Below are 69215 nucleotides of genomic sequence, written 5' to 3' on the forward strand. Positions count from 1 at the left end.
AAAATTAACTTTTTTACTTCTTTTGCATGTTGAGAAGTAAGAGGGGAAAATTATCATGGTTAAACTTTTTTTTTTATGCGTGCTCTAGGATTTAAATCTCATGTCCACAGATAGCTCAGGAGAAGTCAGCAAATAAAAGTGAGTTTATAGACTATAAAGCCATTTTGTAATCCTCTTTCTGAATATAAACTGAAATGTTTAATTAATTCCACATACAGCCTGCATCACATGGCCTTCATTCTGCACAAGAACAAATACATGAATGAATAAATCCAACAGGCCTTGACATATGCCAGGCCCCACTCTAACGCCCCACAGGCGTTACCATAATTACTCGTCTCCACAGCCTTCCAGACACACAGTCATGCTCCCTTTTACAGAGGGAGAGAGATTTGCCCGATTGCACACCTACTGGCTGATACAGGTCTGTGTGTGATACTCTTCTGCAAGCTCACAGATATGCTTGCAAACTTCCTGGCACCCTGAAAAAGTGGTTTGGTTTTGCATGAATTTTTGAAAAGTAGATCATTATCCTGGTTCTCAGAAAAAGACCCCTAATGATTTTTTTTTTTAAATAATATAGGTAGCAACCCACTCCAGCATTCTTGCCTAGAATCCCACGAACCCAGGAGTCTGACAGGCTACCGTCCATGGGGTCACAAAGAGTTGGACACGACTGAGCAGCTAAGTACAGGCAGCTTTAAGGACGTTCCCTATGCTCTAAGGACGTCATAGGTTCTGTTTCCCAGTCTCACGGATATTGGGTTAAGCCACCGACTGATTTGGAATAGTCAGAAAAAGAAGAAAGCCCTCCTTGAAGGCTGCAAGTCCTCCACTAAGCTCTCACCGCTGTGAAGGCAGAATGGTCATCGGTCCGGTTCGGTGACGTTCCTGAGATGGACAGTCATCCTCCTGACATACCAGTGGGGCCTACCAATGGATGTGTCTCAACTTCAGCTGTACGCTCCTTGTTACGTAAAAAGGAGCAACCTCTGGCTATTCACCCGGACAGAGTGGGCAGGTCGGGATTCACCCTGGGAGGTCCGCAGGCGCGCCCAAGCTGATGCGTGCGCCTCTCTTCGGAACCTTACGGTAAGCACGGCGCGCGCCGCGACCACGTGGCGGCGGAGCAGAGGCCGGGCGGGAATGTGCGGAATGCCCGGCGCGGCCCTGGAGCCCCGGGTTCCCGCGGCGCGCGCTCTTCCCTCCTCTCTGTGTCTCCCCGCCAGGGCCGCACCCCGGTCCCCAACTTCGTTTTCCTGGACTCCCAGGGCAGGCGATTCTAGCGCAAGCAGGCGGGCGGGGCGGGGCCTTTCGAGCCCCTAGAACCCCGAACCCCAGAATTCCCCAAAGCCGTGTCCCGTCACTAGCCCCGACGGCGCGAGGCCAAGGGACCCTAGCGCGCTAAGTACGCAAGCCCTCTCTCCGCACTTGGAACTCTGCCCCCGCCCCCACCCCCGAAGCATGTGTTGGGAGCCCTCGAATATCTAGATGGCCCTTAACTAAGAGCCCCCCGGCCCTTCCCCAGGGCCAATTCAAAGGATGGGAACGTTTTCAAGGCATTTCCACGGCACAAAGAAGCGGGCTGGAAGGCTCGAGTACAGAGTGTCCTCCCCGCGGACACTCTCCGGGAAAAGGCGAGGACGGGGGCGCTAGTGACAAGTCCTGAAGGAGGCGGAAGGGGTGTCGCGGGAGCCCACGGAAGTCTTAAAGAGGCTCCTTCCAGCGGAAGTTTTCCGACGCCTCGCGGATCTCTGCAGTGGCGCCCTGCTCTCTGGGCGGAGATTGGGCGTCGGGGACGCGAGGCGGAGGAGGGGGCGTGGAGTGGTGTCCTGTTCAGCCGCGGGTAGGCTTGTTCGAGGGAGACGCGGGAGGGGTATGGCCTCCTAGGTTGTTATCCCCACCCGCCGCCCAATTCCTTCGCCTCGGCGGGAGGTGGTTATCAATCTATATCAGCCGGGGCACCCGCTCCGCGGCCATTGGTTAGAGACCGGCCAGGAGGCCTGAGCCAAGAGGCCAGACAATTCCTGGTGAACTTTGGGGGTTCGTATTACTCAGAGCAGTAGGCGATGCGTTTTGAGGGGCAGAGGTCAAGGAGTTCGAATCTCCTTTCATCTCCGAGCGTGCACCTTCTCCCTTGGGATCCCAGAGGCTTTGAGGGAACCGGGCCCCGCCCCCCAGCCTGTTGGGGTTTGCTTTTAGCTTCCGCGCGCACCTCGCCCACGGCCTTAAGGGCTGAGGGACGGTGGTCCCGTCCCCCGCTACCTGCCCGATAGCTTGGGGCGGTGGGAGGCGAGGCTGCCCCAGTTCCCAGCCTGTGAGTGTCCGGGTGGGACTTGGGGCCAGAGTTGGCTCCGGCTTGTTCGGCAGCTTTGGGGCGCAGGTGATCCGCATCGCGTATCCCGGCGGAGCTATCTGAGCACGTGGACCGCCGTACGCGCCCCCCCCCCAAAAGCGAGCACTTTGTGGGGGAAGTGAAGCCCCCGGAACCCCGCGGCCCGCACTCGGAAGCGTTTTCCAGAACGACTTAAGGGCTTAACAATGGAAAACTCGCAGAGCTGGAGCCAAGTCCTTTCAAGTCGCCGCCAGGTATGCGGCTGCAGGTGACCCCACCTGCACGCGCCCAACCGCCGCCCAATCCTCTCCGGGGAGGGCGGGGGCCGGAGTTCTACGGCAGGGGGAAGGTCTCCGCTGCGCCCTGCACCCCCTCCCCAGATCCCCCCGGCCCGGCGGCGCGCAGCCGCGGTGCGTCCGGGAGTCGGCGCCGCGGCGCGCTGGCTCCTGAATGAACGCGCTCCCTTCCCCCGCCGTGAATGAAGGTTCCCACAGCCAGGGACGGTGGCAAAGGCGCCCGCCGCGGAATTGGCCCTCTCGGGGCCGGCGTCCCTCTCGGCGAGGGAACAGGGGGCGAGGAAAGCGAAAGGTGATCTAAGTGACTTTTGCATTTTCTTCCCAGCCAACTTGAGCCACTGGCCCTTTGTTTCAAAGGGTCACCAAGAAATAGCACAGAGCACTGTAAATGAGCCCAGAACTTGTAGTTCCTGCCTCGTGGTAGGTTTTATCAAGGCCGTGCAAAATTAAACCGTAAGCAGCGAAGTTTTTAAAAGTTGCTTTTCTCTCTCAAAAAAATAAAATAAAACGCGCCCCCTGCTCTCCTATAAGCAGCCTTTATTAAAGGCCCGAAGCTGTTGCCGCCACCCCCACCCCCACCCCCACCCCGGTTCTCCAGGGAACGCGGATCTGGGCTCCCTGGGGTGGGGGCTGGGCGGCGGGCTCTCCCCACCGGGGGCCAAATTCCAGCGCCTCCCCCCTGCGGGTTCCTGGACGGCTCTTCACGCTCGGCAGCCGGGCTTGCACTTTTGCGCCCGTCCCTGAGCGGGGAAATCAACGAAGTTCCTAGTCTAGATCTGCCCGGCCCGCCTAGTAACAGCGCCGCGCCCCCATTGGCTCATGCTAATTCCAGTTTCCTCCGTCTTTCTCCGGGGTTAGGGGGAAGCTCCCTCCTGGACCTGGAGTCCGTCCCGCCGGAGTGGGCGATCCTCGTTACGACCAGCTGCCCCTCCCCGTGGCCACTCTGCCTCGGGCCCGGGTCCGGGCACACGCGGGGCTCGGGCCCCTTCGCCTCCCGCCCTCCGGGACAGAAGCAACCCGGTGGTAGCGCGCAACCCCATAAATCATCCCGGCGGCCGCCGGGTCGGGATTTTATGAATGAAAAGCAACCCAGCCGCCCTCGTGCACGGGCTGATGCTCCGAGGCTCCCGCGTGCCGGGGGCCAACGCGAGCCTGGGTGCCTAGGGAGGGGGACACGGCGGTGGGCGCTCCCTTGTCGGGCCATCCGCTCCTCCCGAGGCGTGAGCCCAGAGTAATTACCCTCCTGGACCCGGAATATTAGTAACCCTGATTCTCGGCGGGGGAGGGGCGCGGGAAGAATCAGCTCTGAAAAGTGAGGGGGTCTTGTCCTGTTGTGTGCGCCCTTGCGAAGGGGAGGGGGGCTTTTTAATCCGTTTTCTTTGAGCCTTTAACGTTAGGGTATCAGATGGTTTGATGACACTAGACTATATTCAGAGGGAAGTTAATGAACAGTGTTCTTAATTTGGGGCAGGTAGAGTAAAAGCTTTAAAAAAATGTTAAGACTGGGTAAGATGTCCTTTTATTTTAAAAATAAGCACCAAAGAGACTGAATCTTTTCAGTCTCTGAAACTATATTCTTTTATATTCTTACAAGTTTGCGATTAATATTGGGGACTCGCGTATAGCCACGAATATATATATATAGGTTTTGTTAAAATCATCAGATCAATACACCTATTTCTTTAACTTGTAATTGTTCTGATTGTTGCCAGACCCCCGCCAACCGCCTCAGGCTCTCGAATGCAGCCCCCGGGCAAATTCTAAAGGTGAAGAGAGGTCCACACCCCCAACAAAGCCAATTAGGAAGTTTCCGGTGGTCTTCTCCCAGGCGGGGAGGCGACCAATATTTCCAGCGATTTAGCTTAATTTTTAATTAAAAAAACGAGACAGGACAGAGACCACTGTTTTGCAGCCTTCCTTTCAAAGTGTTTTTCTAGCTGTTAAATTGCCGGCACAGGGCGGGGGCGGGGGGGAAGTGTTGGGGGCCCTCCGCAATAATGGACTAGCTAAGGTAGGAAGACAGCGCGCAGATCCCCCAGGCGAAGAGGACAGGGCGAAGGAAATGCTGGCCACCATCTTGGGCTGCTGCTGGAATTTTCGGGCATTTATTTTATTTTATTTTTTGAGCGAGCGCGTGTTAGGCTGAAAGCCCTTTAACTTTGGGGGTTACCCCTCCGGCATTTGCACAGACCCCCCTCGGTGCGGGAATGAAACCTCCACCGGGGTTGTCGGCTCTGCCCTGAGTCCCTGAATGATAAATGGTTCCTGAAATTTACACGTGTTAATGAAAATGAAAGAAGACGTAGACGCTAAGATCCCTTGGCTGCCTCCGCCCGTGGGTGCCCTCGTGGCGTTCTCGGAAATGCGCCCATTCTCCCGGCTCAGAGTGTCACCGAACCCCAGCGTCCCCCTCCACACGGTCTCCCCCAGCTGCGTGTGGCCTGCCCGCCCTCCTAGTTGTCCCCCTCTGCAGAGCCACCTTCACCCAACCCCCCAAATCCTGCGGGACCCGCTCGGGGAGGACAGACCCCCCCAACCCCCGCTCCTGCACCCCTCTTCCTCGGCGGGGAGAAAGGCAGCCTTAGGACGGTTTGCATTTCTATGAAAACCCGGCTTCGGGGGCAACACCGCGCGGTGCAGGCGCGGCGCCTCCGGGATGGCTTTTGGGCTCTGCCCCTCGCCGCTCCGCGACGCTCGGCGCCCGCGCCCCCTCCCCCTGCGCCCGGCCCCCCTCCTTCCCGCTCCCATTCTCTGCCCGGCTTTGATCTCTGCTTAACAACAGTAACGTCACACGGACTACAGGGGAGTTTTGTTGGAAGTTGCAAAGTCCTAGAGCCTCCAGAGGGCTGTCGGCGCAGTAGCAGCGAGCAGCAGCGTCCGCGCGCTCCGGCGAGGGGCAGACGAGCTCGAGGGAGCGCGGGGCAGCAGGAGCCCGAGCCGAGAGCCGACCCAGCCCCGGACCCACCGCCGCCCCCCCGGCCACCTAGCCGAGCCCCCAACCATGGCACACCAGCTCCTGTGCTGCGAGATGGAAACCATCCGCCGGGCGTACCCCGATGCCAACCTCCTCAACGACCGAGTGCTGCGGGCTATGCTCAAGGCGGAGGAGACCTGCGCGCCCTCGGTGTCCTACTTCAAGTGTGTGCAGAAGGAGATCCTGCCGTCCATGCGGAAGATCGTGGCCACCTGGATGCTGGAGGTGCGGGGCTCCGGGCGGCTCTCTTAGCACTTTCCTGCGACTTGTTGCGCAAACCCACTTTTCTTTGCCACTCATCACCCTCCCTTCTCTCCCACCCAAACTTTGAAGTTTGCCAGAGTGTTGCTAGGAATCGTAGTTCCAAAATATATAGATATTCAGGGTATTTTTTTGAACAAGGAGGGAGTGGGGGTGGGGTCATTAGATAATTCCTTTCGTGGGGGGGGGGGCGGCGGCGGCGGTCGAGGAGGGGTACCCTGGGGGAAAGCCACTGCCCGGGCACCCCAGTTGGCTTCAAGGTGAGGGCCCGCAGGCTGGGCGTCCTTTGTGGCCCCCGCCGGGACCTCCACCGCGCAGCCCCGCTGCGCCTCCTCTTGCGGCCGCGCGGCTGCTGAGCCGCCAGCTCCAGGGGGAGGGGGCATAGATTTGATTTTTAAATTAATATCCATGGACACGTATGCAAGGGCCGCTCGTGCCAGTATTATGCGCCATCTTTGTTCTTTTATTGCAAAGCAAAAGTGTTTATTAATAATTGGGGGCAGGGTGGGGGCGGGGAGCGGCCGGCCAGGCGCTTGGGGCCGCCGCGAGGGGCCGCGCCGCCACCGGGAACCAGCGGGAGGGGCGCGGGGACAGAGCTCGGGTAGTTGTGGGGGGACCCCTCTCGGGAAAGGGGGCCCCTTTGTTCAAGCAGTGGGTCCCGGGGCGTCCCGCAAGGCCAGCTTGGGCCAGAGAGCACGCCGGGCTGCAAGGTCGCGTGGCCCCCAAGACGCTAGGAATGGACCCTCATCTGCCGGGATCTCATCTTGGGGGACCTGTCTGGAGCGAGCTGGGGGCCAGGGGCACGTTTTCAGGCCTTCAGAGGGCTCCCCGGGGCACCGCAAGTATTTTAAAATAATTTTTGAAAGTGCGGCGTGGTGCCCTTGCGAGAAGGAAACGGCGCCCGCGCCCAGGGAGAAGGGGGGCCCCCGAGTTTGAATTCCTGGGGCTCTCCCCTGAGCCCGCAACGAGCTCCCGACTCCCGGCCTGGGTAAAGGACAGTCTGAGGGTCATTTTCAGGGCGTTTTTATGTACCCACTTAATTTTTTTATATTTTTAAATATTTTTTGAAAAGATGACGTCTGGGGAAATGCGGCGCGGCGGCCTGGGACGCCACCTTTGTGTCTCGCAGGCGCTGCGAGCGCGGCGCCCAGCCCCGCGGCCCTCCCCGCGGCCCTGCGCCCCATTTTTTGCCGACCCCAGGTCTGGCGGCTCCCGAAGCACCCACGCGGGCCGGGGTCCCCGGGACCCACAGCCCGCGCGCGACACACGCCGCCCAGCTGTGCCCGCTCCCGCCCCCACTGTGCCAGCCTAGCTGGGACTTTCCCTTTCAGTTTCGGGGTGGGTGAGTATTGGGGACTCCCGGGGAAGAGGGCCGCGGCGGCGGCGGCTTCTGCTGCCCCTTGCCCCGACCCTCCGAGCGCTCAGAGACCTCGCAGTCCAGCCGCCCTGGCGCGAGCCGGGTCGGGGGGCGCGAGGTCTCCGCAGAGGGGGCCGGGCGCTACCAGCGGCGGCGGCGGCGGCGGTCACGGCCCCCGGTGCCCCCCGGCAGGTCTGCGAGGAGCAGAAGTGCGAGGAGGAGGTCTTCCCGCTGGCCATGAACTACCTGGACCGCTTCCTGTCGCTGGAGCCCGTGAAAAAGAGCCGCCTGCAGCTGCTGGGGGCCACCTGTATGTTCGTGGCCTCGAAGATGAAGGAGACCATCCCCCTGACGGCCGAGAAGCTGTGCGTCTACACTGACAACTCCATCCGGCCCGACGAGCTGCTGGTAACCCTGGGACCCCCGTCACGGCCCCTGAACGCCCCAATAGCCGCGGGACCCCGGGGTGGGGGAGGCGCGGGGGTCCCCGGCGGGCCGCCGAGAGACCCTCGGCCCCCAAGGAAGGCGGCCGCACGGGCGGGGCCCCGAGCCGCCCCGCAGCCGCGCCGCCGCCCCCCTCGCTTTCTCTCTGACTCCCACCACCTCTGCGCCCCCAGCGTTGCGAAAAGTGGGGGGCGCGCGCCCTCCAGCGGCGGCGGCGGGGCGGCGCCCGCGCGGTTGACCCGGCTCCGCGTTCCAGGTGTGGGCGGGCCCCTGGTCTCCGCCGGCCCAGGGTGGGCTGAGTTTAGGGCAGGACCCTTGGCGAGCAGCACCGTCCCTGCACGGAATGTGGGGTCGCGCGCTCTCCCCCTCACTTCCCGGACCCTCCAGCGACCCCCATCCCCTCTCTCCGACCCCTGCTCCACTGGGGTCCGCGCTTGCGCCTCTCGACACGCGTTTCCCCCGGGTCCGCAGCACATGGAGCTGGTCCTGGTGAACAAACTCAAGTGGAACCTGGCGGCCATGACCCCGCACGACTTCATCGAGCACTTCCTCTCCAAAATGCCGGTGGCCGAGGAGAACAAGCAGATCATCCGCAAACACGCGCAGACCTTCGTTGCCCTCTGTGCCACAGGTAGGGTGCTGGCCCCCGCCGCTGGTGCCCGGGAGGAGCTGCTTGGCCCGTGCCTCGGTTTCCGCGTCGGGGGAGATGCGGGAACATCTCCCCCGGGCCCCTCCCGTTCTTGGAAGCGCTCCTCTGTCCCCTGTTCTGGGGAGCAGAGAGGGCTGGGCTGCTTTTAAGGGCTCCAGGGAGGGGGGCGTTGCCTCCTGGGCGGGGGCAGCAGAGGCTGGTCTGTTACCACCCAGTGCCTGGGGGCCGCGGGGGCGGGTGGCCAGCCTGCCTGTGTCCAGCTGCTGTAGCTCCTGCTCCCCACTGCAGGCAGGGGTCACTCTGTGCTGAAAGGGGTCTACCTTGGCCGTCCAGCCCCCACCGTCCTCCTCCCCACCCGTTCCTCCCATGTCCTCAAGGAGCCTGAGCTGCCGGGGCCCCCTCCTGGCCTCTCCCCGGCTGGGCCACCTGCCAGGGGGGCCTCCAGGGGTGGGGAGCGCCGGCCGACAGCGCCTGGACCACGTGCTCTGGGCCGCAGGCTGCGGCCCTCACGCGGGGGCGGCCAGCAGAGGCCCTTGGCTGCCTGAGGCCCCGCCAGGGAGAGCAGGGAGCGGTTTCAGAGCGCCTGGGCTCAGGCCGCTGCGGTTGGCAGCAGGAACACCCCCCCACAACTCCCCTGGCACCGCTCTGGACCATCCCTGGGGGACCCTCCCTGGCAGGGCCCTCTCCCCAGTCCCCAGGCGGCCAGTCAGTCAGAACCCAGGGAGACACAGGTGCCGCCTCCTGCTTCTCCCAGCCCTGCCTCCTGAGCCCTGTGACCCCTTCCTCCCACTGATCCCATGCTCTGGGCCCAGGATCCCTGGGGACCCTGACCGGGGACCCATGCCCCATCCTGCCCAGCTCTTCTGCGGGCTGTCTTTCCCCCTCACCAGGCCTCAGCAGTCAGACCTGTTGGGGGCTCCCTCTGGGCGACCTGAGGACCACACTACACCAAAGAGGAGTTGACATCTTTCACCTCTTCCCCAGAAGGGGTGGGGTCACCCACCCACCATCTGATGTCACCCTCCCCATGTCCAGGGGCTCTAGTGGCTGAGGTTTCCAGGTTAGGGGAGGTGGAGAGATTGTGCCGCCCCGTTTTTCTGCCTGCTCAAGGCATGAACCCCTCTAAGAAGGACCCCTCAGAAGTCGTCCTGCCAAGCGAGCCATGGGGTGGGGGCAGACGAGAGGCCAAGAGCATCTCAGTTTGGATGGATCTGAGGGGTGAGGGTGCCCCCTCCCCTGGCTCTCCTGCCCCGCAGCACCCGCCCTTGGGCAGGGATGGTGTGGGGGGGGGGCTCTCACACGTGTCTCCCCGGCCTCCAGGGGCCAGCCCGGCAAGTGGGTAGGGAGGCATTCTCTGGCTGGGATGCCTCCGAGAAGAGAAGCCTCCAGAGATTTGCAGGCAGCCTTTTATGGAGCTGAAAGTGGTTCAGAGAAACGACCAAGTTTCCCGCAGATAATGCAAGGAACGGTTCCTGCACGCACTCCCCCGAGGATGGCTGGGACAGCCCGGAACACCCCCGCCCCTACTCCAGGGACCCCTGGGAAGTGGGGTGTGTGGCCTGGGAGGGGGTGCAGACAGCGCAGAACCCGGGCACAGAGGCCGTGCCCGCGCTCTGGCGGTTGTCTGAGAACCGGCCCAGCCAGCGCCCCTGGCCTGGAGTTACAGATACCTGCACACACATGGGGTGAAAGGCGGGGGATGGCCTGGGGTGACTCAGCATTTCATCTGCAGCAGCACTGGGGGGGCCGGGGAGCAGCACCCCCGAAAGCGGGTCCTGAGCTGTTGAACTTGAGTGGCACAGCTGTGTGCTTGAGTCACAAGCCGAGGTGGGGGTGTTTTCTTAAGGTGAGAAGGGCATGTTACAGCCTCAAACAGGTTTTGTGAAGTGGAGGCATGAGTACGTGCCCCAGCCCTCCACATGGCAGGGGTCCCTTTGAAAGGTGCTAGGGAGGGGGGCGGGTGTCTGCTCTTCCTGGTCCATGCCTGGCACACCTAGGTTCCTGACTAGGTGCCCAGGGGTGGTGGGGCACGTCACCCGCACACCGGGTAGGGTTTTGCTCTGCTTCTAACGTGTGTGTCCATGTGTGCACACTACGTGCTCAAGTTGCTCAGCTGTGTCCGACTCTTCGCGACCCCATGGCCCATACCCCACCGGGCTCCTCTGTCCGTGGGCTTCTCCAGGCAAGAATACTGGAGTGGGTGGCCGTTTCCTTCTCCGGGGGAATCTTCCCAGCCCAGGGATCGAGCCTGGGTCTCTTGTATCACCTGTTCTGGCAGGCAGATTCTTTACCAGGAGTGCCGCCTGGCCCATGGGTGTACGCAATAGCGCGTTTCTTGTGAGGAGCGCCTCTTTGAGACTGGCACAGTACCAGGCTGAGAGCACAGGACCTAGGGGGTCAGCTCCAACGCCCACGCTAGCTGTGGCCCACTGGACTCTTGGCCGCTTGGTCGTGTCTGACTTCCGGCGACCCCATGGACTGGGCAGCAAATAGGAACAGCTGTTGGAGCTTCCAAGTTGAAATCTGTGCACCCCTCATCTAAGCAGATAAGGCCCCCAAAGCACCTGCACAGTATGCACGCTTACGCTTGTGCACACCGTCCACGCGTGTCATCCCTTCCCTGCTGGACGGGGCTCTCAAGGTGTGGCTAGTCAGAAGCCGTGCTCTGGCCACAGCGATGTCTGAGATCCTGATGGGCCCTGATGAAACGCCCCCAGGCTGGGTGGACCTGCTCCCGTTTAGAGGGAAGGGGGGAGACACCTCGCGGGGGTGTTTCTTTTTTAAGTGGTTAGAGTGCGCAGCCCCAACTTTGTCTCCCCTTCAGGGCTGGCTGTCTTCCTCCCCTCCCAGCCCTTCTGCGGGCTCCCGCTCCCTGGAAGGAGGCCCTGGCTGTTCGCTCTTACAATGATGTCTCAAGCCAGACTGTGGGGCGGGGGCGGGGGCGTGCTCCCCAGCCCCGCGGCGGTCCCACTGCCTTTGTGCACTGTCCCCTCCCACTCAGCTCAGTGGTGCAGGGTGAGGCAGTGGGGACTGACCTCCTATGGCCTGACTCCAGGCTGAGAGGCCACCCTTGCCCCCGTTCAGATGCTGAAATCAGCGGCCTCCCGCCAATCATTCCTTGAAAACGACAGAGGTAGCCTGCAGGCCCTGGGTCATTGCAGTGTCCCTCGTGGCTTTTCCACCTTCCATGACACTGTTCCCCCGAAGGGAAGCCAGGTGTCCGCACAGCAGGGAGTGGCTGACAGGTGACCTTGTCTGGGCACCACCCAGGGAGCTACCTCCCCCCCCCCACCCCACTGCCTGGGGTGGACACTTGCCCAGCAGCGTGGGGAGAGCTGCTGAGGACTGGCGGATGCAGTAATGAAGTCACGCTGCACCCCTCCCAAGTCCCTGGGGGGGGTAAGTGGAGTGAACATCTGGGCATGTCTTCCCACGTGGAGGATGGCCGCCCGGGTGCTTGGGGTTAGCGTTGTAGAGGGACACCACCTTCCTCGTGGGTGTTCCCCGCCTTCTTACGACTCTTCTGTGTGCTTGTGTGAATAAGCAATCCATTCATAGGCTTCCATGCCAAGAGGCCTCTGCCAGCGGTTTTCCTGGTCTCCTCCCCTGGTGTCTGTAAATGAGCGTCGCAGGCCGTGTTCGGGGAGCCTGAGCTGACTTGCTCTCTCTACCGCCCAGGATGATGACCAAGGCTGGGGCGTGGGGAGCCTCGCCTACTTCCTGACCATCCCTTTGAAATCTGCAGGACAGGCTCGGGGTGGAGGCCCGTGAGCACAGGGTCCCAGGGCGTCCTCACTCAACCCCCTTGCCTCTCTGTCTCCCCCTGCCACAGACGTGAAGTTCATTTCCAACCCACCCTCCATGGTGGCTGCCGGGAGCGTGGTGGCCGCGGCGCAAGGCCTGCACCTGGGAAGCGCCAACGGCTTCCTCTCCTATCACCGCCTGACACGGTTCCTCTCCAAGGTGATCAGATGTGACCCGGTGAGTGTCCCGCTCCCGCGTGGGAAGGGGGCCTGCCTGGCTCTGGGTACTAGAAATCATCAAGGGCCTGGGAAGCAGGGGCCACGTGGAGGATGGATAGACCAGCGGCTGTCTGCGTCTGGAGGCTCGGGGCCAGGCTGCAGCCCTGGCAGAGTGCCTGGGGGCACTCCACGCCCTTTCCCAGGGGGCGGGGCTCCTTTGGGGAGAAAAGACTCCGGGAACTTATCAGTAGGTAGGAGGGTGGTCCCCGAGGGCCCCTGGAGCCTAAACCCCTCCCAGGGTGGGGGAGCCATCCAGGAAGAGGGGCCACAAGGCAGGCAGGGTCAACGGTCCGTGCCCTAATGCAGTGTGGGGTGGGGACCGGTCGAGCTTTGTCCGGGCGACAATGTGGATGCCCGATAAAAGGAAGCTTCACAAGGGCCCCTGTGAGGTCTCACTCCACAGCGAGCCCGCTCCAGACAACTTGTTTTTATGGCCTCTTTTGAGAGGCTGCTTCTGTGAAAGCCAGAGTCCATTGTCTCTTTCTCCTTAAAGATGCCATTGTCTTATCCCCCATTCTTATCCTAAACAATTAAAGTGACAATTACAAGGGTCGGGGGCATTTACCAAATTAGACCAGCAAGGTTTGGTGGTGGGGGAGTCACACTGTCCCTGCCAGGGTCCCATGGGGGAGACAGTGACCGCCTTGACCCTGGTCCAGGTCTGGCTCGGGGTGTGGGGTGGATGCCCGCCTGTCCTCTGCCAGCGGCGCTTGGCCGCAGCCTGCGTGGCCCCCAGAGGAGGAGGCTTTCCTGTCTGGAGGCGTGGGCATCTTGGAGAGGGAGTCCCGGGATGGAGCGGGCATCTCAGCCTCACTGCCGGGGTGAGCCTCAGCTAAAAATGCCACTGATGGTGCTGTCCCCAGACAGTTATAGGAAATGGCTGCGTGACCCCTCATTTGAATAGAGATTGTTTTAATTAGACCTGAGACAGAAGCTTCCCGGCTGAAGGATGGGGCTGTGGGGGAATCGTTAGTCTGGTGACCAGGTGACAAACAGCACTGAGTTCAGACCAAGTTCTTGGTGGTGGAGGCGTGGCCCCTTCTGCCTTCCACGGGATGCGGCTGTGAGGCTGAGGGGGCTGTGGGGTTTGGGGCAGAGAGGGGGGCCCTTCCTGTACCCCTTTTCTCTAGCTCCACCGCACAGCCCCCCGAGTTACAGTGGCAAGTGAGCTTTCCCCGGGAGGGGAGAGGGGGGCCTTCCTGCTATGGTGGGGTGGGGGGGACTTTCCGGAGGCAGTACTAGGTGTTTGAATCGGAGCCTGAGGGGGGTGTTGGCAGTCCTGGGTCTCCCGCCACACCTTCTGGGCCTCAGTTTCCGCCTCTCTAAAGTGGGGCCATGTGCACATACCTGCCTTCTTCCTTTGCCGTGATGAATACTGAAAAGGTGTCTGGGAAAGCCTCCCCAGCCTGTCATCCCTGTACCGTGGGAGATCCCCTTACCTGTGGGAGATCCCCAGGGGTTCACTCAAGCCCTCCTGGTCCAGCTTCACTTCTCTGGGGTGACGTTCACCGTTTCCAGCCCCATCTAGGTGGACGCTGGGGGTGCCTTCCCATGCCAAGCCTTGCTCCTACTGTGGGAAAGGCATGGGTCTGGGTTCCAGGCTGCCCTGAAGCCTTTTCCTGGTTCTAGAAGAGAAGCCCTGTGTGGCCTCTCTAGCCCTGGAGCCTGGCCACCCGACTGCCAGCGGCGCCTTTGAGCTGCTGGGAGATTTGCCCCCGGGTGGGGCCAGCAGAGGCCCACGGCCTTCATGGTTCCTCCTCCCCCTTGAACGCGTCGGGTGGTCGCTGTGGGAGGAGGTCTGTGGCGGGAGCCATGCCCGCCAGAGCGTCTCCCGGGATGCAGGCTCGAGCAGGAGAGGACGGTGGTAAAGGACCCAGGTCCCCCAGGGCTGCCCGGCGTTCATCCTCGGTCAGGCACGGCCTAACGCTTTTGACAGCTGTTCATCACGGGAGGCTGGGTTCACCACAGGGCTGACACGACAGAGATTAAGTCCAAGAAGCGGGGGCTCAGAGGGCCTCCAGTCCGGGCTCAGATGCTGCTGCTGAATGTGCTGAGGGGGCCTCAGTGGGGCCAGTGGGAACCTGGGGGCTGGGCTCTGCTGGGGGCTCCGGGCAGGTAGGCAGGGTCAGCTGTGTCCACTGGAGCCCCTGGGTCCTGAGCGGACTTGCCACCGCCTGGGTGATCTGTGGGCTCCTCGGGCCAGGGCAGGGGAACAGCTGGTGGCCAGACAGGGTTGGCACTGTGGATCCTGGGGTCCGGGCAGCGGCCTAGAGTCTGAGGGAAGCAGCATTTGAGCTTAGTGGAGCCCCTTCTGAGAGCCCCGTGCCCACCCCCCTTGCCCAGGACTGCCTCCGCGCCTGCCAGGAGCAGATTGAAGCCCTCCTGGAGTCCAGCCTTCGCCAGGCCCAGCAGCAGAACTTGGACCCCAAAGCCGCGGAGGAGGAGGAGGAAGAGGAGGAGGTGGACCTGGCCTGCACGCCCACCGACGTGCGCGACGTGAACATTTGAGGGCGCCGCGGCGAGGGAGGGGCCGCCCCGGGGCTCCGGCCTGGCCCCCTCGGGGGGAGAGCGGCCCCCTCCTCACTGTCCTGGTGTTTTCCTTTGCTCTTTCTCCCTTCCGTCTCTGACTTAAGCAAAAGAAAAAAGTACCCGAAAAGCTGTCTTAAAAAAAAAAAAAAGGAGAGGAAAAAAAAATAGTATTTACATAACCCTGAGCTGAAGAGAGGCAAGAGGGTTGTGCTACAAAAATAGAGGATTTTAAGCCCCGTAATCAACTAGTTTTGATATTCATGTGTTTGTGTCTCTATGTTGTAAGAATAGACATTAACACAAGGAGCGAGTCTGTGGGAGAGGATTAGATTTGATTCTTTATGTGTTTAAAACAAACAAACAAAAAAAGCATAAAAATATTTCTTAAAAAAAATAATAGAAAAAAGTCCACATCCCATTCTTAAAGTAGAAGAGGATTTTAGATAGGGGAGCATACTCGTGTGCGTGTCTTAAGGACACGGCTTTAAAGCAGTCTTAGGCATCCTGTATCTTGCTTATGCAGGTAGTCACTTTCTAAGCCATTTGTCTATTTTATTTTGTAGGTAGGCGTGTAACCTTCACCTTGTCAGTGGCTGATGTAATGTAACCTCTCGGCTAGGGTAGCATTAGAGTTTGGCATCTTGGAAAGGCTAATCCTCTTTCTCCCTGTGGACTGACCACCAGGGGGGTTTGTCAGGCGCCGGCCTGCATCACGGTGACGGAAGGCCACCGCCAACTCCTAGCGTCCACTACCAGAAAGAGAAACCGCAATAGCGACCTAATATATTCTATTTTTATAATCTTCATATTTTTGTAGTTAACCTGTTTATGAGATGCTGGTTTTTTGTTTCTTTTTTTTTTTTTCTCACTCAACAGACCTGCAGCCTGCTTATATCCAGGTGAAATCTACAGCTGTTGTTTTGTTTTGTTGTTTTTTTTTTTTTTTCCTTCTCGATATTCTAAAACCATTCCATTTCAAAGCACTTTCAGTCTCTAGGTGACATCTCTGCTTCTGTGGTGTGTGGAGGGCGGGGAACAGTTTCCTAATGGAATGGTTTGGGGATATTCCAGTACTAGGGTGCAGACAGGACGCAAGGCAGGTGTTTGTCACTATGGTGTTAGCGGAAGTGGGCGGTGATACTTTGGAGGACTAGGTTCTGGTCGAGGAGAAGAAAGTGTGCATCCATTCTTCACGTTGCCAGGATGGTGTGTTCCTTTCCTTTTCTGTAGAGAAGCTGAAGTTTAGGAATCCTTCAGTGCCAACTGGTGTCTGAAAGTAGAGGCCTTAAAGGTTTACCTAGAGAACCAGCAGTTTCAGAGTTAACTTTAGATGTTTTGCAACGGAAGGTTTTTAAACACTAAAATATATAATTTATAGTTAAGGCTAAAAAAGAATATTTATTGCAGAGGGTGTTCGTAAGGCCAGTATGATTTATAAAGTAATGCAATCTCCCCTTGATTTACACACACACACACACACACACACACACACACTTTTCTGCCTTAGATGTTGCGAGTGTAGGACAGTTTATTAAAGTTAGATCCTTTTATAGGAGAGGGGGAAAAAAATCCCGAGAGAAAAACACAAAGACGTGAATTCAGCTGATCTGGCCTGTTTGGTGTTTCCCAGAGTGATCCAATTGGAGAGGCATCAGTTGTAGGATGCTTGGAAACAAGTTCAGTTCTAATACGATCTCCGACCCCTCCTTTCATAAAAGAAACTTAGCAACCGATAGGTAATTTGCACATCTTGGCTATGTACCTTTTTGTAATTATTCTGTAGGGAGTGTTTGGAGGGAGCGAGGAGGTGAGGGTGGAAGTGTGCAGAGGGGAGGCGGGTGGGGACCACGCGAGGGACAGGCTGCGGCTCCGTTTTCTTTATTCGCTGCTACCGATGACTTCCCAGAGCAGTTTGGAAACATTCACGTTGCTTCTCTTTATCTTTCACATTGTTTTGCTGCTATTGGAGGATCAGATTTTTTTGTTTGTTTTACAGTGACATATACTAGCCATGTTCTAGTTTGAATTTTCTCATAGAAAAAAAAAATGTATTACGGATGCCTTTTTTTTGTAGGTTTTTTTTTTTTAATGTGATCAACTTTGACTTAATGTGATTACTGCTCTATTCCAAAAAGGTTCCTGTTTCACAATACCTCAAGCTTCACTTAGCCATTTGCAGACCAGGCGGTCAGGCTCTGTCTGACCCACGGCCTCCTGCTTTGGCAGACAGACACGTGGACGAGAACCCAAAAAAAGGGGCCCGGTGGGGATCCCCGACCCCCGGCCACATTCACGAGGACCCCTGGGCGTGTCTCCTCTGCCCTGCGCCTGTTATGCTGGACTCTCCACCTGACCTGAGACTGACCATCCAGTAGGTTTTTTACAGCTGTATCGTTCTCTTCGTATAGCTATGAAAACTGAATTGTTGTTGTTGCTGTTGGTGTAACAAGTGTGTCTTCATGTGCCACCGTGGTGCTGTGCTGTAGGACTTGGTCATTTGGCATGATTGCAATTGCTCCCAGACCGTGTCTCGGTTTGGGGTGCGTTATATGTGTTATATTAGTGTTCTGTTTGTGGTTCTGGTCATTATAGCAAAAAAAAAAAAATGCTCATTTAAAGAGACTTCAGATCTCAACGATAAGCCAGCTAACGGGGCTGTATGCCCAAGAGCCGCCAAGCACGCTGCCGAACCAAAAGGACTTGCACCGTCCACCACAGCCCCAGACGGGGCAGCCGCGACCCCCAGGCCCCTGGCAGGTGCAGCCCCGCCTCGCCCGCCCTGCAGCCAGACCCTCGCTTGTGCTTACCTCAACCCTCCTGGCTGTGGCGCCTCTGTCTGAACCAAACGGGGTCCGAGCGGGACGGTCTGTCTGTGGCCGGCGGTGGGGGAACGTGTGTGCGCTGAGGCCAAAGGCAGGGGCGGGTCTGGGGACACAGGCAGTCTGTCCCAGGGCCGGTGAGCGGGCGGGCGCTTGGGGGGGTCTGTGTGTGTTTATGGTCGCACGCCGCGGTGTTTCCCAGCACAGACATGTAACCGGCACGTTTCCAGCAGGAAACAAGACAAACGTGAAAAGTCTAGAAATAAAATTGGTAAAACCCCAGCACGGCGCCTGCTTATCTGTCTCCTGGGGCGGGCTGACAGGTGGGCCGCTGCGGACACCGGGGCCGGGTCAGGCCGGACATCCAGCCCGGAGGTCTGCTGTGGGGTGGGCCAGGTGGTGCCCCCGGAGATGGGGGACGTGCTTCAGGCGGCCCTAGCCACTTCAGACAGCAGCTCGGGGCCCAGTCATGCAACCGTACTGTCTGCCCATGGACCAGCCCACGTCTGACCAGTTCGCCCTCCCCAGTTATTTGCAGATAGTCAAGTAAAGTTGGCATTCCTTAACTCCTCTGGCGCAAAATGCTGCTTGCTCTCGGTGAATCGTGGCCCCAAGGGGCCCTGAGCCCGGGGGAGTGACGTGAGTGTCCAGTCTGCAGTCCAGTGGCCTCCACCCAGACCTGGTGGCCTGGGAGACCTGCTGGACACCTGCAAGGCCTCCTCTGGGCTTCAGAGGCCTGTGAACGGCCCACATTCCCAACGCCAGGAGGAAGTAGTATATGAACCTTGGTCCCACCCCTGCGGGTCCTCTTAAAGCCTGGGGGTCCCCGAGGTGCCCTCTCCCAGCCCCCCACAAGCATTCACTGAGCTAGGAGCTCGGGAGCCAGGAGCAGGCCTGGGTCACGTGGCCAGTCCACCACTACGCACCAGATCAGCTCACTGCAGCCCTTATGAAGCGCCTGCTGTGTGCCAGGCTGCAGGGAGAGGGGTGGGGGGACCGAGTCCGTGGAACCTGTAGCTTCTGGGAGAGGGTGAGGTGGAGGGGCTTGAATTGCTGCCTCCTCACACAAGCACTGCAGCTGGATATGGGCAGGAAAGCAAGGTCCCTGCGCTCTGAAAGGGGGTCGTGCCCTATGTTTGTCAGCACTGGGGCCCAGAGATGACGGTCTGTCCCCACGGGCTGCAGGCCTAGAGGGGCCCAAGTGAGGCTCTGATGCCACCAGGGCCTCAGGGTATCTTGAGGGGCAGTTTCAGGGGGGAGCGGGGGCTTTCCTGTTGGCTCTGTGGGTAAAGAACCCGCCTGCAGTGCAGGAGACACAGGAGCCGCAGGTTCAGTCCCTGGGTCGGGAAGATCCCCTGAAGGAAATGGCGAACCACTCCAGTCTTGGAGAACCCCATGGACAGAGGAGCCTGGCGGGCTGCAGTCCATGGGGTCACAGAGAGTTGGACATGACTGAACACACCTTCCTAGAGGCAAAAGTGATTGCAGTAAGTTCCAGTGAGAATTGACAGAGGAAGCTGTGGGGACGGGGTGTGGGGGGAGGTGGACGCTGGGGCGGCCGGGGCTGCAGACTGTTTTATGGAGTCTAGGGTTTCAGGTGGAAGATCTGTTCGTGTGTTGACGGGTCAGACAGTGGAAGGAAGCGGGCGTGACGGGGAGGCGGCCCTTGTGTGCGGAGCAAGGGGGGTGGGGAGCCAAAGCGGGGGACCCGGTGTGGGCGAGATGCATGGCCCCCAGTGCACAGAGGGTCCGGGCTGGGGGTCCTCCGGGGCCTGTCTTCCCAGCGGCGAAGCCACCAGGAGGAGGGGGCTGGGCTCCCCTCAGTTGTGCTGCAGGCCCAGAGCTCTCCAACCACCACCGTGCCCTTGGGGTCCCCTTCTGGGATGGCAGTGAAGGCCCTGCCCCGTGCCTGTCATGAAAACAAACCCAGGCTTGTGAGGGGCTTCTGAGACAAAGCTGTCCAGTGTCAGTCCACCGCCCCCTTCTGGAACCCTGGTCTCAGTTGGGCCCATGGCCACTCACCTGGGGCCTCCCTGCCTCCCAGCTGGTCTCCCTGCCTCCGGCAGCCCCTCCACCCTCTGGCAGACCTCCCTGGGGCTTCTAGCTCCTTCCGGTTCCGTCTGAGGTCCCGGGGCCTGGGCCCATCTCCAGGGCCTCGCCCCCATCTCCCCCAGTGTCACCCCCTCTATCCCCAAAGTTCCCGCCTTCAGGACTGCAGGACACACCGGAGGACTAGACCACCTCCAGTTTTGTGCCTGGAGTCCCCTCCCCCCGTCCTCTGCCAGGCTGACATAAGACCCTCTTCGCGCATTCCCCACCCCACCTAGACGGGCGGCTCTGGGCAGTCCAGGAACCATCACACGTGGTGCTTTCCCGCTCCAGACTGTGAGCCCTGGAGGACAGCCGTCTGGCTGATGGGGTGCGCCCCTGGCCTGCACACAGTGGGGCTGCGTGGAGCTGCAGAGGCCCTTTGGGACCCGGGTGTGGTGGGCAGGCCCCCTGTGTTGCGAGGAATCCAGGGCTGGGGGCTCCCCTAGGGCTGGCCAGCTCCTGATCCTGCCAGAGGTCCAATAAACCCCAGGACACGGCCTGTGTGCTAAGGCCAGGGCGGGGGGTGGTCCCTGGGCAGGCATGTTTGCAGAGGTCACAGTCGGGGCCCTGGGTGACCATAGCCTTGGGCCAGGCTCCCACCTCCCCCCAACCCCGAGCCTGTCCCCCTGGAAGCCAGGCAGCGGTATCTCTGGGCCCTGCAGGTGGCAGGGGTTGGCTGTCCTGCCGTGAATCCAGCCCCAGCTCCCGGGGGGGTGAGGAAGGGGGCGCCTGTGTGGGGCGTGTGTCCCGCACGCTGGGCCGCCTCTGAGCGCACAGGGCTCTGTCATCCCAGGAATGCCTTTGATCAGGAGTTGGTGCAGGGGGGACGCAAGCCGGCCCCTGGCCTCTAATCCGTTCCCACAGCCCCCCTGCCCGCCGGCCCCTGCCCTGAGCCACACCGGGGCCCAGGAGACAATAGCCGCGGCCGGTGGGCGGGCAGCTCAGCGACGGGGCTGGAGGCCCACATCCGGGGGCATTGTCACTGCCGGCCCAGGGTGCACAGGGGGACGCGGGAGCCCTCACAGAAGGGCTGCCACCGGCTGGGGCAGCTCAGCTCATCCTTACGAGCTGCAGCTAACAGCAGCCAAGATGGCCTCCCCAGGGCGGTCCTCCAGAGCAAGACCCGTCTAGCTGGAAGGTCAGCCCACAGCCTGGAGCTCGCCAGGCAGTGGTCCTCCCAGGCCCATCGTGGGAGGTCAGTAGCTCAAGTTCACCAGTCACGCCCTGGGGACAAGATATTGTGCTATGGGCCAAACACATCACTTCTCCCTAAGTCTTGAATCAGCCCCCAGGGGTTGCTGACAGGCAGGGGGCATGCCGGGGATGGGCCCCGCAGAGCCCACGTTCACTCTGGGAGGGACAGTTACCCCATCTTCCAGGTCAAGAGTTGGCAGGCTTTCCACAAAGGGCCAGGCCAGGCAGTGGGTGCTCGGGGCTTCACAGGCTCTGTTCTCCATGCAGCTCCTCAAACCTGCTGCATGGAGTCCCGGGCACAGCCAGCCTCGGTCTGGATGAGGGCGGGACTGAGCCGACCTCTGCTGCAGGTGTGGAAACAGGCCCAGAGAGGTGAAGTCACTGAGCCAGGACCACACGGCGGGGAAGTAACGGAGCCAGGCCAGTGGCTTGTGTCTCTGGGGCCTGCACTGCACCACCCCCCATCAGTCAGCCTGGCTGCCCCGCTAAGAAGGGCACAAGGACTTCAGAAATGCACTTGAAAGAAAATGCACGCAGCCTTCATTTGAGTGTTTTCACCCTATGCTAGTCCTAAAGGAAATCAACCCTGAATATTCATGGGAAGGACTGATGCTGAGGATGAAGCTCCAATACTTTGGCCACCTGATGAGAAGAGCCGACTCACTGGGAAAGACCCTGATGCTGGGGAAGACTGAAGGCAGGAGAAGGGGACGACAGAGGATGAGATGGTTGGATGGCGTCACTGATTCAATGGATAGGAGTTTGGGCAAACTCCAGGTGGTGGTGAAGAATAGGGAAGCCTGGCGTGCTGCAGTCCATGGGGTCACAAAGAGTCGGACGTGACTGAGTGACTGAACAAGCACCCTATGCTTAGTGCGTCCACTCGGGGCCCTGATGTGCCTGGAGGCCCAGGGGTTGGGGTCAGGTCCACCCACACCCAAGGCGTCTAGTCAGCGGTCCCTGTGGTCGGCGCAGCATCCTGGTCAGCAGGCCAGGAGGATGGAGGCCAGGCGTGCTAGCGCGGCATTTGATGTGGTTGGTGGTTGTTTGAAAGACACACCCTCTCCCCCATGAGCATTCAGAGGAAAAGATCCAGGAGGTGGATCTCAGCTCTGTAACTTTCAGGCTGTGCAGCTTCTCCTCCTGGGCCTGGACTTTCTTACCAGAACATGGGGATTGTCGTGGGACTGCCCTGGGGGTCCAGTGGTTAAGAATCTTCCTTCCAATGCAGGACATACGGGTTCGATCCCTGATTGGGGAACTAAGATCCCGTACGCCTTGGAGCAACTAAACCCGCGTGCTGCAACTGCTGAGCCCTCGACACACAGCTATTAATAGAGGCCCATACAAGGAAATGAAGATCCAGCTAAGCCAAAATTTAAAAAAAAGAAAACTGGCAACAACCCTGTCTATGAGAAAGGAGGCTCCAGGAACGCATGCTAACGTCTGTGACGCCCAGCAGGGAAGCGAGAGGGGCTCTGTTCAGTGCCCGCCTCCAGGGGTGATGGGAGGACCGATGACTCGAGGTCCACGCGTCCCTGAGCACGCGCCAGCTGCACGGGCATCACTCAGTAAGTGCCCCCGTCCCGCCAGGGCCATCGTCGTCACCCCTCCCAGCTGAGCAAGGAGGCCCCAAGGGTGGTTCCCTCCCCTGGCAGTTCCTGGTCTTCCTGCCTCTCTCCTGGTGTTGCCAGCCCCCAGATTTCGCTCAGTGGGAAGCACCATTCTCAGCTCCGTGGCTTTGGGGGGACTGACCCTCTCCCTGGCTCTAGGACAGGTGCTGAGGGGCTCAGAGCCAGCAGCACATCTGCCCCCTGGGAAGAGTGGAGGTTCAAGGGTAGATGTGAAATTTGACAGCCAGAAAGACTCGGGAGAGATTTTTCTGGAGCTTCTGGCAAAGAGAGCCTTCCACCCTGATCCTTAGGACGTCGGGGGTTGGTATGGCCCTTCTGCTGCCTCGAGAGGGGCACCTGGGGAGCTTCGGCCACGGAGTGGAGCCTGAGCGCAAGCTTGGTTGGGCGGGAGAGCAGGAGGGGGACCAGGCCTCTAGGAAAGCTACTGGATCGAGCCAGCCCCCTTGTTCCAGGAGTCCAGGACTGTTCCTTACTGTTGGCGTTCATCTGATGTGGCCTTCCCAGCATTTTCAGACCTTAACTGCTCCACGGTCTGCATGGTTTCGAACTATTTCCAAAGAAGGTCGCATTCCCAGGTGCCAGAGGCTGGAATGTTCTCGTGTCTTTTAGGGGAAACAGCTCAATCCAACAGGTGTGTTTGAGCTCTCAGAGCTAGGGAGCACATTCGTGGAGCACCCCGTGATCTCAGGGGTGCATGTCCACTGAGAAAAATGGAAGTTCAGTAAATCCTGGCTGAAAGGGTGGAGACACCCGCCACACAGTCTTCAGTTTCATGGCTGTTTACCGGGGCAAGGGGTTCCCTGCTCCGTCCCACTCGTTAGTCGGCAGAGACAGGATCACATTCAGGTTTCACTACGACCCCAGTGACCCACAGCGCAGCCGATGTGATCACGAGGCACCCAGGAGCTGGGGCTGAAGTGCTGGCTCCACGGGTCCCCCCAGGGGCAGACCAGCCAGGGCCTGGACGTCAGGCGAGGAGTGTAGTCACCATCAGGGCTGCGGACAAGAAGCGACTGTCCTTCTTGGAACCGTGAAGTCCCCACTGAACCCCTTAGTCCTGGTGGCGCAGACAGGACCCTGTCGCCCCCGGGTCCTGGCCCGCCATCTGCACGACGCTCACGTCCTAGGGGAACTGAACACAGCGCTCGCTTTTCTCTGCTTGATCAGACTCACTTGGGGACTCGTTTCCTGGGCTGCAGACTGGTTCCTCACTTCACTCACTAAGGACTGGAATAACTGTGGAGTTGGGACCACCTTGTCTGTTAACTTGAAGGTTTTGATCTCTCCAGACTACATGGTGTTCTCAGGCAGGGTGGAAGAGACATTCTCCGGGGTGCTGAACACAAATGAAAGCACCCAGTGAGTCGTGCCAAGGTCACCTCCTCCAGGAAGCCTTCCTGCCCTCCTTCCCACTCCCTTATTCCCCAGGCAGAGCTGAACACACCCACTACGCACATTTCCAGGCTCCCCACCCATACTTCAGTGAGCCCTGCTCACAGGGTTGGCGGCAGGTGCTGGTCCGTTCTGCTCCCGCCTCTACTACCACAGCCAGCATGGGTCCCGACCCATAAATCCGTCCGCCTCCACTCCAATCAGCTAGATGCAAGACTGGTCACACAGACAGGCTGTGAGTTATCAGAAAAATGAGGCTCTGTCTTGGCTAAGAATAATTCATGCAAACCGCTCAACCCCCGCTGTGCTTAGTGAGGCCTGAGGTCAGCCACTTACTGCAGCCGGGGGTTCATCACTCAGCTCCACTGGGTGCCCCATGCCTCCATCTGCAGCAGGGGTGGGGGGTCGGGTGGGGGGAACGATGGCCCCACCTCACAGGCTTTGTGGATGCTTCAGGGACCTGAGGAAGGTCAAGGAGGCCCCGGACAGCCACTAGGCAAGTTAAGACTTCTTATCTGTCCCCCAGATCACTCCATTCTCTCCTCACCACTGGGTGCAGAAATACAACAGGCTGAATGAAGGTGAAATAACTCAGTGTGGCGGGCTGCGGTCCGGCCTTGGCTGGGTGTAAAACCCTTCAGCAGTCACAGTGCCTGAGAGCGTAACCCGAAGGGTTAGTTTAGCTGGAAGGTGGATTAGTCCGCTTATTCCCAATTTTAATGTTCAAGAAAAGCAAGATGGAGTTACTTCAACTTTTAAGTGGAATGGCGTTCTTCTCTCCCAAGTTAAGTCTGTCCAGGCAGCCAGACAGGGTGGCTCTTATGGGCTGAATGATGCCCCTACCAAAATTCATAGTGGAGAATGGATCCCCAGGACCTCAGAATGTGACTGTATCTGGACATGGGAACTTTAAAGCCGTCATCAAGGTAGATCCCGATCCAACAGGGCTGCAGTCCTTAAGGACACAGAAGGATGCCCACATGAGCACACGGCGAGGAGATGGCCATCTATCACGCGCAGGAGAGGGGCCTCAGGACAGACCAGCCCTGCCCACACCTGGGTCTCGGATTCCAGCCTCAAATGGGAGACAGCAAACACCTGCTGTTTAAGGCCCTCGGTGTGGGGCATCTGCTGTGGCAGTCCGGGCTGACTGATAACGCGGCAAAAACACGCTGGGGGGTTTCCGATGGGGGAAGACTGAGCAGGCCTTGGGAAACCTGAGCCCCCCAGAGAGGGGGTGAACCTTGGTGAAATCCAAGGGTTAGGTGGACAGGAAGAGATGGGACAGGATGTGGGAGGTGAGCAAGGCATGGAAACCTAGGCAAGAAAGACAGGAGCGGGGTGCCATTTCCTACTCCGGGGGAACCTTCCCGGCCCAGGGATCAAACCCATGTCTCTTGCGTCTCCTGTACTGCCAGGCAGGTTCTTTATACCATTAGTGCCACCTGGGAAGCCCAGAACCAGGGCACACACCAGGCTCCTCAAAGTTGGCCAGTGGGCGCCTCAGGAGCTGACTGGCACAGCTGCTCTGGGACGACATCAGGGGGTCCCCCTGGCTCAGCCCTGCAGGTGCAGGGGTGGCTCCATCAGTAGCTGCCTGTCAAAATTCCGGTATCACAGCCCCACAGGACAACTTCCAAAAGAGATCCCGTCTCCTCCTTCCCTCGAAGCCCCCCTACGTCCTCCACCATTCCATCAGCCAGAAAAGCAAGCTCTCCGGACCCCGTGGTTGGAGGCAGCACAGTGGGGTCAGAGTGTGAGCGATGAAATGGGGACTCTGTACTATGAGCCAGGACGCCTCTCTGGTGAGCAAGGGTTCCTGGCCACAGGGTCTCGTCCTCCATGAAGGAGCCGGGCAGGCACAGGGCAAGCCCAGGGTCCAGAGACCCAGAGGTCCAGCAACAAGGCAGCTGAGCCCCATGGGATGGGGGAGAGGAATGCGCTGCTGGGGGGCTGGCTGACACCGGGCACGGGAGAGGCCGAGATGGGGCAAGAGGGAAAGGGGGGAAGGGGGACGTGCGAGGGGCTGGGAGCAGGGGCAGGGGGCAGCAGGACCGCCCTCCCACGGAAGCCGCCTCCACGTGTATTAGTTAAAGCCAGACACAACCGCAAGAGGGGGCCGCCCGGTGGGACCCTGGTTCCTCAACCCCAAATACCGTGGAGGAAGGAACAAATTCACTGGAAGTCGCGTCAGAAAGGTCCCAGACAGCCTTCGGCTTTAAAATATGCTGTTTATTTTTTTTCTCCAATTATAAAAATAATACATTATCCAAATAGCTAGCTTAGGAAACACAAAATTCCGCCCAGGAACACAATAAAGAGAGCCCACCACCCTGCTGGACGGAGATGAGCTGGTGGTCTCTGTGATGACGGCGCGGCCAAGGCCCGGCCTGCCCAGAGCTGAGAAGGGGCTGCAGGCCAGGAACGCACGGTGAGACGCACGGGACAGAGCCGCAGCGCGTCCACCAGCCTCAAGACACCGACCCTCCCTCCTCGGTGCCTGGGGGCCCAACGTCCAGGCCCCGCAGGGACCCTCAGCGGCTGCCAGGGAAGCAGAGCGCACCCAGACGCTTGGGGAGGATTCTAAAAGCTGGACTAGACTCACAGGACCCCAAGGCATCTGCACACGGCGTGGCGGCCTCCAGATCTCCCCCGGGGACCATTTTCAAAACGAGTTACCTCCCCGCACCCGGGGACGCGGAAAAGCACATCCCGGCTCCCCAGGCACAGGGCCGGCCTCTCCTCCTCTCAGCCAGATGCCCACGTCCACGGCACAGGAGGCTACAAGCACAGCGCCGATCGCGGCCGGGGACCCCGGGCCTGTGGGTGCGAGAGTGCCAGGACTGGAGTCCCAGCTCTGCCAGCCGCAGCCCTTGGACCGGGCGGTCTCTCAGGCCCCGGGGGCCTCCATAAACCATGAATAATGCCCGCCTCGTAGGCTCCCGAAGGGAATAAATGAAACACCAGGGGCAGGTCACACAGCGTTGGCACACCTCAAGGGCAGTGTGTGCCACCGCACCCGTCACCCCTGCCGTGCCAGCCCTGTCCCCCATTTTAAAAAAACGGCCCCTCTGAGCACTGACCAAAGCCCGGGGAGTAACAGGGGTGTTTCTTCCACCCAGAGCCAGGTCTGGATCCAGCCAGGCCTGCCAGGTGGTGGGAACCCATGCGCCAGTGGCCTGGACCCTGGAGCGGAGATGAGCAGCCCTCGAGGGCTCTGCCAGGGCCGTGCCCAAACTGTGGGGCAGACAGGACTCGACCCAGAACGGGCTTGTGCAGAGGGGCCCCTGGCAGGGGAGGACGCAGGCCACGCGGGGAGACCTCCGGGAGGGGGGACCTCGGTGAAGGGGGCCCTTTCACCGGCCAAACTGGACCTGACCCTGTGAAACGATGAATCCTCCTCCCTGTCTTGCTTTTAATCATGTTTTTCAACACTTAACACGTGAACATCTGCTCCTTGATGTCCCGTCTTTGTTCATCTGTTGTCCTCAGAATGAAAGTCCAGAACCTTCCGCGCTGATTTTAAAGTCGGGCTGAACGTTCAATAATGAACAAAGCTGGAAACACAAGAGGAAAAGGTGGCTTTTTAAATGAGCGCAGACCTCTCTCGAGGCCACCACCCTCCACGAGGTCCTTGCACCTGCTCCCTGGATGGCCTCGGTTTCCTCACAGCGAGGTCACAAGGACTTGCTTTATGGACCACTGGTGGCCCCAAAACCGTTAGCAAAGGGAGCCCCTGGGGCGCCCAGCCACGCCTAAGACGGGCACCCTGATCAAAGAGAAACACGCGGGACACAAACCTGCTTAAACTTCCCTCTAATTCTGTCTAAGTCTTCATGAAGTTTATCGTAAGTAGGGTCATCGTAAGGGAACTTCTGAATCATCCCAATCAATGCCTCTAAGACCTTCATCTTTTTGCTGTAAAACACAGAAAGAAAGACCTTCAGTCCCCGGCACGGCAGTCTCAGCCTGTGCAACAGGTGCCGGGCGCGGCCCTTAAGGCAGCGGCGCTGAGCACGCCGGGGTTCAGGAGCTGGCGGCTAACGCAGTCATCACACTAAACAACCTGCCCCCGCCTGGCAACGGGCGCCCGCCCCCCCGCGCCCAACATCAGGTGAGAACCGACCTCGCCGGCTGGCTGCAACCTGGACCAGCGGCCAAGGCGATGCGACGAGCACCCAGACCACTGGTCCCCAGGCCTGAGCCCAGAGCAGACAGAGCCAGAAGGGAACAGCGCTGGGCATGGCCATGCCTGCTCCCATCTGGGGGGTTTCTCGGCTCCAGAACCTTCCCACCAGGGGCCTCAGGGAGTTTAACAGCAGGTAAACACCAGGCCTGCTCTGTCCACAGTGTCTGCTGCCTGAGTTCAGCCCCCTTCCCCAGGAAGACGAGGGCCTCAGCCTGGAGCGGGACTGCCCTGAGGCACTCAGGGACTTCACAGCTCTGGGCCTCAGTGTCCTCATCTGTAAAATGGGGCCCTGATGGCCAACTGCCAGGCTCAGGAGGATCAGTAATCCAGAGAAAGCCCAGGGCCTGCCACAGAACAGCGCTGAGTAACCGTCAGTCTCCACCACACCCTGGAGGCCAGGACTCCCACTGGGGAGGGCAGGCGCCCTTCTGGGTCACAGGCAAGCGACCCTGCCCACCTCCGATCACTGGGCGTCAGGAGTATACTAGCTATCTGTTCCCAGGGAATCTCGAAGGACTTGTCCTTATGAAGCGACAGCCATTCAAAGCGACCAAGACCCGCTCACATTTGCTGTTCTGAAACCAGTTTACAAGAATCTCGACAGCTGCCTCTCGGGGAAAACACAAACCGGCCAAGCATCACAGCGAGTGAAGGAAAGCAGCGAGGCGCTAGGTTCCAGCAGACAGAAGGCAGATGCCCACACATGGGAACCGCTGTGCGTGCCAGACGCGGGGACCACCGCCCACTCCCAAGGCCGTGAGCAGCCCCGCCCAATGGCCGGTCACTGCAGCTGCTCCAGGCGCAAGGTCAAGGCCGGTGCACGGTGGGGGTGTGGCCCGCTCATTGTCAGGTCAGGAAAACGGGGCTCCACCGGCCTGCAGGAGGGCAGGGCATCTCGGGGAGGGTCCGAAAGCCATGGTCACCCGCTGGACACCCCGTCCTGCAGGCTGAGACGGGCCCCCACACGCCTTCTCCGGGTGAGAAGCCCCGGCTTCACTGAGTGAGGCCGCACAGGGCGGGCACTTCTCTAACATCCTTACTTGGAACCTAAGGCAGTGGGAGGTCCTCTGTCCGCCTTCTACCGTTTTTTTTTTAACTGTAGAGGCTTAGAAAATCCAAAAGTCACTCCTCTAAGATGAAGGGGCTTAGGCTGTGGTTCAGAGACCACCAGGCTCTGCTGGTGGGGTGGGGGCAGAGGGGCTCCGACCAGCCCTGACACAACCCACGTGCCCCTCCCCCGATGGAGCCTGGGGGCACGGCTTTAGGACGGCGGCGGGGTTGGGGGGGACCCTGCCCTGGGGTGTGAGTTGGCAGCCCCCAGGTACAGGAGCCTTCACACCCTCCATGCACTGCAGACGCCAGCAAAGGGACAAGGGGAGGCTGCTGGAGAATTCCAAGACCAGGCGCGCCACCCCCACCTTCACGGGCCAGGAGTGCAGAGGCACCTGTAGCCCTGACCGCCACCCAGTGCTGCCATGCGCTGCCACCCACCATCCCAGCCAGATCACCGGCTACGCCGCCGCCCGCTGGGTCTTTAGAGGAAAACCTCCTCAAGGTGGCCCTGCGTGGTGGACGAGTCTGGTCAGATCCCACTTGATCAGTGATGGGACAGGTCAGAAAGCAGCGACCCCAGAATCACCCAGACCCTGTCTCGAGCATCCCTGCTCTGACACATGAATATGGCAGTGGCACAAATTCTAGAAATTCAAAACATTCCAAATAAGATGACAAGTCACGTGGATGGGGGAACGCGGCTTCTGCACTCTGTCACTCACACTCCTGGAGCCCCTCCCTGGCCAGGCAAAGCCACTGGGCATCCGAAGGACATGAGGCAGCCGCTGAAGCCCCGAGTGGGCTCCCCTGAGCGGCAGCACAGCCTTTCACGGACGGGTGAAGAGTGAAGACCGCAGGTGGGGACAGGGTCCTGGGGCTTCAGGAAGCGGCACCCGTAACTTCTAACAGGTTCAGAAGGCTACACGCTACAGAGGACAGCTAACGGCTCCTTAGCGCTTCCTGACACGGGCAAAACACACAGGCCCGATCACCTTGTTAGATCTTCTGACTATGTAAAAAGTCCCAGTGACAGTGGGGTCACCATTTCTGAACCTGGATCACACCCAGACTACTGTGCTCTGTTTATCAGAAGCTCAGGGGAAACGAGAAGATAAAATCATTTTCAACCTGCCTTGACTGGCAGGGAGTGCTTGAAGGCCTCCAGGGAAAAGGCGGGGGAGATCAGAGGACCCTTGAGAAAACAGTAGGTGTTCATCCAGCACCCCAAACGGGCCCGTACCTGCTAGGCACTATTTCCTGTAAACCTTGTAACAACCGCACAAGGTTATTTCAGCCCGACTGTTTTCTCCGGTTTACAGATGAGGAGACTGAGACTCTAAACCCCCGCGATCAGGGCGTGCCACGGAACCGCAACTCTGGTCCAGACGCCAAAGAAGAAAGGAGGTTCGGCCTTACCTGTCTCTCTCAGTGGTGCAACCGTGCAGGAGACCTCTCCAAGCAAACGCGAAGCCTTGGTAGCACCCAATCTGTGAATTGACGAGACATTTAAGAGCGCAATGAATAACCGAGCGCTGTACTTGATCTAATTATCAAGCTCTGAAAACTAAAGTGGGGGAGGACGGGAGGGGGCGCAGGGCGCGTCTTCTCGTGCTGGAGCAGGAAATGGAGGTCGGAGGTCGAGTTATCAGCGGGACAGCCGGCCTCCAAGGTGGCCACTGGCCCTGCCTCCCACTCCACTGGTACTTGTGCCTGTGGGGTCTCCCGACTGTATCGGGTGGCCGTGATGAGCAGAACACAGAAGAGGTGGCACGTGACCTCCGGATTTACGTGTTAACGGGCAATGTCACCTCTGCCCTGCCCACCCGGGCCACCCACACAGGGTTAGGAGGACGCTTGGGCGGCTCTAAGGAGAAGTCCACATGCAGAAGATGCCGAGGGAGTGAGCCATCTGAGAAGTACCTCTTCTGGCCCCAGGCAAGCTTTCGAGTGGCTGACTCTTAACTCCAGCATCAAGGGGCCCTGAGCCAGAACCACCCGGCTCAACTGCTCCTGGACCACGGACCCCCAGGACCTCTGCGAGATAAGTAACACTGGTTGTCTTAAGGCCACGTGCCTTGTACTGATTTCGTTTTGAAGCCACAGATGCCTAATACAGTTCCAGTGGTCTCAGACTTCGCTGTTTATAGCCAATCACCTGTAAGTGAGGGCCCATCCAGGACAAAAGGCAGGAGAAAAGGAAAAATGGGGAGTTTATGGAATTCCTGTGTAAATATCCACGGCACGCTCTCACACGACACCGGGGTGCTCACTCTCTGCAGGAGGACTCGGCACCACGACACTCGACATCCACTGAGGTGACGAGGGGCTTGTTTTTCCTCCAGCCCATCTGCCTGCGTCATCGCCACACAGCCACAGGCTCTGCAGGCTCTGTCCTAGGAATACGCCTCCATCCACAGTCTATCTAGCCTACTGCCACTTTAAGAGGCCTGAAATTGTGGCTTGATCATACTGACCGTCAAGGTAAACTGTCAACAGTAAAAGAACAGGACTCCTTTCTAGGTGGCGGTGGGGCAGGGGGAGGTCCCCACTCACTTCAGATCCGACTTTAGCTCCATGGAGCGTGCCGTGCCGTCTCCCTTCGATTATACCCAAACTGCTTCCTTCTTCATAGCCTTCCAGGTACCCTTCCCCGTGAAACCTGCGACGGAGAATCAGCAAGTCTGAGTGAATAAACAGGAGAAAGATGATTCTTCCTGGAAAAACTCATCTCCTCCACGTGACCCAGACCTAGACCCAGACTGCAAGACGAGACCTAGCAGCATTACAGAAAAATAAGAGAACCTGAACCATAAAACTTAGGTCCAACGTCAGCTCCACCCCTCCCCGAGCCTCTGCTGTGGCAAGTCGCTGTACTTCTTGAAGCCAAACTCAGCTCTTCTACAATGAGGAAGCTGGGCTAAATCAGGGATTCCCAAACCGGGGAGAATACTGGAAACACACAGGAAAATCCCAAAGATACAAATTCAGGAGCCTTGCCCTTATCTCACGAAAGTTCAGGAATCCGCTTTTTGAAATTTCCCCAGTGACTTAGTCAGCAGCCCCAGTTCTGTGAGTCTGTAAGCTAGACTGTTTGGGCAAGTGCTTCAAAACAGACAGACAAACGAAACTCTGCCGTCTGCACCAGGCTTTTCCATCACACCTCAGGAGCCAGGCAAGGAGAAGCGCCATCTGCTGCTGCTGCTGCTAAGTCGCTTCAGTCATGTCCGACTCTGTGTGACCCCACAGACGGCAGCCCACCAGGCTCCCCCGTCCCTGGGATTCTCCAGGCAAGAACACTGGCCGCAAAGTGTACCATGACGGCAGGGCCTGTGGTAGAATAAAGGCTCTGACTTACAGGGGCCGGCAGCGGAACTGTCACAACCCACGGGCCACCAAAGTGAAAGGGGCTGGCTGGAGCACCCGGGGAGGCCAACTGCGTCATTCCCACTTATACTGGCTCTCGCCCCCGGAGCGACCTTGCCTCCCCATCTCAAAGACGGGATCTAGTCCACAAGTTGGGATAAAACAGATAACGGGGGTACAAGGCTTAGTTCAGCCTGCAGCTCACAGCAAGTTCCAAATGAACTGTCAGCGACTGATCGCTTCCTGCTCCCTCTTTCTCAGGGACGTCTATCGATGTCTCAAGCGGGCTGGGCACTGGAAGACAGCCATCAAAGCAGCCAAGAGCTTCACCACCCCCACCCGCCGCCACCCCTGCCTTGTCACAGCCCCTAGGCGCTGCCCAGGGGCTCAGGAGAGAAAAGGATGACGCCTGACACCTTGATGAGCCTGTCCGTGAATGCGGCCGTCTGTCCTATTACTGAGGAACGAGAAAGAGGTGGGCAGCGCCCAGATGGCAGAGGTCCGCCCCACCCGAGGACGGGGCGTCCCTGGAGGGAGGCAGTCACCAGGCCGAGCAGATGCATGGGGGCAGCCCCGGAGGAGGGAGGCGGGTCCTGAGGAGCAGCTGGGCGCCTGGCGCTCGCCCGAGAAGGGGAAGTAACAGCATCCTGGGCCCTCCCGCGCCGGATGCCCCCAGGGCCCCAGTGCGCTCCCCCAGGGCCGCAGCCCAAGGCTGAGAGCCGACACGCGAGGGCTGGGGGCCCCGATCCACTCACCTCTCATCTGCCATCACGACAGCGTCGAACATGTCCTGATCCCCGGCCATGGCGGCCGCCGACCAGCCTCCGCCCGTCGGGCTCCGCCGCCCCGCGATGGAGCCGCGGAGACGCGAGGCCACAACTCACGGAAACCCCGGCCACTCGCGACGCCAAGTTCACTTCCGGCGGCGACCGCGCGGGGCAGGCCGGGTAACGACGGCACGCCGGAGGGCTCAGCACTCGCCGGGGCGCTCAGCACTCGCCGGGGCAGGCCCAGGGCGCTTGCGCGGCGGCGGCGGCGCTGGGCGGGGCTAGGCCGGGACGCGGCCCCTCCCCAGGCCCCTTGCCCCGCCCCCCGGCTCGGGCCGCGAGCCTGTTGGTCGGTCCCCACCTGGAGCATCCACTTGGCCACGCGGGGCTGACCCATGATCTCACTTTCCCAAAACCAGGCAGAGGCCACCGAACTGCCAACAGCGGCTCAGAAAGGACCAGGGAAAGAAACTTGGAAAATTTATCAAAGAACCAAACGCCCCCCGGAGCTCTGGGTCCTTGGGGTTTGGGGGAAAAATGTCCCAGGAAACGCAATTCGCGGAGTGGGGACAGTACCCAGACAAGAGTGGCCCGGTCCCCCGCCGACCCCGATCCACAGCCAGGGGCCACCTTCCAGGACCAAGTCAGACTTGAGACGCCCCACCTAAAAGGCCACTGAATCCGCGATAACAGTATTCCAGGGCATTTGGGCTTTTGTTCGAGAAACAACGCAGGGCTGACCCGACCCCCCGGGAATCTGAAACAGCAGTAGGTGACAGGAACAGCCTAGGTCCTCTTAACACTCAGTGAGTAACTGTTGGCATCCGTTCTTAAAACTTTAGAGTTCTTTGAAAACTGTAAATAAAAGTGTTTGTGTTTTTATTCTTGCGGTTGTTTTTAAAGCAAAAGCAGAAAGAAAGGGGAAGTGTTGGTCGCTTGGTCGTGTTTGATTCTTTGCCACCCCATGGACCATAGACTGCCAGGCTCCTCTGTCCATGGAATTCTCCAGGGCAAGCATATTGGAGTGGGTTGGTATTCCCTTCTCCAGGGGAATCTTCCCAATCTAGGGACCGAACCCAGATCTCCTGCATTGCAGGCAGGTTCTTGACCATCTGAGCCAGGAGGGAAGCCCCAGTAAAAGTAGTGAGTGAAAGTGGGTCAGTCACGTCCGACTCTGTGCAACCCCACGGACGACACAGACCATGGCGTTCTTCAGGCCAGAATACTGGAGACGATCTTCCCAACTCAGGGATCGAACCCCCATCTCCCACTTTGCAGGTGGACTCTTTACCAGCTGAGCCACAAGTAAAAGTAGACCTATTCATAATTCAGGCAGAGAGTCAAGAATCAGCACAAAAGGATTTGTAATTAACAACCCCCAGAGCCCTCTGTCCAGCTGAAGGCATCCCCCCCTTAAAAAAAAAAAAAAAAGCTTCTAGTGTTAGTCCTCCCATTTGTCATTTCCATGGCAGGTACTTCCTGGACACGATTTTTAAAAGGTATGTCAAACTATCAGCCACAGTGGAACATAGATATGAATTACCAAAAGTTTTCCTGTTAAAATCAGGAGTAAAGCGAGAATGCTTTGAACACATCCAGTAGACCTAATCAATGCAATAAAATTGAGCAAGAAGTCTTAACTATCTTTGGGGAAAAAAGAAAACGAAGTGCCATTATATGTAGGTGTGGTGGTCCATTTAGAAATTCCAAAATAAGCACTTAAGACCCTCTCAGAATTTGTAATACAGTTCAGTAAGTACCTATGCAGTTGAATCGCCAAAAAAATCACTTGCTTTTCGTTATTCTAACAATGATTAGTAGTGGTCTGAGCAGGGATACTCAGGGAAATCCACTTCACCATGGTCACAATAGTTTCTTAGAAATAAGGTTGAGCAGAACCTATACAAGAATAACTACCCCCCCACCCCGCCCCGCCCAAGACAGGAAGACATGCAGCCCCAGTTTCCACAGGATCTGGGGGAAATGTGTCAAACTCTAAATTCTATCTGGGAACTCCCCTGGTGATCCAGTGGTTAAGAATCCACCTTCCAGTGCAGAGGATGCAGTTTCAATCCATGGCCAGGGAAGCAAAATCCCATATGCTATGGAGCAACTAAACCCTTGAGCCACAACAAAGACCCAGTGCAGCCAAAGCAATAGAAAATTAAAATAATAAATAAATTTCATCCGGATGAATAAGTTGGTAAGAATAACTAAGATGCTTTTGAAAGAGACAATGATATAGAGGACTTGCTATACCAGATGTGTAAAAAGAAAGTCTCCATAAAAATATGGCTTCCCGTGTGGCTCGGTGGTAAAGAACCCATCTGCCAATGCAGGAGACGTGGGTTCTGTCCCTGAGTCAGGAAGATCCCCTGGAGAAGGAAATGGCAACTCACTCCAGTATTCTTGCCTGGGAAATCAATCCCATGGACAGAGGGGCCTGGAGGGCTACAGTCCATAGGGTTGCAAAGAGCCAGGCACAACTTAGTGACTAAACAACAGCATCCAGAATAATACTGTAGCATGTTTGTTCAGAAATAGACAGATGAAATAGGGATGGAATGGCCTGGAAGGGGACTCAGGAAATGTAAAACCTTCCCACAGGATAAAAAGCACCGTGAATTAATGGGGGAAAGGGATATTCATCAATCACTAAAATGGGAAAACTTGTTGTCTGGGAAAAGTCAAGTTCCATGTATTGTTATGCCCAACTCGTGAAATCTCCCAATGACCACCAGGGAGCCGATATCCGATGCAAAAGCAAGAGAGTTTTTATTACCAAGCTCGAGCTGGGGCTCCCACCGATACCAACGCAGCAGCTATAGGGACGAGCCCCGAGCTCTGGGTTTCATTGTTTATACAGGGTATTCTCACGCAAAAAATTTGAAAACCGGGAGTTTCCGGGTTGGGAGACCTCTAACTGGTTACCTTCTGTGGAAGGGTTAGGTGTTGGGTTCTGATTGGTTCCCATTTCCCCGGGCTGGCCACGGGTTCTGATTGGTCTCAGGGTGGTGAGGTGAGGTTAAGGGATTTCCAAAAAGCTCTTTTCCGGGAATTTTTACAAAATAGAGTCTTCTTTCACAAAATGGAGTAGCTTAGGTTCTTCAGTATCTCTCCTGTACTCAGTCACTCAGCCCTGTCTGATTCTTTGTGACTCCATAGACTGTAGCCCGCTAGGCTCCTCTGTCCATGAATTTCCCAAGCAAGACTGTTAGAATGGGTTGCCGTTTCCTTCTCCAGAGAATCTTCCCAACCCACGGATCAAACTGATATCTCTTGTGTCTCCTGCGTCTTCTGTGTTGGCAGGTGGAGTCTTTATCAGTATGCCATCCGGAAAGCCTTTATATCTCATACCATTCATTAAAATAGTTCTAAATGAATTAAAGCCTTTTTTTTTTATTTTAAGAAAAAAGCAAGACATTTAAAAATTTAGGTGGAACATTCAGGTAAGTATGGAGATTCGTTTTTACTACGTGAAAAGGCACAGGGGAAATCACAAAGGGAAAATCAATGCAAATTTATGCAAGTCCAAGCGAGGCTATAGGACTTCCCAGGTGGCTCAGGGGTAAAGAATCTACCTGCCATACCGAAGGGGCAGGAGACATGGGTTTGATCACTGCGGGGGGAAGGTCCGCTGGAGAAGGGCATGGCAACTGCTCTAGTGTTCTTGCCTGGAGAATCCCATGGACAGAGGAGCCTATAATCCACAGGGTCGCACAGAGTAGGGCGCGACTGAAGAGCCTGAGCACACACATGCAAACGTGGTAATGAACCAAATGAAAAACCGAAGAATAATCTGGGGAAACACTGGTCATAAATATTATAACCAAAGGAGTAATAGTTCTGGTTTATGAAGAATCTATTAAAATGGATAAGAAGTTAATGCATCTTAACAGGGAAAAGCATGGTCCAAGGATTTGAGTATACAATTCACAGAAAAGAAAAATATAGTTTGCTGGCAAACAAAAGTATAGCAAAGACAGACGTACTAGTAGTAAAAAAAATATATATATGGATCAAAAGAATAAGCCTCATTTTTTACCTTTTCAAAATGGAAAAAAAAAATCATCATTTTTAGAAGGAAAGTATTGTCAACGCCCACAGATGCCTAAGTTAAAGCTACCTTTTGGTCTAGCAGTTCAAAAAGATAAGAAGGACATTTTAAATGTTTTTACCCTTCTATCTAGCAATTTCCTTTCTAGGACTTCAGCTCGAGGATATAAACAGAGAAAAGTGAAAATTTTTTGTACAATGATGTCCAATGCAGTATTATAGCATGAGCTACAAAAGCCAGAAAGAGAAAGCAGCTTATGATGACAAGGTGAGGAGGAAGGTACATATATGGTAGGATGTTTGCAGTGAAGACTTTTAAGTGCCTGCCAAAAATAGTATTTGAAATAAGGGTAATGTCACAGAGAAGGCTCCTGATGTTTAAAGAAAAAAAAAATCCAGTACACCTAAAACGTGATATGGCAAATCAATGATATGTAAATAAAAAAATACAAATAAAAAAATAGAAACGAAGAGTAAAAAATAAAGAAAAAGGTCTACATATATTCTGATACCAAGGACATTAAATAATTATGCTTTTAAAAAACTAAAGTAAGTATACCCAAATGTTAACAGTGATTATATCTAGATTTTGGAATTACAGTAATTTTAAATTTCCTCTTTTATATTTTTTTCTGAATATTCCGTGTTCACACAGTGAACATGAGTTACTTAAATAAAAAGTCCAACAAAAATATGTTTGTGAAGATGAAGTGAAGTAGACTTTGTATTATTTTGTTATCTTCTCTTTGTTAGCCTTTTTGTCCAATTTTCATAAACAAATGAAATCACAAAACATTTGGGATGTAAGAAAAAGGGCAAAATATGCAAGCAAACAAATCCACTCTGGTCACCGATTCATTTTTGCTAATTTTGTCACCTTTTCCCCTTTAAGTTTCCACCGAAAAATAAGCTTCACAGATGTACAACTTTACATCCATCACCCCCCCGCCCCAAAACACTCCACATTGTATTGCAAACACATCCCAAGTAAGGGAACTGTTCTCTTATTATTCCATAGATAAAATACATGTCATGAGCATAAACCATTATCTGCTGAAAGAAAGTAAAAGCTCTATCTTTTGGCACAGGGAAACTGATATGTGATGAGAAAGAAAGAGACTGATTATATTGTATTGGGAAGATTCCCTGGAGTAGGAAATGGCATCCCACTCCAGTATGCTTGCCTGGAAAATTCCACGGACAGAGGAACCTGGTGGGCTACAGTCCATGGAGCCACAAAGAGTCGGACACAGCTGAGCACTCACATAGCTATACGGTAAAACTCACGGGTATAAAGACTTATACAGAAGAGCACGAGTTAATTTCAAGCTTTAAAGAAGTGTGCAACAGCTTTGAAAGATTATATGTGCTACAAAAATCCATTACTAGTCTGAAAATTAAAGCTTTACAGGGACTCCCCCCAACCACTGCATTTATTTCTCTGATTGTGTTCCCAAAATATTGTTTTAAATACAGATTGTCTTGATGTTGAAGGCTAAGAGTTTAATTACATTATTTTGGCTTTTTAATATTGTTTTCACAAATTGCTTTCTTTTCTAACAAGGACCAGACTTTAAAGCTAGGGCCTTGAAGGTAGAAAAAGGCTGTTTTAAGTTCAAATATAATTTATTGCAAAATTTTTAGCTAAATTTCAAATTTGGTGCCCAAGTTAGCAACTGAACCCATAAGAAGCAAGCAGGAAAAATCAGAACTGATCTCTCTCCTTGTTAAACTAGTTTCTGAGAAAACGCTGTGATATTTGCTTGTATTTATCTCAGGAACTGAAATTTCTCCGTCTAATTGAATGGAATAAAAAATGGTTTGGGGGATTCCTTGGTGGTCCAGTAGTTAATGCAGCGGGCATGGGTTCGATCCCTGGTTGAGGAACTAAGATCCCACATGCCACGGGGCAACTAAACCCAAGCACCACGACATCTGAGCCTGTGCTCTAGAGCCCGTGGTCTGCAGCAGGAGAGGCTGCCACGGTGAGAAGCCCGTGCACCCCAACTAGAGAAAGCCTGTGAGCAGCAGCGAAGACCCAACACAGCCCAAAATAACTAACTTAATTTTAAAGACAAGGGATGGTTTATATGGGTGCAATGAAAACTATCTAAAAAGGTTTTCAAGGGTATAGAACTTTCTAAGCTTCCATTTTTAGTTTCCTCTGAAAGCTGCCTTAGTTGCACTTATTCCAATGGTTTCAAAACATTAATATTAAATAATTTATAAAAATATAAAGGAGCTGGTATAATCAACTCCCAGGGAAGTGAAAGTCGCTCAGTTGTGTCTGACTCTTTGTGACCCCACGGAGTATACAGTCCACGGAATTCTCCAGGCCAGAATACTGGAGTGGGTAGTCTTTCCCTTCTCCAGGGGATTCTTCCTAACCTAGGGATTGAACCCAGGCAGGTCTCCCACATTACAGGCAGATTCTTTCCCAGCTGAGCCACAAGAGAAGCCAGGGAGCTACCATAGTAACAAATAAAACACAGTTTTAAAAATAGAAATGTTTTGCATATTCTTCTCTCAAAGAGAACCAGGTGGATATAAGTGAAATGAAAAACTTCATCAAAGTTGATTGGAAAGTGTTGTCTTATTGGAAATTATATTTTTTTAATTTTTATATTCACAGTGAAATAGTAGGCAACCTCCAAAATGAACCAAACCAAACCTGATCTGAGCTCTATAGTGGCTGACCTGGAAACATGACCATTTCATTAGAATGAAAGAAACAAACCAAGTTAAAAACAAAATGTGTCATTTGCTCCTGTGGTGGTTGAAGACAGAATCTGCAAGCGTACTGACTGTTTTTAATATATGTTCAAAATTAATTTGCAGACTTGGGGTCCCTTTCCTAGTGTAGATTAATCCTATCTAAGTCCTTGAGTTACAGAGCTTCCTCTCTGGGGGACAGGACTGATGAGATCATAAATAATATTTATTTTCTATGTTTTTATGAGTTTGATTTTTTTTTAATCACAAAGTAACATAGTCTTTCATAATCAGGGGGAAAAAACGGATTTCAATGTCTCAAACGGAAGTCATTAAATGACAACTCACTTCCAGGAAACAAATCTCCGTCTTGTACTATATGCTTCATGAAGTGAAAGTGTCAGTCACTCAGTCGGGTCCGACTCTTTGAGACTCCATAGACTGTATCCTCCGTCCACGGAATTCTCCAGGCAAGAATACTGGAGTGGGTAGTATTGTTCTTCTCCAGGGGCTCTTCCCAACCCAGGGGTCAAACATGGCTCTCCTGCATTGCAGCCAGTTTCTTTACCAACATAAGTGAACACACAATTGGAAAAAGAGGTATTCTTGAGGCTTTCATCCAAGTGTGACCCGCTGGGGCAGGGAACCGAGAATCCAGGGGTTGAGTCCCTTCCAGCCTTTCTGGCGGAATCTCTTCTGCTCCTTGCCTGCCAGAGGCGCTCTGGAGCCTGCCTGCGAGGGCCATTTTCCACCTGCCTCCACAGGAATCCCCTGCAGCCGCAAAGCAGACCTGGGGAGCCTGAGTTGTGACCCGTGACCACCACCAGGGGTCCCCCGAGCACGTTAAAGCATGGGTCCCCCGTGGAGACCTGCTAGGAAGGCAGTGCACAGCAGGCGGTGAGCAGTGGCCAGTGAGCCATCCAGCTTCACCTGCAGCTCCCCACTGGTCCCCATCGCGAGCATTACCTCCCGAACCCCGCCCCCCTCCCAGACGGTGGAAAAATTATCTTCCCTGCTTCCTAAAAGCTTGGGGATCACTGCCCTAGAGAAGGGCCCTGGCCAGCAGGGGTCAGTCTCTGCCCCCGAGGCAGCAAGGACCCCTGAGTGGTTGAACGGCACAGGCCAGCGCTGTGCAGGACAAGCTCTGAGACGTGGACCAGACTGTATGAGCCCGGGCCCCCAGCTCCCGGCCATTCGTCTTTCTGCCTCTGCTCCGGGATCCACAGAGGCAGAGCCTTCGATTCCAAGTGCTGGAAGGAGAAGCAGGATTGGCCACCACTTCCTTTCTTGAAGGAAGCAAGGGCCAGACTCCTTGCTTCCTTAAACCCAGGCTGGTCCCCAGGAGTAATGCGCTGATCGGGAAGCAGAGAGGTCTTGGGGAGAGTAGCCCAAAGACAGGGCAACAAGACCTCCGCGGCGGGGGGCAGGGAAGTCAGAGGGGAGACTGCTCACCCTGTGCTACGCTGAGCTAGGCTGGGCTGCAGGAACAGAGAGACTCTGCTGTCTCAGGGGCTTAACCCGGGAAGGGCTATTTCCCACTTACACAGAATCCATTACGGGCCCAGTAGCGGTTTCTCCAAACCCAGGAGTTTCCCAGATGGTGCAGTGGTAAAGAACCCACCCCGCAGTCAGTGCAGGAGACACAAGAGATGCGAGTTCAATCCCTGGGTCAGAAGACCCCCCTGGAGCAGGAAATGGCTACCCACTCCAGTATTCTTGCCTGGGAAATCCCACGGACAGAGGAGCCTGGCGGGCTACAGTCCATGGGGTTGCAGAGTCAGGCACGACTGAGCGTCTGAGCACAGCACGGCACAAAGGTGGAAAAGACGAGATGAACATTCTTGAGTGTTAGTATTAATAGACAACCAAACTGCAGAGCTCATTTTCTGCAGGCTCAAGCACCGTGGATGCCCAACAGATGGTTGTTGAACAAGTAAGTGAGAGGCTGTTGAATGAATAAGTGAGGGGACCCAGGTGGCTGAGAAGCAAACCCCCAGCTCCTTGGAGGGAGGAGGGGCCAGAGGCCACCATAGCTGTGTTTGCCCCCAGAGCCTTCCCGAAAGAGAAGGTGATCAGAGAAAGGGTTTTCTTTCCAGAGCTCAAAGATCTTTCACCAGGAGGGGAGGCAGCCCTCTAGGAATGTACTGCGCCTGGAGAGGCAGAGCCCCAGACCAGACAGTGACCGGTCCAGCCGGGCATGGTGTTCCAGAGACGGAAGGGGCCTGCCGAGGTCAGATGATGGGCAAAGGCACAATCCATCCGTCCCGCAGGGCACACACGACTCATGACCCCAGAGCGGGGGCCCTCCAGCATCTCCACGTGGCTTACACCCCTTCCTTTCCTCAGAGGGGCCTCAGCTCTGGGCCTCCAGTATCTGCCTCCCAGCTCTGTAGCCCCTCTGGCCTGGGACCCCTCTATGGGTTTTCCCGGTGCCACAGCCCTTCCCCCTCCAGGCAGCCCCTGCCCCTTCCCCTTTCTTCCCCAGCTGGAAGATGGCATCCGGAAGCCCCCAGTCAGGCCCAGAGTGGAGTCTCCGGCAATAACGGTTGCACGGCGGGGGGAACGGTCCTCAACAGCCTGCCCTTCCCTCCTCTGCTCTGCTGCAGGAAACCAGCTTTGGCAGCATCTGAAATGGAGTCTCACCCGCTGGGCATTAGTGGAATTCCTCTGCCGATGCCTCAGTTTGCCCATCTGTAAAATGGGAGGGATATTGATATCCACCTCAGAGGGCTGATAAAAGGATGAGTACCTGGCACGTGGGAAATATAGGATGAATTCATAAATATTATAAATACATTTTTAATGTCAGGTTGCAGAAGGGATGAAGCGTTCCTCTCCTTTCACACTCTCCCGGAGTCCATGATAGGAGACTCTCCCGCCTCCCGGGAGAGGGTTGTCTGCGAAAGAGGACGGGTGGGCTTGCCGCTGATCAACCCCAGGATGAAATCTGAGCTCGAGAATGGATGCAGAGGATGGAGCGGGAGCTGGCAACGCGAGCCTCCGGATCCGGGGCCGCCACTTGGGGGCACCATTGCGCTTCGGATGGGCTCCCGCCCCACCCGAGCTGCCGCCGCCCTGCGCCAGGGCTCATGTACCCCTCAATCGTTGCTGGCCTACGGGTGCTGGAACATTCTACTCCCCAGCTTCCACTCCTCCAGCCCGGAACCGTAACCACCCTCTTCTCAGGTTATCACTGTCATCTTGAAAGCAGGCGTGGAGACGGAGTTTATCAGCATTACTCACAGAGGCTCCGGACAGCTACTGGGCTTTGAAGAGGCAAATGTCCAAGCCGGGGGCCCGGGGGCAGCCACCTCTGTTGCAGCTCGACTCAGCCCCCTGACTGCCCAGCCCCTACTTGGGACTGACCACGGAGCCCCAGCCCACTGTCCCTGTTGGCTCAGGGCCCTTAGATCACACATGGGGAGAAGAAAACGTGGGCCAGGGGACAGGCCACCCGGTTCTGATGGGAGAAGCCGGGTTATGGAGCCCCGCCTTCCAAGTCCCCCAGGGGTGTTCTGGAGCCTGGTCCAGCCAGGTGGTTTGAATCAGTCCCGCTTCAATCCAAGGTCTCAGATTCATTGTGGGCTGGCGTTGGGGTCCAGGCTTCAGCCTCAGTCACTCCACCTGGGACCCCAGGCCGTGAAAGAAGAGCTGGCAAGGAAGGAGGTGACCCCCATAGCCCCCAGCCTGCCTCAGGCCCCTCCAGCCCTTGCCTACGGGGAAGGCAGGGCTCCCAGCCCGGGCTGGGGTGGGTGGTGGGTGAAACTCTGAATGAGGCATCATCACCACCTGTTCTCAGTCTCCCCAAAGTAAATGGAGGTCGGGGCTTCTGATAAGTCTGTCTCTGTGCCCAAGCGCGTGTTAACAGCACCCCTGGATAAACTGAGGATGCAGTCTGACATCCTCTGGCAATGTTTTCAGTGTGCATGCCCTTCCCAACACAGGGCTTCCCTGGTGGCTCACGTGGTTAAGAATCTGCCTGCAATGCAGGAGACCTGGCTTCGATCCCTGGGTCAGGAACATCCCTTGGAGAAGCGAATGGCTACCCACTCCAGTAATCTTGCCTAGAGAATGCTATGGACAGAGGAGCCTTGCGGGCTACAGTGCATGGGTCCCAAAGAGTCGGATACAACTGAATGACTAACAGTTTCCAACATAGCCATTTTACGAATGTCTGTCCATCTGTCACGGGTTGGATGGCCCCCGAAAGATATGATTAAGTCCGAACCCCAGAACCTGTGAATGTGACCTTAGTTGGAAAAGCGTTTTTGCAGGAATAAGGCCCTGATGGTGAGATCACCCTGTTTATTACCCACAAGGCCCTAAACCCAAGGTCCAGTGTTATATCGTGACAGAGAGAGCAGACACACAGGGGAGAAAATGACCCCATGTGAAGATGGAAGCAGAGGCTAGACGGACGTGGCTATAAGCCCAGGGACTCCTGGAGCCCCCAGAAGCTGGAGCAGAGCTCTGCCCACACCTCCATCTCAGACTGCTGGCCTCCAGAGCTTGTTGTTCAGTCACTCAGTCATGTCTGTCTCTGCCACCCCATGGACTGCAGCACGCCAAGCTTCCCTGTCCTTTGGCATCTCCCAGAGCTTGCTCAAACTCATGTCCATTGAGTTGGTGATGCCATCCAACCATCTCATCCTCTGTGGTGCCCTTCTCCTCCCGCCTTCAACCTTTCCCAGCATCAGGGTCTTTTCCAGTGAGTCAGCTCTTCACATCAGGTGGCCAAAGGATTGGAGCTTCAGCTTCAGCATCAGAACTGGCCCCCAGAACCGGGAAGGACAAATCCGTGCTGCTCCAGTCTCCTGGTGTGCGACCCGTTGTTACGGCAGCTCTAGGAAGTCACCCCAGCACCCATGGAGATGTGCTCCAGGACATCTCTGCTGATAAGGGTGAAGCATCGCAGCATCCCTGGGCCTCCACGGTGCTGAGAGTGGTCTGTGCGTGGGATGGAATCCGGTGTAGACAAAATTCAGCCTGGGTTAGTCAGTGTGGTCTGCACTGAAGTGCGGGGGCGAGATGACTCCAGGCAGAGTCTAAGGGTGAGGGGTCAGCGGGGAGGAGCCGTGCAGAGGCTAGAGAGGCTGGCAGAGAGGTGGGGGGCAGGGAGTGGGAGGTAGGGCAGGGAGAGGAGAGGAATGAAGCAGGGGTGATGGGCCTGGGACGACAGTGGTGCCCACCACGTAGGTAACTACTCACTCAGCAGTCCAGAATGGTGAGACGGTGGGCAACAGCGGGTGAGGCGGGGACCGACTTCTTCTCTGCTCATAGAATTTGCTCTTTCACAGAAATAACTCGTGCGTCTTTGTCGGTGTAATTAAATACACACCTTTCTAAAAGGACAATCACATTGAACCCAAAGACCCAGGTTCGAGCCCCCATTTTACAGGTGGGAAGGTGGAGGCCCAGAAAGAACCAAGCTCTGCAGCTGATGTCCGAGCTGTGACTGGAAGGACTCTTCACCAGGCTCCTCAACTCCCCCTAGTTGTCCATCAGCCTCCCACCAGAAGAGGAACGACACCCTCCAGGCCTGGAGGGGGTACAGGTTCCGTGGGCTCACGTGCAGGGAGCCTGGAGGTGTCCAGGGGCTGGGGGTACAACAGGGAGGGAACATTAAAACCTGCCTCAAGGGGCGTACGTCCCAGGAAAGATGCGCTACGTGCAGGTTAAATTCTCTCATCTGGACTGCATTCTCGGCAAAAATAAGTGGAGATATTTATTAATTTGCTAAGTATGTCATGGGCTTCCCTGGTGGTTCAGTGGTAAAGAATCCACCTCCAATGCAGGAGACGTGGGTTCAATCCCTGGGTCGGGAAGATCCCCTGGAGAAGGAAATGGCAACCCACTCCAGTATTCTTGCCTGAGAAATCTCATGGGCATAGAAGCCTGGTAGGCTGCAGTCCATGGGGTCACAAAGAGTCAGACACGACTTAGCGACTAAATAATAAGTGTCCCATAAGAAGATTATCCTGGAGTCCCGCTCCTGGGCATATATCCAAAGAAAACTCTAATTCAAAAAGACACATGTACCCCAGTGTTCACAGCAGCACTATTTACAAGACAGGGAAGCAACCTAAATGCCCACTGAAGAGGAATGGATACAGAAGACACAGCATTTATGTACAGCATGGAGTATTATCATATTCAGCCATAAAAATAAAATGACGCCCCTTTCAGCAACATGAATGGACCTAGAGATTTTCATACTGAGCGAGGCAAGTTAGAAAGAGAAAGACAGATACCACATGACATCACTTATATGTGGAGTCTAAAGTATGATACAAATGGCCTTTACAAACCAGAAATAGTCTCACACTTGAAAATGAACTTAGGGTTACCACAGGGAAAAAGAGAGAGCAATGAATTAGGAGTTTGGGATTAATATATATACATCACTAAATTTAAAACAGGGAAACAACCAGAACTTGCTGTCTAGCACAGGAAACTATATTCAATATCTTTTAATAGCCACTAATATATATATATACACACATATATGTATATGTATGTATGTATAACTGAATCGCCTTGCTGTACACCTGAAACTAATACAACATTGTAAATCAACTATTTCAATAAAATTTATGAAACCACAGACGAGGGCCTTAAACAGCAGAAACGTGTTGTCTCTGTTCCTGAGGCTGTAGGGTGGAGGTTCTGCCCCTCCTGAGGCCTCTCTCCGTGGCTGGCAGCCCGCCTGGCCCCGTGTCCTCTTGTGATTTTTCTCTGGGTCCATGTCTGGTGTCTCTTCTGCTTATAAGGACACCAGTCATGTTGGATGGGCAACCCACCCTAAGGACCTCCTTTTAGCCTCTTTAAAGGCCTTATCCCCTCATACAGTCACACCCAGAAATATGTTGGGGGTTACAGTGTCAACATATGAATATGGGGGAATGCAATTCAGTCCATAATATAGATATATATACAGGCTATATCCTACAGTTCTATGTTCTCTGTACTTCCTTCCGGAGAGGTCCCCTGCACACCAAAGCCTCTAGGAAGGATGGCAGTTGGTGACATTTGCCTTAAATCCTAGATGGGAGGAAGAGAAAGCAAGCAGGAAGCTTAAAGTTATCAAGGAAGTTAAAGGAGAGGCAGGAAGGAAGGAAGCTTATATAGATGCTACAGATGGGGGATGGCTGGGTGGGTGATGGATGGTTGGATGGATGGATGGATGGATGGATGGATGGATGGATGGATGGAGGCTTGGTTGGATAGACGAATGATGGATGGATGGACGAAGGGTTGGTTTAGATGGATGGATGGATGGGTCGAGGATAGATGGTTGGTTGGACAGATGGATGGATGGATGGATGGAGGATGGATGGGAGAGGAAGAAGGAAGAGGTTGAGTTCTATCTTGGTTCAGCGAGGCCACCCCAGTAACAGAATTCCAAAGACCAGGTGGCTCCGAATGAAAGGAGAATAGACATTCTCAGACGAAGGAAAACCAGAAGGATTTGTTGCCAGCAACCCTACCAGCAAAGAATAGCTAGAAGAGGTCCTCTGAAGATGCAAAGACATTAGAAGAAGGCCTGGAACTTCAGAGAGGAAAGGCGAGCATCAGACTGACCAGGTGCCTGTCGCACCGGGGCAAATATTAAGATATGAGACCATCCTTCTCAGGTGCTTCTTAAAATCCTGTTTGACAGGCGAATCAAAAATGACCACCTCTGATGTGGGACTCAACATTTGCAGAGGAAATACTTAGGGCAACTGTACTTAGAAGGTGGGTCAGGGAGCAGAAGACCTAAATAAAAAGACGCTTCCTCCCCTTCACTCACATCATGAAAAGCCTGGAATCTCCTTTCTCCGTGATGAGGCAGTCCCCAGCCAGCAGGGACCCCCACAGTGACGGGAGTCATGTGTGTGTCTTGTGACACCCAGAGTCTGTCTCTGTCCTTCTCTGTCTTTCCCCCTCATTGCAAAACACACTCCTCCTCGCCTCATTCCTGTAGCCGAGCCTGCTTTCTGGTGCCCCGATAACGCGGGAGGGGAGTCTAAGAGCGGGGCTGGGAGGTTGCCCTGCCCTTTGTGACTGGGTGAGCAGTTTCTGCATCCTGGCGGCGGGGGGGAGGGGGGGTCGGGGGCGGGGGGGGCCATATTCACCCACACTTTAGATCTCCCAGGGTTCTGGATCCTTCGTAAATGGCACGTCCTGACCCAGAAGCGAGACGCCCAGCCAATCAAGCACTAAGTGGAGTATGTGTTGTTGAATCGTGTCCGACTCTTTGGGACCCCATGGACTATAGCCCTCGGGGCTCCTCTGTCCATGGAAACTTCCAGATGAGAATACTGGAGTGGGTGCCCATTCCCTTCTCCAGGGAATCTTCACGACACAGGGATGGAACCCGGTTCTCCTGCATTGCAGGCAGATTCTTTACCATCAGAGCCTCCAAGGAAGCCTCAGCCCTAGATGGTGGTTGTGGCCATTTAGAGGGAATTTCTGTCCCCCTGGGTTTCCCTCTAGGCAACCAACCCCCCCGCCCCAACCCAGAGCTTCATGGGGACGAATCCTCCGGGGGCTGGAGGAAGTGACACAGCGCTGGCCAGCCAGAGCATCCTGGCTCCTGGCCGTAGAGATCTGGTGCGGAAAGAAGATGGGACATGATAAGGGTCCACCAGACCTGGGACTCCTGCAGGAGCCGTTGATAGGAGAGACCTGTGCGTCACCCCTACTGCTGCGGCAGGAGGATGGAAGAGAAGCCGGAACCACTGAGGACGGCCTCATCATCACGGAGGAAGGAAATGCCTGGGAGTAGAGACGAGACCCTGACCCCGGATGCTGGCTGGGCCCAGACCCAGCGTGCACAGGCCTTGCCGGGGTGTCAAGACTCTCACGTTACAGACAGGAGCCGGCCCAGACAAAGAATGGAATTCTACGAGGGTGCCCTGCCCATGGGGTCTTCCGGATTCTGCATCTGGGCTCTGATTCCTGGACAGGCTTGTCCAAATGAGCCACTTTCTGCCCCTGGCCCTCCCTCATCACTTCACCCCATGTCAGTGGTGAGGAGCTGAAGCTAGGATGGCCAGATGAAATCCTGGACATCAGTTTTACATGAATTTCAGATGAACAATCGATAATTTGTCATTGTTGTTCAGTCGCTAAGTTGGGTCTGACTCTGTGATCCCATGGCCTGAAGCATGCCAGGCTTCTCTGTCCTTCACCATCTGGAGTTCACGCAAACTCATGTCCATTGAGTCAGCGATGCCATCCAACCATCTCATCCTCTGTCGTCCCCTTCTCCTCCTGTCCTCAGTCTTTCCCAGCATCAGGCTCTTTTCCAATGAGTCGGCTCTTCACATCAGGTGGCCAAAGTATTGGAGCTTCAGCTTCAGCATCAGTTCTTCCAATGAATATTCAGGGTTGATTTCCTTTAGGATGGACTGGTTTCATCGCCTTGCAGTCCAAGGGACTCTCAAGAGTCTTCAGCACCACAATCCAAAAGCATCAATACTTCAGTGCTCAGCCTTCTAAAATAATTTTTTAGAATGTCTCAAATATTGCATGAGACATACTTATACTGAAAAAAGAAAAGAGACAAAGCTTTGCTTAACTGAGATTCAAATTTAACTAGGCATGCTGAACTTTCTTTGCTAAATTTGACAACACTGTCTAAAGCAGGGAGGGGAAAGACAGCAAGAAAGCAATCCACCTTTCTAGGAGGAGGCAGGGCAGGGGGGGCGGGTGGTGAGTGAAAATCAAAAGAGAAAGTCACTCAGTCGTGTCTGACTCTGCGACCCCATGGACTGTAGCCTGCCAAGCTCCTCTGCCCATGGAACTCTCCAGGCCAAAATACTGGAGTGGGTAGCCGTTCCCTTGGATTCACAAGGTTCTACTGTATAGCACAAAGAGCTGTGTTCCACATCCTGTGATAAACCATGATGGGAAAGAACATTAAAAAGCAATGTACATGTTTTTAAATATACGTGTGTGTGCATGACTGAATTACTGCTGGGGACCTACCCTACCCAGGGACTGAGCCTAGGTCTCCCACATTGCAGGGCAGGGGGATGGGTGCTGAGAGGCAGAGTCTCAAAAAAATAGTCTTCCCCAGTTCCTGCCAGAGAACCCATATCACCCATAGAGACCGTCATCACGACCCTTTGGCCTCTGGGTCAAGTGACAATGTGACCTGAAGAGAAAGCACATCAACCATCAGCACTTTAGTATAAGTTAGATAAGGAAGGTGTGGATTTACTCATCGTCAGCTATGCTGTAGGGAAGAGGCTCCAGGGAGGGAGGCACATCACTTTTCTCCTAGAGGGTCTGTTTCTAGAGTACAAAGGACGGGGTGTAGACTCTTTCTCTGGTTCTTAACCTCGGCTGCAGAGGAGAACCAAGGTGGAAGATTTAAAAAGTCCCTCTGGCCTTTAAAAGAGCTTTGTGGTTGCTAAGGGGGAGGGGTTTGGGAGAGGAGTGCGGCGGGAGGCTGGGGTTAGCAGATGTAAGCTATTATATATAGGATGGAAAAACAACAAGGGCCTACCATATAACACAGAAAACTATGTTCCATATCCTATTATAAACCATAATGGGAAAGAACATTAAAGAACAATGTATATATATGCATATATGTGTGTGTGTGTGTGTGTGTGCACGACTGAATTACTGCTATACAGCAGAAGTTAACACAATCCTGTAAGCCAACTATACTTCAATTTTTTAAAAATCCCCCTGTCCAGACCACACTTATTCCAATTAAAGCAGGATCTCCAGGGGTGGGGCTAACCATCCCACCCCAGGGGATTCCAGCGTGCAACCTGTCGACTGAAAAGATACACCGCCCAGAAGGTGAGAATTATGTTCTACTCCAAGACTTTTTGAGGACTTGAGCCTCTCAGACAGCTCTGAGGGAGTGCTTTAAGAAGACCCAAAAGACAAACAAACAAAACCAGGTACGCATCAAAACCTTAGACATCAAAAGATTACCGCTACAGAAAAACCAGACATCTCCAGTTAATGAATTTAGCAGTTTTCTCTGTACGGGCAGACGCAGGAGTCTGGGCTTATTGAAATCACTCCTTTGATTGAGTCTCAGCTCTCTGGGGCCAGCATCCTGCTTTTCTCCATCCTGAAACCCCTTGGGGTGCACAGTCTGGGGTGGGCGCCGTGACTGAGGGCTTGATGGCTGCAACACCCTTTGTTGACTGTGACAGGTGACATTTTTTATCCATAGCCAAATCTGAGAAGTAATGGTTCAGGGTGGAGTGTTCTAGCCTTGGCGAGGGCTGCTGTTGCTGGCAGCCTATGCGGTATCAGGATCTTTCACACATAATAATACTCAGCTGCAGGGGTTTCCCTGGCGTCTCAGAGGTAAAGAATCTACCTGCCAAGGCAGGAGACATGGGTTTGATCCCTGGGTCGGGAAGATCCCCTGGAGTAGGAAACGCAACCTCTCCAGTATTCTTGCCTGGGAAATCCTATGGACAGAGGAACCTGGTGGGCTACCATCGATGGGGTCGCAAAGAGTCAGACATGACTCAGTGACTAAACAACTAGGTTTAAAAAAAAACTACTCAATTTCCTCCAACAGTCCTGCAAGGCAGACATTGTTCATCTCACCCCTCTCACAAGGGGCAGACTCAGAAAGGTGAAGGCACTGACTCAAAGTCTCACAGCAGGTCAACGGCCTGAGGATTTCTTGCCAGGCTGGCCTGACCCCAGAGCCCTTCCATCATCCCGCCTCTGGGCTGTGCAACTTTGGATGTGTGCCTTCCGCTCTCTGGTCCCGCACTCCCTCGTCTATCAAGCAGGGCTAGAGGATGATGCATCAGCAGGCGTTGGTACGCAGTTCTGTCTGCCCAGGATGACGGGGCATTAAGGAGGGAAAGGCCCTCCTGACGTGCAAACGAAAGGGAAAGTCGCTCAGGCACGTCCGACTCTTTGCAACTGCATGGACTACACAGTGCATGGAATTGCCCTGGCCACGATGCTGGGGTGGGCAGCCGTTCCCTTCTCCAGGGGATCTTCCCAACCCAGGGATCGAACCCAGGTCTCCCGCACTGCAGGCGGATTCTTTACCAGCTGAGCCACCAGGGCAGCCCTGACGTGCAAATGGCAGGGGTCGATTCTGAGCGCCTTGGGCACGTCATCAGTGTGAAGGATGGTTTAGAAGGTGGGACCACTTGCTGGTGCAGTGAGAAGGGCCCAGTGAAATGGCCTTTACAGACTTTAACAAGGCTTCCCTGGTGGCTCAGATGGTAAAGGATCTGCCTACAAAGCAGGAGCCCGGGTTCAATCCTTGGGTCGGGAAGATCCCCTGGAGAAGGGAATGACCCAGTTCAGTTCAGTTCAGTCGCTCAGTCATGTCCAATTCTTTGCAACCCCATGGACTGCAGCACACCAGGCTTCCCTGTCCATTACCAACTCCCAGAGCTTGCTCAAACTCACGTCCATCGAGTCAGTGATGCCATCAAACCATCTCATTCTCCGTCATCCCCTTCTCCTCCTGCCTTCAATCTTTCCCAGCATCAGGGTATTTTCCAGTGAGTCAGTTCTTCGCATCAGGTGGCTACCCACTCCAATATTCTTGCCTGGAGAATTCCATGGACAAAGCAAGCTGACAGGCTACTACAGTCCATGGGGTCACAGAGTCAGACACAACTGAGCAACTAACACTTCAAACATCGTAAGAGGCCCACCTAAGCACCCAGTCACCCTCTGCTGAGTGAGTGAAGCCGACATTTGTCCACACCAGGCACTTTTTTCCACCCATTTTACAGATGAGGAAGTTGAGGCTCAGCTAAGCATGAACAGCCAGTAGATGGAGGAGGATCTGCTGAGCCTCCCACAGTCCATTTTCCAGGCTTCACTCAGCCTCACTGCATTTGTGACCTGGATGGCTTGAGGAGCAAACATATGAGGTTTTTATGAAGTCAGAGAATAGGTTCATTTTGTTTGGGGGTTTTGAAGGGGCCTTATTTTTAACTTAGAATTATTCTAGAAAAATTCTAGATTCACAGTAAGTGGCAAAGTTAGCATAAAGAGGTCCTGTATCCCCTTTGCCCAGCTTCCCCCAGTGTTTACATCTTAAGTAATCCTGGGGCCACATCAAAACCAGGGAATCGAGGTCAGTCAAAGGTGTGTGCAGTTCTGGCATTTTATCACTCGTGTGGAGCTGATGCCACCACCACCAGGGAGATGCAGAACTGCCTTAGCACCACCTCTACAGTCCCCCCAGCCCCGTCTTAATCCCTGGCAGCCTGGTACCCATGACCTTCACATTTTGCAGCTGAATCCACGCTCCTGTACTTGCATTTAGGAGGCAGGTCCTGAATTGGTCACTCCGTGGATACCAACCTCCACCCCTTTCTCACTAGCAGACACCCGGCCCCCATCCCCCTCGATCAGAACAGCACTGCGCCCCACCTGACACCTGCTTCCCAGCCAGCCCCGCAGTGGTGGTGGGGTGGGCCCTGTGACCTGGCTCACTGGATGCAAGTGGCATCTGTTGGAAAGTTCTAAGAAAGCTTCGGCTTTGCAGATGAGAGGCCAAGGCAGCTATGAGTCCATGTCCCTGGCTTGAGAAGACAAAGGTTTCCACTGAAGGCTCAGTACCCACGCTGAGACCGCTAAGGCCCACCGTGGAGATGCCACGGGAGTCACAGAACAGCCTGGGTGTCACGGGGCCCGTGACCCAAAGTTGCCACTTGCTTTGTTACTGGGCACGAGAAACCCTGTGCGTTTAGGCCAGAGGTTCTCAATCAAATGAGAGGGCGCTTTTGTCCCCCAGAGAAATGTAGCGACTTCTGGACATTTTTGATTATCATGACTGGGGCAGGGGGGTGTTACTGGTGCATTGTCGGTAGTGGCTGGGGACACTGTTCATCATCCTAGAACATTCAGGAACACGTGCTACCAACAGAGAATCACGTGGCCCCAGTGATCAGAGTCTCAGACACAGTGGACACAGGCTCCTCACCCCCTCTCCTCCTGCACAAATATTCCAGATAATTTTTGATACAAATTCCACTTTAATGTAGAAAAAAAAAAAAACAACTCGTGTACATACATAAATACCATTTGGGGGTATAAATAAAGTAAGAAAATAAAGAGATGTACATATCAAACACAATAAATTACTCATAAATATCACAGTGGAAACCAAGTGCTGGAAAACGGACTCGATCTCCATGCGGCTTTTACAAGTTACCGGTGAGATTCGGGGCTTTCAGATCTTCCTTTCCCTGGCTTTGGAATGAAAGGGTCAGGACCCCAGGCGGAGGACTCACTCTGACCTTTTCAGGTCAATATGCCAGTGGGTAGAAAGCGGCAGGGGGGTCAGACCCCAGAGTGCGGTGAGTGAACTGTGGGGAGGAAGCCTGTAGGGTTCCTTCTCTAAGGGGCCTCAAGTGAAAACCACACAACCCAAGATCGATTCCCTGGAAAGCCGGGCCACCGTGGCAAGGAAGATGCTGCTGGGACTGGCCATGCCTCTGAACAGGCAGCAGTGCGGCCATTCACCTTAGGGGACCAGCCTGACCCCGGGTAAGTGTTGACCACGTGCAGAGCACTGGTGGAGAAGTGGGGGAAGAGGAGGGATGGATAGACTGCCTATCTGCCCCCGGGGGGGGTGTTGCCAAGGGGTCCTGTGAGGCTGTCCAACCCAGAGCCAGCCATAACTGGGAGTTCTCAAGATCGACCCCGGCTGGAGGGACCTCTGGGCTCCCCCTGCTCTTGGAGCTTGGCGGTACACTGCCTGCACGCACCGACTTCCACGCTTGGGGAGGCCCAGTGGTCCTTCTTGAAGTTGAGATCTAGAAGAATTTTCCCAGGCAGTAGAATCAGATTTACCTGAGGTTTCACAAAGTTGATTACCTGCCCATGAGCTTTTAAAAAATGACTGCTTTTCCTCTGGCCACGCGTGCTACAAAGGATAGGAGGAGAGAACGGCTGAGAAGGTCAGCTTGGCACAAGAACCTTGCCAGAGGCCGGGAGCTCTCCGCCAGTGGAGGTACTCAAGCAGAACCAGGGCGGCACAGACTCGTCCAGCAGGGTTGAGCGGCTGGGGTAGGCAGCAGCTGGGTGGGTGGGGTGGAAGGCTTACCATATTTTATGATCGTACAAGTCTATCTGCTAGAAACCGGCACGGCCCATGTAAAACTTTGTCTATGTACAAGTTCTAAATGTTTCCTCCTAAAGCTACATAGAACCTGGAATCAGGATCATACTTGTAGAAAACCCACTCCGCAAGCACCTCAGGCCTGGGGTCCTGGTCTCCCGGGCCAGGGCTGAGGGGAGAGGACAGAGCCTCCTTTAACTATAGAAGCTGGGACTCTTCACTGATCCCAGTTTGGTGGCGAGCCCGAAAGGGTCCATGCTATCTGTTTTCAGGGGCAGAAAGAAATCAGGCTTCAGGGGTTCCTGGAGGTCTTCGGGTTCGGCCGGGATGGTGGACAGCATGGGCAGGAAGTGAGACAGCGGCAGGAAGCCCCTGCTTTTGAACAGCTGCCTCTGCCTGGAGCTGCTCAGAGAGACCGGGAGATGGTGCTTCCTGGACCAGTACATGTTGTAGCCGTCAGGACGGATCTCCTCCTCGAAAGCGCAGTCCTCGGCTGAGTACTGGGTCTGCGAAGCAAAGACAGCCCGTGAGCCTCAGTCGGGCCCCCCCCGGGCTGGGGGACCAGCAGAGGCAGCTGGACGACCAGTCGCAGGCGAGCAGGCGTCCACGCCATTGGCTAACGGCCCCCACCATCAGCCAAGGATGTGTGCCAGTTTATACAGCATGGAGGTGTATAAAGCTCATATATAAACACATATATATTTAGTATAATGTTATATATACACACACATAAAATGCAAAGCATGTGTTATATTAATATACCATTAGATATTACATCATATTAACATATGTTATAACATAAATTATATAACACTAAATACATGTTAGACATTAAACATATATACTAAACACATACGTTAGCATTGCAAGCGGATTCTTTACCGGCTAAGCCACAAGGGAAGCCCCAAAATATATATAGGTACTTATATATTTAGTATGAAAGCTTTTTGTTATATATTAATATACTCATTAAATACACATCACATTGAATTCACATGTAAATAGTAATGTCACAGAAAATACATGTGTAATATTAAACATATACTCAACATATTAGACATAAATATACATATGTACTTTGTATTCCTCTATACTTTATAACCTTCAACTACACACACATACTTCAGGTGTATTTCATGTGTTCTATGTATATTCTCAGTATCCATACATAGCTCACATAGATCCTTTGTGTTTTTTCACTACGTCACATCACTTTTCAAACTTGGTCTTGTTCTGAGCAACATCCATAAAGTCACAGCCTTGACAAGCATGCATGCTTCCCTCCCCAACATTAAATATATAATTATTGCCATGAAGAAGTCCCTTGTATTCCACAGGCAGTTTGGGAAACACTGCTAACTAGGTTATCCTTTTAGAATCAGTCTTTTAATTAAGAATCACGAGTAATCCAATCTGGAGCCCAGATGAAAGCATCTATTTCCCATTTAGACCCAAATGACTGTGGTCCTGAGCCTTTTTGTCTGCAGCTCTGGTAAGAGAAACCTCAGTCCCTCTGGCTCCTTTATTCAGTAGCTGCCCTCCAGGCAGCCTGCCAGGATCGTGGAGATAAAGGCAGCCCCCTCCCCCCAGGCCAGGAGGAAGCCTGCACCCCGTGGGTGGCCAGAAAGTCGGAAGGCAGAACATTCAGAGTGAGCCGGTGGCGTCCCAAATGCAGAGGGTCAGTTTGTCTTCAGGACCCAAGAGCACAGCCAAAGGTGGGGAGCCAAGAGGGCTCGGCCATAAACTGCCCTGGGAGGCACCCAGTCTCATTTCTGCCCAGGCCTACAAAGGTCGCTTCACTGCAGGTGAGCTTAGATAAGGCCCTGATAAGGCCTGCATCCAGTGAAGCAATATGCCCAGCTCCCGTGCGGGGAATAAGGCCACCAGACCGAGGGGAGAAATGCAAATTGATAAACAAGGGAATTAAAATCAAATAGAGTGACTATTTTCACTCTTCTGGTTCTTGGGGAGAAACTGACATCTCATTTGCCAAAGAGAGAATGAAACGACTTCAAGTTTCTGGGAGGATGTGGAATTGTTAATTTTTTTTAATCTTCAAGTTTTGCTAAACAGTGACCACAGGACCTAGAGGCAGAACAGGACTTTTGTTGAGGGACCCTCAGTTTGGATTAGAATGATGATGGGTTAGACCCAGCTGCCCCTGTGGGGTGGGTGTGTGTGTGTGTGTGTGTAGCTTTGTCCCTGAAGCCCCCACCACCCCTAAGTAAACCTCACATGGGTTGCAACTGCCGGGACTCGGAGTGGCTTTGGGTTTCGGCTTTCTTTGCCTCCTTTCACGCAGGATGTCATAAAACCTGAGGCAGGTTTATTTATCTCTGGATAAACAGAATAAAGGGGCACCAGAGCCACAAAAAAAACACTGAGACACTAAAGAGATCTGAGCTGCGGAAAGGAGGGCATCCCTGGAGGGCCGGTGCCCTTCCCTCCCCCTGCTGCCCCCTGGCCTCTGTCCCTCCATCGGAGCCCCGGCCCAGCAGGGCTGCATTGAGGCCCTGCGCCAGGCCGGGACCTCACACAGCCTCCGCTGCGCGCCCGGGGGGCTCAGGTTCCCTTTGAACTCTCAGCCTTTGTTCCGACGACCAGAGAGCCAGCATCTGCACACTTCCTGCCCCCAGACGTCTCTGGCTACCTGGGCCTGCCCTCCCACCGCCACCCAAAGAGGCCTCTGCCGTACAGGTGAGCCCGACAGGATGAGTGCGGCCACGAAAATAGGACCCCAGCGCGGCTGCAAAATAATCTGTTTTTTAGCGGGTAAAAATTAATTTTAAAAAGCCTCTTCAATCCCAAGTGTAACTTTTCTTCTGACTTAAAAAAAAAAAATCCAAGTTGTGGGTACACCCTTTTTCTTTTTTTCCTCCCCAGCCACCCCCCCCCACCCACCACTTAAATTAAAAAAAAAAAAAAACTACTGCAAGGAGAGGGGGGAAGGCGAGCGCCACGCGCGCACAGGGCGAAGCCGAAAACGCCCACGGTGGGTTCCCTGTTTAATATCAAAGCGCCGACTTCCTCCGTCCGACTGGACCTGCCTCTAGTTCAGGGGTAATGCAAAGGCGGGGCCTCACCCGTTCTCCATAAACTTACTAATTAGAAAGTGGGACCTAAGAGTAATCCGGCCCTCGCCGCCTTCCCCTCCGAGTTCCACACCGGCCCGGACAGAGCAAACAAGGAAACTGAACGTGGCCCTGCGCGCCCCCCTGGCCCGCAGGCCCGCAGGCCCGCGCCCCGGCGCGTCCAGACGGACCGAGACACCTACCAGCCCTTGCATCTTGCCGTCGGCGTCCATGCAGAGGAACAGCACGCTGCGCTCGCCCTTGATGGCCACGGTGCTCAGAGCGACCGCCCTGATCTCCATCAAACCTGGGCGGGAAACCAGCACAAAACTGCAGCCGGGACGCGCGCGGCCCACAACTCGTGAAAGCGGTTGGCGGGTGTACAGGCCCGTCCTCCCCAAGCCCCCAGCCCCTCTCCCTGTCTGGAGGCTCGGGATGGGAGTGCAACGCCCAGGTGCCAAGACCTGGAGTTCCCCGGAATGGGGGTGGGGGGGCGGTCCGCGGAAGCCGAAGTGGGGGAAGGGGAGGGGAGCGCATCGATGCAGTAGGTCCACGCACCCAGTGCCCTCTCCCCAGCTCCTCCCGCAGTCGTGGGGGGGGGGGGTGGGGTCGGGGAGGGAGTAGACCGCTAAGTGCCAAGAGCCGGGGTGCCGGGAGCGAGAAGGGGGCAAAGGGAAGTAGGGGCGCTGTGACGGGTGGGGGCCCGGCGGACACTCACTGTGCGCGCTCTGGACCTGCGCGCAGTCCACGGCGCCGTCGGAGTGGATGCGCAGAAAGCAGCTGTAGAGGCCCTGCGGGCCCGCGGTGTACAGGTGCCGCAGGCGAACCGACTCGCCCCAGCCGTAGTGCACGTGCGGCCCCGCATCCGAGAAGGCCAGGGGGCGCCCGGCTGCGGCCAGCCAGAGGCCGGCCAGTACCAGGGCGCGGGCCACGGAGCGCCGGCTCGGAGAGCTCCGCATGGCACCTCCCTCGGGCTCGGAGCTCTGCGCGCAGATCTGGTGATGAGGGTGCGGGAGGCTGGGCGGCGGCCCCGCGGCCCTGCGGGACGGAGCGTGCGGAGGCGGGGTGGCCGTGCCCTTGAGACAGGAGACCGCTGCACGCTCTGGGCACCTGGGCACCTCTCCAGCTCCTACGGCGCGGCGGCTGGCGGCTGGCGGCCGGCGACCTTATATAGCGCGTCTGCCCGCGATGAGAAGCCCTTATCGGGATTGCATCAGCCCTCCGCCCCTCGCACACACCCACTCACACCCCGCCCCCCGACCCAGCCTTTCCCTGGGCCCCGCCCGGGTGACCCCGCCCAGATCTGGAAGAGAAGGAGGCCCTCTTTCGCTGGAAACTTCGCAGCTCCTCCCGGAGGCGCTGGGGCGAGGCCAGGTCGCTCCCGTCTGGGCGAGTTTGATTGTGTAAAGAAATGAAGGAGACGGCGGAGCCCACCATCACCCCCGTGCCCAGGCCATTGGCTTCAACACCCTTCCCCCGGGAATGCACTAGTCTCCGGGCGCTGGCCGGGGCTGCGCGGAGCCCGGGTCCCGACATCAAAGACTGGGGCGCGGGACACTGAGCTTTGCATCCTTCACTCCCGGTGGGGAAAACCCCGCCTCGGCTCTGGGGCCCCCTCCCCTACAATCCACATCCACTCGCTCACGCCACGATCCCAGCCCTCAAAGCCCCGGGGGTAGAGCGGTCCACTGGAATTTATTTTCCCCTTGCAGCTCAGAGCCTCTCACGTTCTCCGGCTTTATGTTCTTCAGATTCCCGCCTGGCCCCCCGTTCCACGCCAGTACTTTGTCCCGCGCCTTGCCCAGGCGCGACCTGGGCTCTCGGAGGAACAATAGGGTCGCGCGGGCGAGCGCTAGATGGCGCTTCAGCCCTGGTATCGGCCGGGCCCGGCCCGCGGCGGTTCCTGGACCCGGAGCCTGGGAGGAGGGCGCCTGGAGTGGGGCAGGGTAGCTGCAGAAGGGGAAACTGACTTTCCAGGGCGCGTAGCGCAGGGAGGCTCCTCTGTTTTTGCTGTGTCTTTCGTCGTGGGTGCTGTCTTTGGGTCCCTGAGAGTTTCTCCAGGGCCTGGACGTGCAGTTCGCGGGGCGGGGGGCGGGCAAGAACAGGGGAGCTCCTTACCTGGTGGGGAGGGGCAGGGCAGCAGTGGTGGGCGCTGCTTGCGGAGAGGGGGGCGTGTAAGGGGGGGAGAGGCACCAGTTGGGGAAACTGGAGCCACCCAGTGAAGTGGCTCCCCCCCATCCCCGACCCCACAAACCGGATGGCTTTTCTGATGAGGCTCAGAAAGAGACCACATCCGGAGAATGCCCCTGCGGGAAAGAGAGGGGTCCTTCTAGGGACCAGTGTTTGGCTCAACACTGGTTCTTTCTCATTATTCCTCCAACCACCTGCCCCTCAACTCCAGGATGTGGGGCTCCAAGGAGCCTGGTTTGGGGGGAAAGCCACACTGGCTGAGCCCAGGGGCGCTGGGGGAGGGCCCATGATGGAGACAGGGAGAGAAAGCCATGCCAGGCCTGATGAATTTCAATGAGTAAAGACCACGTTCATACCCCAGCCAGTGACTGGCGTTAATGACGGAGCGCGCAGAAAATGTCACCAGGAAAGTCTTTACAAAAAAAGACATCATCTCGAAAGCTTTATGGGCCAGGGACCCCCACGCTGAGTGTCTTGGTTCAGAAAGCCGGGGCTTCTGTTAAATCTAATTACTTCCCCCCTGTGGCTTTAAATCGACAGCGGCTCCTATTAAACTTAATTACCCTCCCCTGCAGCTTTCCTTGTAAAGACCCTGGATAAATGCAGGGCATTGAAGAGGATGGCAGAGGGTGCACTGGGGGCCATGCCCCAAATCTGGCTGGGGGAGGAGGGGAGGTGGCCTCTGGTTCCACCCCCAACGGCTCTGCTGCCCCTCCTAAGGCCACGGCGGGCAGAGAGAGGCCTGCCCCCCACCCCCTCGGCCCCACCCAGGAGCGCAGGAAGCTGGGAGAGGCCTGGGCAGCTCCCTGCACCCAGGCCCTGCTCTGAGTATCTTCTGCCCTCCCCCAGTGAACAGTTCTCAGTTCAGTTCAGTTGCTCAGTCATGCCCGATTCTTTGCCACTCCATGGACTGCAGCACACCAGGGCTCCTTGTCCATCACCAACTCCCGGAGTTTACTCAAACTCATGTCCATCTAGTTGGTAATGCCAATGAACAGATAGGGGGCCCCAGAGTGACCTGGGGGTGCCCGCCCAGGTAAGAGTGCCAGAGTGACCCAAGGTTTCACAGTATCTAAGTGGTGAACCCAGGCTGTCAGGCTTGTAAATCTAGGTCCAGCTGCATTTCAGGGAGGCTGTGTGGCCTCCTAAAAGGGGCGAGGGTCCCAGGGTCAGACCCTCAGCAGCACGGATCACGTGCGGCTGCTCCCCGGGCAGGTCATGAGCCCGCTGGGGCTTCTTGCCTCCTTACGCCTGCTTCAGCCTCGTCTGGAGTCACACAGGAGAGTGGACAGACAGTGCCTCAGATACAGCTCACAGAGAAGGACAACCATCTGCCCAGGGGCTGCTGCGCACATGGAATGTCGTGGTCAGAGCAGTGCTCGGCAAGTGCTGGTGATTCATCTGTGCTTCACGTGAGGAAACTGAGGCTTACAGACTTGGCCAGGCAGCCAGCGAGGGTTGACACCCCGGGTGGTCGGGCCCCGTGCCTGTGCTGGCTTGCTGGTCCCCCTGGTCGGTGTCAATCCTAAAGGAAATCAACCCTGAATTTTCCCTGGAAGGACTGATAGTGAAGCTGAAGCTCCAACACTTTGGAGCCTTTTTCATTAGAAAAGACCCTGATGCTGGGGAAGATTGAAGGCAAAAGGAAAAGGGGGCGACAAAGGATGAGATGGTTAGACAGCATCACCGACTCAGTGGACATGAATCTAAGCAAACTCCAGGAGAGAGTGAAGGACAGGGAGCTTGGCATGCTGCAGCCCATGGGGTCGCGAAGCGTCTGAAACGACATAGCGGCTGAACAACTGGTGTGCGCGGTTGGAGGACGCCGGGAAGCGCAGAGGAAAGGCGGCGCTGGTCAGCGGGGGGCGCTGTTGCCCACTGTGGCGCTGTCCAGGTGAAGCCTGTTGGAGGTGAGGACCCACCGGCTGCCAAGCTGCTCGCTGCGGACCCCGCCCCCTGCAGCCCCCAGTGTGCTGAGTGGGGCCGGTTTTCAGTGTTCAGGCTGCGTTAGATTTGGTCCAGGTGGCTGAGCCATCTGACTCACCCTGGTGAGAGGAGTGGACAATGCAAGCCAGGTCCAATCCCCGCTATGCCCCCGCCATCCCCACGCAGGGCCCCAGGGGTCTCAGGCCAAGACGGCCAGAAGAGCTTGGCTTGGCGGCTTTGTTCTGGATTTGACGTTAGCTGCCCTTTTTAACCGCCCTTCTCCTGGGGTCTCCCCTCTTCATCTGAGCTTGTTGGTTTTGTTCTTCTCATGGTGGTCAATTTCCATTGTTTCTAAACCCACATCCCAACAGCTACAAAGATCTCTTTTAGCTTGGCTTCCAGGCTTTGCATTGTAAAAGTAATCCCTTTTCTTTTCACTGTTCGGTTAGAAATTTACGTTACAATGTCCGACATGCCTTCTTAAATACACAAGCACTTCTCTGCTCATCCCAAACCCCTCCTCCCACTCCTTGGAGGAGAAGTACTTTGTAATTACATAAACTTCTGGGTGTTGGTAAAAAAGAAAGAAAGAAAGAAAGAAAATCTTCATCAGTAAAAAATAAAAACTTAGGGGACAGAAAAAATGGTGAGGTCTTGGATGGGGGTGGAGGGGGACAAGCCACACAATGAGTTCTGGACCTCCCTGAGACTGGAACTCTGGGTAGGGTAGGGGGCATCTGAGTCTTAGCCTGTGATATTTTTGCTAGAATCTACCCAGGTGGCGCTAGTGGTAAAGAATCCCTCTGCCAATGCAGGACTTAGGTTCAGTCCCTGGGTTGGGAAGATTCCCTGAAGGAGGGTGTGGTAACCCACTCCAGTATTCTTGCCTAGAAAATCCGCATGGACAGAGGAGCCTGGTGAGCTACAGTTTATAGGGTTGCAAAGAGTCATTCACGACTGACTGAGCAACTTAGCACGCACGCGCTGGGACATGTACTCTTTTCCCCAGAGTGTTCTTAAAGTCCATTTTCCCCCTGTTAGGATCATTATTCTAGAAAGAGGGCTCCCCTCTAGGCCAGAAAAGGGAGGTCTTCTGTGAGCCTCAGTTTCCTTATCTGTGAAACAGAAAAAGGAATGCTGCATATTTACAGAGCATCCACCTGGAGAATGAAGGTGTGTGACAGACGGCTTATCTTTGCCAGGCTTATTATTTATTTTAAGCTGTAACAGTAACACTAAAGAGACCCATCTAACCTCCAGTGACAAACCTGGCTGTGGGTGCCCGAGGCAGGAGAGGAGGTGGATCTGCTGGAAGGGAGGACTTCTGGAACGACAGGACAGGCAGTGACATTTGTCCAAACTAGGCGACAACTTATTTTAAATTAAGCCTCAATATGGTTGATATTTAACATTTTCGTTGCAAAAATAGGCCTTGTTCCTGGTAGAAAATTTGGAAAACACAGCAAAGCACAAAGGGAAATTTTGAAACCTGGCGTATCCTGACCCCGTTCTGAGTCACCATTTCTAATTGGGTGAATTTCTTCCTCAGACTTTTGAACGTGTATACGTATCTTTTTCTTTTTACTTTAAAGTATTTGAATTGTATCCTCCTGTTACCAACTTGTGATCCAACTGTGTGGAACACAACAAACTGTGGAAAATTCTTCAAGCGATGGGAATACCAGACCATCTTACCTGCCTCCTGAGAAATCTGTATGCAGGTCAAGAAGCAACAGTTAGAGCTGGACATGGAACAACAGACTGGTTCCAAACCGGAAAGAAGTACGTCCAGGCTGTATATTGTCACCCTGCGTATTTAACTTATACGCAGAGTACATCATGTGAAATACTGGGCTGGATGAAGCACAAACTGGAATTAAGATTGCCGGGAGAAATATCAGTAACCTCAGATATGCAGATGACACCACCCTAATGGCAGAAAGCAAAGAGGAACTAAAGAGCCTCTTATTGAAAATGAAAGAGGAAAGTGAAAAAGCTGGCTTAAAACTCAACATTCAAAAAACTAAGATCATGGCATCTGGTCCCATCACTTCATGGCAAATAGATGGGGAAACAATGGGAAAAGTGAGTGTCTTTATTTTCTTGGCTCCAAAATCACTGCAGATGGTGACTGCAGCCATGAAATTAAAAGATGCTTGCTCCTTGGAAGGAAAGTTATGACCAACCTAGACAGCCTATTTAAAAAGCAGAGACATTACTTTGCCAGCAAAGGTCCATGTAGTCAAAGCTATGGTTTTTCCAGTAGTCATGTATGGATGTGAGAGTTGGACTATAAAGATAGCTGAGGGCCGAAGAATTAATGCTTTTGAACTATGGTGTTGGAGAAGACTCTTGAGAGACCCTTGGACTGCAAGGAGATCCAACCAGTCAATCCTAAAGGAAATCAGTCCTGAATATTCATTGGAAGCTGAAACTGAACTGAAGCTGAAACTCCAATACTTTGGCCACCTGATGCGAAGAACTGATTCACTGGAAAAGACCCTGATGCTGGGAAAGAGTGAAGGCAGGAGGAGAAGGGGACGACAGAGGATGAGAAGGTTGGATGATATCACTGACTCGATGGACATGAGTCTGAGCTTGCTCTGGGAGTTGGTGATGGACAGGGAGGCCTGGCGTGCTGCAGTCTACGTGGTTGCAAAGAGTCGGACACGACTGAGCAACTGAACTGAACTGTTACCAACTTGGGCTTCTAGGTGGCGCTAGTGGTAAAGAATCCCCCTGCCAATGCAGGGGACCCAAGAGACTTGGGTTTGATCCCTGGGTCAGGAAGGTCCGCCTGGAGGAGGGCACGGCAACCCATGCCCTATTCTTGCCTGGAGAATCCCATGGACAGAAAGCCTGGTGGGCTACAGTCCACAGGGTGGAAAAGAGTCAGATAGGACTGAAGCAACTTAGCATGCACGCACACACATTACCAGCTTACTGTAAACATCTCCCATGGCATTTCATGGCCTTCTGCACGTGGCATCTCTCGGCGCCCGTAAACCCAAGTGGGATGATACCCCAGGGCGTGCGGTCCTTCCCCTGTTGCTGTCTATTTAGCTTGTTTCCAATTTCCCCGCCCACATCACACAGGGGAAGACGTCCGTGGAGGCATATCTCACACCTGTCCACTCTCGGAAGGGGAATCACTGGACTCTGTTCCCAGTGGATCCCGTCAGCATGAAGCCACTAGCTCAGCACAGGCTGTGGGGACTTCCTCCTGGAATTAGGGAACTACTCTGCTCTGTGCACGCTGAGGGAGGTACACCTTCCTCCAGACACCATCGGGGCCAATCTGTTCTTTGCTTTTAAAAAAAAAAAAAGTATATATTTTTGTTGTTGTTGTTGAGGTATAGTTGACTTACAATGTTTCTGGTGCACAGCGAGGTGATTCAGTGGTACCTATATACATACATTATTTTTAAACTCATTTTCCATGATAGGTTATTATAAGATATTGACTACAGTTCTCTGTGCTCTATAGTAAACCTTTGCTGCTCATTGCATATCTATTTTTTACATTGAAATCTAGCATTCTATTCATACTAAGTCAAGCAAGTGGAATCAAAATGTCATAATTTTTTTAGTTAGGCAGAAATTCATCAGTTCAGTTCAGTCGCTCAGTTGTGTCCAACTCTTTGTGACCCCATGGACTGCAGCACGCCGCCTCCCTGTCCATCACCAACTCCCAGAGTTTACTCAAACTCATGTCCATTGAGTCGGTGATGCCATCCAACCATCTCATCCTCTGTTGTCCCCTTCTCCTCCTGCCTTCAGTCTTTCCCAGCATCAGGGTCTTTGCCAGTGAGTCAGTTCTTCACATCAAGTGGCCAAAGGATTGGAGTTTCAGCTTCAGCTGAAAATTCATAAGTGTTCTATTTTTGGCCATACCATGCAGCGTGTGGGTTCTTAGTTCCCCAACCAGGGATGGAACCTGTGGCCGCTGTATTAGGTGCACAGAGTCTTAACCACTGAAGCGCCAGGGGGTTCCCCACTGGGTGAGTCTGACACTGTGTTTAAGTCGCAGCCACCACCAGTGGTCACCGAGGGGGCAGACTTGCTGGGATTGGCAGCCTCTCTTGCTGTTGATTCAGACGCTCACTCTCTCATCCTCACCCCCAGGGCTTGAGACCCACCAGCCGACCAGCTCCATTCCCCCACCCCGTGTCAAGTGGGGCCTGGGTGTGGTTGCGCCTTACTTTTGTCATTTGCAAGAACAGGAGGGGGCAGGTTTTTCCTGGGATGGATGAATTCCTGCCTGTTTGGCCGTAGAGGTGATTTCTGCCTGAGAATTCTATTTTCTCACTGCCTCTATCATCAAAACAGAAATGTGTTCCAGTGGAAAAGATTTTGACTCATCAGCGTAGTGATGTAAAAATGCAGCAACTCCGTAAATGTGACCCAGTGAAAGAGAAAGTAGCCTGATGAGAAAACAGCAACCGTGCTAGTTCTGATGGCCTGGAGATAAAGTTGAAATACTGAAATTAGAAAGTACCGGGACCCCAGGCTGCCAACCCAGCGTCCACCAATTGACTGTCCTTCAGACTTGATACACAAAATAGTTTTTTTTTTTTTGGCCTTTCTCCAGAACAGCAACAACAGATGCATTTTCTCTTCCTGCTTTCAAAGATTGTGGGAAATCCTGAGAGATGCACAGCCAGCCCAGTTTGTTGAATGCCTGTCATATACCATAGCCTTGACTAGACGGACCTTTGTTGAGACATTACTTTGCCAACAAAGGTCCATCTAGTCAAGGCTATGGTTTTTCCAGTGGTCATGTATGGATGTGAGAGCTGGACTATAAAGAAAGCTGAGCACAGAAGAATTGATGCTTTTGAACTGTGGTGTTGGAGAAGACTTGAGAAGTCCCTTGGACAGCAAGGAGATCCAACCAGTCCATCCTAAAGAAGATCAGTCCTGGGTGTTCATTGGAAGGACTGATGTTGAAGCTGAAACTCCAAATCTTTGGCCACCTCATGCGAAGAGCTGACTCATTTGAAAAGACCCTGATGTTGGGAAAGATTGAGGGCCGGAGGAAAAGGGGACGACAGAGGATGAGATGGTTGGATGGCATCACCGACTCAATGGGCATGAGTCTGGGTAAACTCCAGGAGTTGGTGATGGACAGGGAAGCCTGGTGTGCTGCGGTTCATGGGGTCGCAGAGTCAGACACAACTGAGCGACTGAACTGAACTGAACTGAACTGCTGGTTTTGGTGATGCCAGTGATGGTGATCCTGGTGATGGGATGAGGACGGGACTGGGGGTGGCAGGCACTTGGTAAACGCTTGGTACCTGCCAGCAAGTGTGCTGGGTGCTTTATGTTCTCACCTTTAATTTTCACAGCGCCCACCATGTTTTTATTGGCGTGTGGTTGCTTTACAATGTGTTTACTTCAAATATATGGCAAAGTGATTCAGTTATACGTATACATGTATCTATTCTGTTTCGGATTCTTTTCCCATATAGGTTATTACAGAGTACTGAGTGTCCTGTGTTATACTGTGGGTCCTGGGTGATTATTTCATGACAGTGGTATGTATATGTTAAACCCAAACTCCTAGTGTATCCTCCCCAGCCTCTTCCCCTTGGACAACCATGCATTTGTTTTCTGTGTCTGCAAGTCTTTTTCTGATTTGTAGACAAGTTCATTTGTATCATTGGTTTTAGATTCCACATATAAGAGCTATCATTTGACACTTGTCTTCCTCTGACTCCCTTTACTTCATGTGATCATTTCTGGGTCCATGAATGTTGCTGCAAATGACATTATTTCATTCTTCTTTATGGCTACGTAATATTCTTTTCTATACATATACACACATGTATATCACATCTTTTTAATCCATTCATTTGCCACTGGACACTTAGGTTGCTTCCATGTCGTGGCACTTACGAATACAAAGGACCCATTTTAAAGATGTGGAAAGTGGGACTCAGAAAGTCCTTTGCCCAGAGACACAAATAATAAACAGCAGAATTTGGATTTGAATCCAGCGCTGTCTGAACTCAAGTTATAAAACTTGAGTTATAAAAAAATTGTTCCACTATCTTTTTGAAGAACAGAAAGAAGGGAAAACCAGAAGCAGACTCTCAGAAAGTTGAGAGGCCTGCCCAAATTCAGAGTCTGGGCCAGGGCCAGGACCCTGCCTGGCGATTCCTTAGCCCATCACTTGTCTGGCTGTTTTCTGAGAGTGGTCGTCTGAGCCCCTGGGTTGATTCCAGGCAGGAGAAGCAAGAGAGACCCCGCCACCCTTCAGAGTGGCCCCAGTTCAGTCATCCCTGGGCCTTGGGTTCGCTACAGCTCTGTCTCTGCCCCCTCCTGGACACGGCTCCTTGGACCTTGTGCAGATTCCGACACGAAGTCGGTGGTCAAGAAATATCACTCAAATCATTTTCAGGAGCCACGAGGTGTTCACGTGGGCCGTGAATTCACCGGATCGGACTGTTTGTCTATCCTTTCCTTGTTCATTCCGTCCATCCTTCCTTCCACCCTTCTCTGGCTTTCATCACCCTGTTGGTTTTTCATTCATCTGCCAGCCCTTCTGAGCATTTCTGCTGGGTCAGACCTCCTGTGTCAGACCCTCTTCCTGCCCTACGGTTCCCTGGAGTCGGGGCTTCCCCCACAGCTGGGGGTGTGCTTGGGGCATCCTGAGATGCAGGCAGGGAGGCATTTCAGGGTTGGCATTTCAGCCACAGGGTGGTTTGGGCCCGCCGGGTAGCTTAAATTAGAACTTTCTCAGAAGTCCGAAGCAGGGTAGCCCCTGTGCCGTAACTACACTTCGGAGAGCACTGTGGACTCTGAGATGTCCGCCG

At 54.9% G+C, this 69215-nt stretch overlaps 3 protein-coding genes across 5 annotated transcripts; 1 reads left to right on the top strand and 2 right to left on the bottom strand.

Moving 5' to 3' along the window:
• Window positions 5425–17968, top strand: CCND1 (cyclin D1). The gene is made up of 5 exons (XM_018043271.1): window positions 5425–5830; window positions 7416–7631; window positions 8139–8298; window positions 12149–12297; window positions 14682–17968. The coding sequence occupies exons 1-5, from the start codon at window positions 5633–5635 to the stop codon at window positions 14844–14846; spliced, it is 888 nt and encodes a 295-aa protein (XP_017898760.1). The 5' UTR covers window positions 5425–5632; the 3' UTR covers window positions 14847–17968.
• Window positions 26215–33536, bottom strand: ORAOV1 (oral cancer overexpressed 1). Of its 3 annotated transcripts, XM_018043274.1 has the most exons (6): window positions 33358–33536; window positions 32400–32566; window positions 31793–31898; window positions 30656–30726; window positions 27798–27915; window positions 26215–27554 (listed from the first exon to the last, which is right to left on the bottom strand). In XM_018043274.1, the coding sequence occupies exons 2-6, from the start codon at window positions 32426–32428 to the stop codon at window positions 27486–27488; spliced, it is 393 nt and encodes a 130-aa protein (XP_017898763.1). In that variant the 5' UTR covers window positions 32429–32566; window positions 33358–33536; the 3' UTR covers window positions 26215–27485. The 3 variants fall into 3 exon arrangements, with proteins under 3 accessions (XP_017898763.1, XP_017898762.1, XP_017898764.1); XM_018043273.1 differs by lacking the exon at window positions 32400–32566; XM_018043275.1 differs by lacking the exon at window positions 32400–32566 and having other exon boundaries at window positions 31793–31920.
• Window positions 55405–59817, bottom strand: FGF19 (fibroblast growth factor 19). Its single transcript, XM_018042770.1, has 4 exons — window positions 59579–59817; window positions 59000–59319; window positions 58485–58588; window positions 55405–55716 (listed from the first exon to the last, which is right to left on the bottom strand). Exons 1-4 carry the CDS (start codon window positions 59815–59817, stop codon window positions 55405–55407), a joined length of 975 nt encoding a protein of 324 aa, XP_017898259.1.

This window comes from Capra hircus, chromosome 29 (genome assembly GCF_001704415.2).
Source record: "Capra hircus breed San Clemente chromosome 29, ASM170441v1, whole genome shotgun sequence".
NCBI classification, from domain to species: Eukaryota; Metazoa; Chordata; class Mammalia; order Artiodactyla; family Bovidae; genus Capra; species Capra hircus.

Coding starts and splice junctions, on each gene's coding strand:
- FGF19 (XM_018042770.1), bottom strand. CDS start 59,817: ATGTCGGGACCCGGGCTCCGCGCAGCCCCGGCCAGCGCCCGGAGACTA. Junction 58,589..58,999: donor GCAGGTCCAGAGCGCGCACA/GTGAGTGTCCGC, acceptor TTTCCCGCCCAG/GTTTGATGGAGATCAGGGCG. Junction 55,717..58,484: donor ACGGCAAGATGCAAGGGCTG/GTAGGTGTCTCG, acceptor TTTGCTTCGCAG/ACCCAGTACTCAGCCGAGGA.
- ORAOV1 (XM_018043273.1), bottom strand. CDS start 33,407: ATGGCCGGGGATCAGGACATGTTCGACGCTGTCGTGATGGCAGATGAG. Junction 27,916..30,655: donor TGCACCACTGAGAGAGACAG/GTAAGGCCGAAC, acceptor TGTGTTTTACAG/CAAAAAGATGAAGGTCTTAG. Junction 27,555..27,797: donor TTAGAGGGAAGTTTAAGCAG/GTTTGTGTCCCG, acceptor TTGTGTTTCCAG/CTTTGTTCATTATTGAACGT.
- CCND1 (XM_018043271.1), top strand. CDS start 5,633: ATGGCACACCAGCTCCTGTGCTGCGAGATGGAAACCATCCGCCGGGCG. Junction 7,632..8,138: donor TCCGGCCCGACGAGCTGCTG/GTAACCCTGGGA, acceptor CCGGGTCCGCAG/CACATGGAGCTGGTCCTGGT. Junction 12,298..14,681: donor AGGTGATCAGATGTGACCCG/GTGAGTGTCCCG, acceptor CCCCTTGCCCAG/GACTGCCTCCGCGCCTGCCA.